General features: G+C 38.1%; 1 protein-coding gene across 3 annotated transcripts; it reads right to left on the bottom strand.

Moving 5' to 3' along the window:
* Positions 1–19,433: 19,433 nt before the first annotated feature.
* On the bottom strand, positions 19,434–59,320 carry LOC107793828 (uncharacterized protein At3g06530). 3 transcript variants are annotated; one of them, XM_075255192.1, is made up of 39 exons: positions 59,028–59,320; positions 58,658–58,871; positions 58,456–58,551; positions 58,262–58,379; positions 58,004–58,177; positions 57,373–57,543; positions 44,629–44,684; positions 44,432–44,521; positions 44,208–44,353; positions 43,142–43,224; positions 42,903–43,022; positions 42,076–42,150; positions 41,055–41,223; positions 40,834–40,967; positions 40,647–40,739; positions 39,185–39,365; positions 38,796–38,890; positions 38,540–38,692; positions 38,303–38,456; positions 36,847–36,980; positions 36,554–36,635; positions 36,220–36,382; positions 35,086–35,161; positions 34,824–34,997; positions 34,658–34,729; positions 34,427–34,531; positions 32,661–32,750; positions 29,162–29,373; positions 28,840–29,041; positions 28,571–28,753; positions 28,191–28,286; positions 28,045–28,112; positions 27,621–27,972; positions 26,305–26,520; positions 25,212–25,892; positions 24,705–25,114; positions 23,674–23,932; positions 22,055–22,225; positions 19,434–20,200 (listed from the first exon to the last, which is right to left on the bottom strand). In XM_075255192.1, the coding sequence occupies exons 1-39, from the start codon at positions 59,179–59,181 to the stop codon at positions 19,970–19,972; spliced, it is 6,453 nt and encodes a 2,150-aa protein (XP_075111293.1). In that variant the 5' UTR covers positions 59,182–59,320; the 3' UTR covers positions 19,434–19,969. The 3 variants fall into 3 exon arrangements, with proteins under 3 accessions (XP_075111293.1, XP_075111294.1, XP_075111295.1); XM_075255193.1 differs by having other exon boundaries at positions 38,796–38,887; XM_075255194.1 differs by having other exon boundaries at positions 56,533–57,543; positions 59,028–59,285.
* Between the last annotated feature and the right edge of the window lie 12,769 nt (positions 59,321–72,089).

Genomic DNA, 72,089 nt, shown 5'->3' with positions numbered 1-72,089 from the left:
GTGCCACCATTCTTCTAAACATCTGAAACTATCCAATGATGTCTAGAACTCATGACTTTATCTTCGAACGGAACCGCAACTTGTACATGCAAACCTCAATCCCACACGTTGCACTACATCTATCATGCCATCATATAAAAATACGAGAATCTCATTATCAAATCTGAATCATAAGTAGGATAGGCACCCCATCAACCAGGAACCCTTCTCACTTATCCCCATCTGGGAGAGAAATCACAACACGCAACAAACTCCCATGCCTTTCAAAACATTAATCCCAAACCATGGTCGAAATTATCGAGAACTTTTTGAAACCCATTAGCACAAAACCAAGCCATCAGAACTGAATCCCTCTAACTCAAACAAGTCACGCAGATCACCCAACCCAAGATTATTGCCGTCAAAAACACCTATAGAGTCTCATTACCAAAGGAACCGATCACTTCTATTACTATGTGATCCAAACCATTACCATGCTGACCTGTTTCTCCGAACCCCTCTCAACTTGCCTTTAAGTTAACATTTCTCCTTGCTAGTACACTATGATCCTTAACCCAAAGCTCACCCCATGAGATCCTAGGATGAAACCACATCGTCTTAAGGCCCATAAGCCACTGTATTTCCTCTTAAGTACCCGATAGTACCGCAACCGAGATACCCACTCTGAAGATACCTTCTATGAACTTGAAGTTATTTTTTTAACCTCTCTGATACAAAAAATGTAGAATTACTAGTGATACAGAATCTAATGCAAATCTCATATCCTAAAAAAATACAATTCGGGGAACCTTCAAATACCACATATGAAATTTGTACTCATTAGAACCTTCCCGAGAGTCATCCACTCTGCTCTAATCTCCAATGCATCAGCAAAACGAGCCGAATGACTTGCGCTCCATAAGCACACAAACACCTAAAGAAGTAACCCCACTTTTCAGCAACTGAGTCAATCCCTTCTCCTAGCACACAGCATTCACCATGAATAAACAGCCCGAATCATTCCTAGATTTCCATATATCCATAAAGTATAATACATCATGTATCAAGAAATTTCTCTTGCTCGAATCATCCTCAAAATCAACCTCTTCAAGTCATAATCAATCCTCAAGTATGCCTTTGTCACGACCCAAATTCCATTATAGGCCGTAATGGCACCCAACACCGTTATTAGGCAAGCCACTGATCAACTAGGGAATACCCATTTTAATTAAATTAGTAAATAATAACTTCTCCTTATTTGTTTAAACTTTAGGAGTTTGAAGTTTATCATAAGTAAATGGAAGCAATAAATACGAATCGTAATCATGTAAGAAAACCAAAATCATAAGCCTACTTGTGTGTGTGCCAAGACCTGGTATCACAAGTATGTGGGCAATCTAGTAGAATATACAAAACCATTCTAGCCTTATGTCAGAAAAGAAATAGACAAAAAATAAAGACATCAGAGAGACTCCAGCTGCTGCAGCACGACTCAAAAGGGCAGCTCACTGGGAAGTCTCAAGCTGGGGAATCAATCTACGTGCCAGACTGGTGGCCATATGCACTTGCCTCAAATCCTGTACAATCAAGTACAGAAGTGTAGCGTGAGTACATAAAAATATGTACCTAGTAATTATCTAGTCTAATCTCGAAGAAGTAGTAACGAGGGTCGACTTCGACGCTTACTAGGGTCGACAATATAATAACGTGTGTGATTCTAAATAAGCATGATATACAGAACTAACAATAAACTCAGAACAAAAAATAACTGAACAGCTCTTCCAACATACTTAAGAGCCCAAGCACTTACTTCATTTAAAAACAAATGATCTCTAAAGCAGTGAATTTTTACCAATTATAAAAGGGGGCTTCAATTTCTATTATCACACATAAATTCCACCGAGTACGTTCGGCCCGATCCAACAATAAAAATTTAAAATGTGCACTGTCGAGGGTCGAATGGCGTGAACCGTAGATGCATCTATTAACCTGCCGAGGCGAACGGCCTGCTCTCATGAGAGTAGTGGAAATAGTCACCCCGCTCGCGGAGTATGCTTGTGACGCGGTTAAATATAAATATTACGTAATCTTTCTCAATTCTTTTAAAAATAATAATTTACTTGAAACCTTTGAAATCCTCAAATTAGTTCCATTCAATGCAAATCAACAAATATATATTCAGATAACAGTACCCACAAAGCATGGTGTAAGCTTAGAACTACCCGAACATAACAAGAATAGTAGCTATGTACGAACTCTCGTCACCTCGTGTATACGTAGCCCCCACAAATAATCATATATCAATTAAGTTCACCTATGAGGAAATTTCCCTCTTACAAGGTTAGGAAACAAACTTACCTCGCTTCAAAGCCTACTTCCAAACTCAAGAATGCGCTCAAACCCTCAAATCAGAGCCGAACAATCTAAAACTATTCAAATAGTGTAAAAACCAATCATTATAGGTTCAAAAGTTCATATTCTAACTATTAAAGTGATTACCCAACCCCAAAGGCAAGATTCCTAAAATTTACCCCCAGGCCCACATGCCCGGATTCCGAAAATTTTCGAAGGAAGTTGTTACCCATAACCTAAGGAACATAAATATGTGATTATCACTAAGTTTCATGGTCAATTTCGTGGTAAAAATCTCCTTCTTGTCAAACCCTAGGTTTTTCATCTAACCCATGATTTCTCCCAATTTTCATGTTAGAATCTACCCAAAATTTATGTATGGAACTTACAATAGGTAGAAATTACTTACCTCCAAAATCTAGGTGGAAATCCCTCTCAAAAAGCTCCAATAATCGCCCAAAGAGTGAGAGAAAATGAGTGAAAATAGCTTAAGTCCCATATTAAATGAACCTCACTGCCCCAGTGATTTTCGCAGTTGCGGTGCGTAGGCCGCGCCTGCGGATCCGCTTCTGCGGACCAGGTGCCCGCTTCTGCGAAATAGGTTGGGCCAGCTGGGGCCGCACCTGTGGATGGGTTCACGCTTTAGCGGTCCCGCTTCTGCAGAAAAGGAGCTGCATCTGCGGAACCTAGGCTCCTCTTCTTGGGTCGCATCTGCGAGTCTCTACCCACACCTGCGAGCTTGCACCTGCGGCTGACCAACTGTAGGTGCGGTTATGACAGCAGCTAGAGCTTCAGCTCTTGCTCCCAACTTTCAACTTGGTCTAGGCCTCGTCCGATGGACACTCGGGGCCCCTGGAGACCCGCCCGAGCATACCAACAAGTTTGAAATCATAAAATGGACTAGCTCGAACTCTCGGACCGCCCGAAACAACATTAAAACTAAGAATCACACCCTAAAACCAATTGAATCAAACTTATGAACTTCAAGTTCTTCAATTTACTTCCAATGTGCCAAAACGTACTTATACTACTCGGATTGACACCAAATTTTGCGTGCAAATCTTAAATGACATTACGGAACTATTCCCGATCTCGAAATCCCATTCGGACCTCGATATCACCAAAATCCGCTCTAAACCAAATTTAAAGAACTTTAAAGTTCTTTAAGAACCAACTTTTCACTATTAGGCGCCAAAACATTCCTGGGTCATCCAAAACTCAATCCGAATATAAGCCCAAGTCCAAAATCATCATACGAACCTATTGGAACCGTCAAATCCCGATTTTGAGGTCGTTTTCTCAAAATGTTGACCGAAGTCAAACTTGGCCTTTTAGGCCAACCTTAAGGAACCAAGTGTTCCAATTTCAACCCAAACTCTTCTAAATCCTGAACCAATCATCCCCGCAAGTCATAAATCAGTAAAAGCAAGTACGGGAAGTCTTATTTAGGGGAATAGGATTCTAGGAAGCAAAGCGATCGGTCGGGTCATTACAGCCTCAGTCAAAAACTAATATCACACATGAGCATGCAATCTAATCATAGATAACAGACTCCCCAACTTGGCTCGAAGCCACAGAAGATAACATCTTATAACCCACAATACCCTTACTCCATAACTGCCATGATCCCATACTGCAATTTAACTAAATCCTTCATAAACTCATGTAGTGCAAATCATAAAATACTTCAATTCATCTGCTAAGTGAATCTACATTCTTGTGACAGTCGTTCGAACTCCTTCAAGAAATCCAAACTCAAATTGCATACACACCCCGCAGGTAGAAAGGAAACTCTTCCCAGAAACATCATAGGGATCACACAACCTTAGAAAATCCCGCAAAAGATAATCCACCTGCTTAGCCTCAAACTGGCATTTCTTTACGCCCTATCCTGGTCACAACTACTATGCAATTGCTAAATCCTCTCGAGTCTGAACTCGTCAACAAGACATATGAATCTACTTTATTCCACAAATGAACAACTGAAAGACCTCTAACACACTCATACTCAAGACTATACCACACATCAAGATAGATATCAAGCATCCATAGTTCTTTCGCATCCCAAGCAATATTCTTCTCGTCACATCAAAATCATTTACACATATTTCCCAGTCACATAATACTCATCATATAGCGATCCAACAAATCACTGAGCCATCAATCTCACTACTAGTGACACTACCGGACATATGAGTCCAAAAGCACATACTCCCCACAACTGAAACCACCAAGCCCAAGTTGCAGTCTAATCGTGGCCTCAAGTACACTACACTGGCCTATCTCCCAACACAGGGAACGCATCTCACACCTCATCCATGACATCACAAGTTATCGATGCACAGTTGATACCAAGTGCTCACATAACATATGAGTGGATGGAAGGGAATCAAAGAGATACGCTTTAAGATGAATCAATGTCGCACAATAAGGAAAGAAAGATGAGAGGTTTCCTAGATGTCTTGTAGCCTCTCGAAGATAGGTATGTACGTCATCATACCAATTCACAAAAATCTACTAGACACTTGCTCATGACTCGTAGGACCTATGAACCTAGTACTCTGATACTAACTTGTCACGACCCAAAATCTACCTAGTCGTGATGGCACTTAATTGTCACGACCCCGACTTCCCAAACTCGGGACCGTGATGGCGCCTAACATCCAATTGCTAGGCAAGCCGATGTTAATAAAGAAATTAACCAATTTTTAACATTCAATTCAAAGTAATGACATTAAACGAGAAATAAACTCCAAATTTAACACAGTGAATAAAAGTAATGTGATGCCAACTACTCCCAGAAATTCGAAGTCACAAGTACATGAGCAACTAGAAGACTACAAGCATAGTTTGAAATAAATACATTTTTCGAATGAGATAAATAGTAAATATAGGAAATGGAAGGGGACTTCAAGATCTACGAACGCCAACAAATCTACCTCAAGTCTACGAAGTGAATGTGATACGAGCTGACGTACATCTAACCATTGTTGGGACCAATACCAGTATCTGCACAAGAAGTGCAGAAGTGTATCATGAGTACAAACAACCCAATATATTTTGTAAGTATCGAGTCTAACCTCGACGAGGTAGGGACGAGGCTATGACAATACACCTACGTAAAAACCTTGTACAAATATATTTAAAGCAGCAAAATACAAGTAGAACAATAAAACATTAACTGGTAGTGGGCATGAGAAAGGGAAAATATCATAGAAATGGCAAGTACAAAATCACAAAATAATATTTTTTGAATTAAGCAACAATATAACCAAGTAAATCACCAAAATCGGAAATCAAACAAGGCAATGAAATGAAGATGGCACGGCATAAACCTTCATGCTTTTACTCTCGTCCTCACCATGTAATATCATAAATAGAATTGCACAGCATCGCCCTTCGTACTTTTACTCTCAAATTCTCTCAATATATGATAATGGATGCAAATAAGGCACGACAACATCCTTCGTGTGTTTCACCCTTCCTCGCCAATCAACAATAAAAATCCAAATAATAAATACAAGGCTGAAAATAATTTCACTTGAATTATAGTGCCATGATATTAAACTCAACTTTCAAAAATTCTCAACATCTTCAAAATAAATAAATAATATAAGACGAATAATTAAAAGTAATAATATAACCTAAGCATGGAGAAACAAAGGGAAATAAACAACTTAGAATAAAGAAATTTACGCTCGCATGCTTTAACCCAATAACAACGCATATGTATTTGTCACCTCCCATATACATCATTCCCACACATAATTCACGTAGCAAATAAACTAACAAGTCTTAATTCCTCAAGTCAAGGTTAACCACGACATTACCTCACTTGGCAACCAAATCAATGGTTAACCGCGACTTTTCATCTTGAATTAGCCTCCAAATCAATCAAATCTAACCAAATATAGTTCAAATAATTCAAATTAGGCTTTAGAAACTACACAAGAGTGAAAAAGATTCAATCTTTATTGATTTTGGAGAAAGTCAACCCCAGGCTCGCTTGGTCAAAATACGAGATTCGGATCAAAATCCAATTACCCATTCACCCTCAAGCCCGGTTATGTAATTAATTTCTCAACTTGAGGTCTAAATCTCAATTTCTCAAAACCCTCAATTTCTACCAAAATATCTAATTTCTACCATGAAAAAGCATAGGTTAAAGGTTAAAAATCAATGGGTGTTTATGGAATGTAAGAATAAACTAACCTATGAAAGTGGGATGAAAAATCTCTTCAAAATCCCCTCTAGGACGAGCTCAAACTTGAAAATGGTGAAAAATGAGAAAAACCCCAATTTTTAGAAGTATTTATAACTGGGCGTTAGGTGTTCATCGAGTTCGCGAAACACCTGACGCGTTCGCGAAGGACACTAGCCATTTGGCCGACGTGTTCACGAAGGCTTATCCCCCTACCTTCGTATTAGCGAGCTAAGTCCCGCATTTGCAATGAGTTTCAGCCCAGCTTTCCCCAGAACCCCATAACTCATCGCGTTCGTGTGAGTGCGTTCGCATGAGTAAAGGGTAATCCCTCCACTGCTTTGCGTTCGCGTAGAAGGAATCCGCCCCTTGCCCAATTTCCCCTTCAGGATCACGAGAGTAGCTTCGGGATCGCGAAGCACAAAACACCAGATACAACTAAAACCAGCTATCTCTTTAAGTCCAAAAATGATCTGTAGCCTATTCGAAACTCACCCGAGCCCCTCGGGCTCCAAACCAAATATGCACACAAGTGTAACAACATCATACAAACTCACTCATGCGATAAAAACATCAAAATAACACCTAGAACTATGAATCGGACATCAAAATATATGAAATTTTCAGAGAAACTCAAGAACTTCCAAATTCACAACTGAGCGTCTGGATCCTATCAAATCAATTCTGGTTTGCACCAAATTTTGCAGATAAGTTTCAAATACCAAAATGAACCTATACCAAGTCCCACAACTGAAATCCAAACCCGGTATACATAAAGTCAATCTACGGTCAAACCTAAAAAATCTTTAAACCTTCAAGTTACTAGCTTTTGACAAATCAAGTCAAATCAAGTTAGGGACTTACGAATTCAATTCATGGTATATGTCCAAGTCCAAAATCACGATATAGACTCATTGGGATCATCAAAATACCAATTCGGCGTCTTTTACACAAAATGTTAATCGTTGTCAAATCAAGTTATTTTTAAAGCCAAAAATCATATTTTTTTCAAATTTTAACACATAAAATCTTTCCGGAAAAAAGACACGAACTGCGCACGCAACTCGAGAATTAAATGAAGCTAATAGAGGTCTCGGGATACGAAAATAAGTGCTAAGAACTTAAAATGACCTATTGGGTCATCACATTCTCTACCACTAAAAGAAATGTTCATCCTTGAACAGACAAAGAATAATACTTGTACTCGTGAAAAGGTGAGGATATCTACTTCGCATATCGAACTCGGACTCCCATATAGTTGCCTCGATCGGTTGACCTCTCCACTACAGTCTAACGGAAGGATAACTCTTAGACCTCAACTTCCGGACCTGCCGTGCTAGAATAGCCACCGGATCCTCCTCATAAGTCAAATTCTTGTCCAACTGGACCGAGCTGGAATTTAATACATGGACGGATTACCGTGATACTTCCGGAGCATGGAAAAATGGAACACCGGGTGAACTGTTGATAAGCTAGGTGTCAATGCAAGCTTGTAGGCCACCTCACCAACTCCCTCAAGGATCTCAAAGGGTCTGATATACCTGGGACTCAACATGCACTTCTTCCTAAAGCTCATCACATCCTTTATGAGTGAAACCAAAAGCAAAACCCTCTCTCCAACCATGAAGGCAACATCATGAAATCTCTGATCGTCATAACTCTTCTGCCTAGACTGTGTCATACAAAACTGATCCTGGAAATCATCTTGACCTTTTCCAAGGCATCTCAGACCAAATCAGTACCCAACAACTGAGCCTCTCCCGCCTCAAACCAACCAACTGGAGAACGACATTACCTCCTATATAAGGCCTTATAAGGAGCCATCTGAATACTCAATTGGTAGATATTGTTATAGGAAAACTCTGCAAGAGGAAAGAACTGGTCCTAAGAACCCCTGAAATCTATAACACAAACGCGAAGCATATCCTCAAAAATCTAAATAGTGCGCTCAGACTGCCCGTCTGTTTGAGAGTAAAATGTTGTACTCAACTCAACTCATGTTCCTAACTCATGTTGTACGGTTCTCCAAAGATGAAATGTGAATATGTGTGTCCCGATCAGAAATAACGGACACCGGCACACTGTGAAGATAAATAATCTCGCGGATATAGATCTCAGCTAGCCGCTCTGAAGAATAGGTAACCGCCACCGGAATGAAATACGCCGAATTGGCTAACCTATCCACAATGACCCATACTGCGTCAAATTTCTTCAAAGTCCGTGGGAGCCCAACAACGAAATCCATGGAAATACACTCCCACTTCCACTCGGGGATCTCAAGTCTCTGAATCAAACAGACAGGCCTCTGATGCTCGTACTTCACCTGCTGGCAGTTAAAACACCGAGATATATACTCTACTATATCTTTCTTCATTCTGCTCCACCAATAATGCTGCCTCAAATCCTGATACATCTTGGCGGCACCCGGATGAATGGAATACCGTGAACTATGGGCCTCCTCAAGAATCAAATCACGTAGCACATCCATATTGGGCACACAAATCCGACCCTGCATCCTCAACACCCCATCCTCTCCAATGGAAACCTCCTTGGAATCACTGTGTTGCACCATGTCCTTAAGGACAAACAAATTGGGGTCGTCATACTGACGCTCTCAGATGTGATCATACAACGAAGACCAAGAAACCATAAAAGCAAGAACCCCACTAGGATCCGAAACACTAACCTCATGAATTGATTGGTTAAGGCCTGAACATTTGATGTTAGCGGTCTCTCACCAACTGGAATATATGTAAGGCTACCCATAACTCACAACATTTCTACTCAAGGCATCGGCCACCACATTGGCCTTCCCGGGATGATACAAAATGGTGATATCATAGTCTTTTAACAACTCTAACCACCTTTGCTGCCTCAAATTTAGATCCTTTTACTTGAATAAGTATTGTAAACTCCGATGATCTGTGAATACCTCACACGACATGCCATAGAGGTAATGCCTTCAAATCTTCAATGAATGAGTAATGGTTGCCAACTCTAAGTCATGAACAAGGTAATCTTTCTCATGAAATGTCCATTGTCGAGACGCGTAGGCAATCACCCTGCCATCCTGCATCAATACTACACCAAGCCCAATACGCAATGCATCACAATACACGGTGTAGAATCCCGAACCCATAGGCAACACCAACATTGGAGTTGTAGTCAAAGCATTCTTGAGCTTCTGAAAGATCAACTTGCACTCATCATACCACCTAAATGGGGCACCCTTTTGGGTCAATCTAGTCAATGGGGATGCGATATATGATAACCTCTCCATGAACCAGCGATAACAACTCGCCAAGCATTGGAAGCTCCGAATCTCTGTAGCTGAAGTAGGTCTAGGCCAGTTCTGAACTGCCTTAATCTTCTTAGTATCCACTTTAATGCCCTCAGAAGATACCACATTCCCCAAAAAGACAACTGAATCCAACCAAAACTTACACTTTAAAACTTGGCATATAACTACTATCCCTCAAGGTCTGAAGTACAATCCGAAGATGTTGCTCATGCTCCTCTCGACTGCGGGAGTATAACAAACTATCAGCAATGAAGACGATCACAAAAGAATCCAGATAGGGCTTGAATACCCGGTTTATCAAATCCATAAATGTTGTTGGGGCATTTGTCAAGCCGAATGACATCACTTGAAACTTATAATGCCCATACCGAGTCCGAAAAGCTGCTTAGGGACATTCGATGCCCTAATCTTCAACTGATGATAGCCAAATCTCAAATCAATCTTTGAAAATAATTTGGCATCCTAAAGCTAATCAAATAAGTCATCAATCTTTGGTAAAGGATACTTGTTCTTGATAATGTCTTTGTTCAACTGCCGATAATAAAGACATATCCTCATCGTACCTTCCTTATTCTTCATGAACAACACTAGTGCACCCCAGGGCGAGATACTAGGTATAATGAATCTCTTATCAAGTAAATACTACAACTACTCCTTTAGTTCCTTCAACTCAGTTGGGGCCATACAGTATGGCGGAATAGAAATGGGCTGAGTGCCCGGAGCAAAGTCAATATAGAAACCGATATCTCTGTCAGGTGGAATCCTTGGAAAATCTGTAGGAAACACCTCTGGAAACTCTCGCACGACTGGTACTGAATCCATGGAAGGAACCTCCGCACTAGGATCACGAATATAGGCCAAATATGATAGACATCTTTTCTCGACCATATGTCGAGCCTTCACATAAGAAACAACCTTGCTAGTAGAATGCTCAAGAGTCTCTCTCCACCCTAATCGAGGCAACCCCAGCATTGCTAAGGTCACCGTCTTGGCGTGACAAGTCCAATATAGCGTGAAGGTGACAACCAATCCATGCCAAGATAACATCAAAGTTCACCATATCAAGAAGCAGGAGGTCTACACTAGTCTCAAGGCTCTCGATAGAAACCACAAATGAGCGATAAACACAATCTACAATAACAGAATCTTCTACATGTTTGGACACATATACAATAACACTCAAAGAATCATGATGCATAACCGAATATAAAGCAAAATAGGATAACACATAGGAATAAGTAGTGCACGAATCATATAGAACTGAAGCATCTCTATGACAAACTAAAACAATACCTGTGATGATGGCATCAGACGAATCTGCCTCAGGTCTATCTAGAAATGCATAAAAATGGGGTTGGGCCCTACCACTCTGACCTCCGCCTCCCGGATGGCCTCTAACTGGTTGACCTCCACCTTTAATGGCCCGACCTTCACCTCTAATGGTCTGACCTCCACCTCTAGCAGTCTGACCCCCACCTTTAGCTGGCTGAGTGGGCGGTGAAGCAACCGATGCTTGAACTATGGCATGAGAACTATATTGTGGCATGCCGCCATTTGACCTAGGGCAAAATCTAGCAACGTGCCTCAAATCTCCACAAGTATAACAAGCCCTCAGCTGTTGTGAATTCTGACCCTGGAACTGGCCCTGTCGACCTGGATAACCACCCTGATAACTCTGGATCAGAGGTGCATTAATAAGAGTTAATGGTGCGATGTATGCTAGTTGCTCAAGATAAGACCCATAAGAACCACAACTACCAGAAGCATCGTGGGATGCCTGAAGCACTGACTAAATCGACAGGGGATAGCCTCTACCAAACAAACCTCTACCTCCAGATGAGGCACCACTAAAACCACTGAATTGACGAGGCCTCTTCTCAGATTTCACCGATTTATCCTGACCATAAACCATCTCGATCTGTCTAGCAATCTCTACGGCCCTCTAGAAAAAAAATATCATCTCTGGTCTCCTTGGCAATCCGTAGCCTAATACTAAAAGTAAGTCCATTAATTAATCTCTTCACTCTCTCCTTCTCGGTATGGAGTAAGATAACTGCATGGCGAGCTAGGTCCACAAATCGGGTCTCATACTGGGTGACAGTTATGCTACCCTGCTGAAGGCACTCAAACTATGGTTTTCTCTCAATATAAAAGGGATAAACTTCTCAAGAAACAACGTCGAAAACTGATCCCAAGTGTGTGGCGGTGAACCAGATGGTATGCTCTGCACATGATCCTGCCACCATCTCTTGGCTGAACCGATCATCTGAAATACTGCAAAGTCTACTCCATTGGACTCAACAATACTTATGTTGCTCATCACCTCGTAGCAACGGTCCAATAATCATGTGGGTCCTCAAAAGGTGCACCACTAAAGTGAATACGGATGATCTTTGTGAACTTATCCAACCTCATCAATCCCTCAGAAGACATCGCGGGCGTCTTCCTGGTCTGTGTAGTAACAACAGGCTCAGCTACTCCAGCTGGCTGGACTAGTGGAGTTTGATATATGGGATCCATTTGCTCCGGAGTATGAGTAGAGGGAGTTTGTGCTCCTACCCCATCCTGATAGACAGCTGGTGCCACCGAAAATACACCGGTCTGGGCCATACTCTCCATAAGACCCACTAAAGCGGACTAAAGTGTCCTGAAGCACGGGAGTGGCTATAAATCCCTCCAGGACCTGAGCAGGTCTGACTGGTGCGGTCTGAACTGGGATCTCCTCCTCATGATCAATCTGAATCTCCATAGTGGGTGTTTTTGCACGAGCTCTAGGCTGAGCTCTGCCTCCCCCTCAGCCTCTCGCTCGACCTCGACCTCGGCCCCGGTAGTGACTATAACAGGGGGCTCCGTCTCTTGTCCAGCTGTAGATATTGTGTGTGTTCTCACCATCTACGAGAGAAAAAGAATGGAATGATTCAAACATCAATGATAGAATAAAATTGCACGATGGGGAATGAAAGAAGTGAAATTTTCCTAAAACTCCACAACCTCTAGAAAATAAGTACAGACGTCTCTGCACCAATCCTCCAGACTCTACTAAGCTTGCTCTTGACTTGTGAGACCTAAATAACCTAGTACTCTGATACCAACTTGTCAAGATTTGGAATTTCCAACATTGGGACCGTGATGGCGCCTAACGTCCACTTGTTAGGCAAGCCGATGTTAATAAAGAAATTAACCAATTTTTAACAACTAATTCAAAGTAATAACATTAAACGATAAATAAACTCTAAATTTAACATAGTGAATAAAAGTATCACAATGCTAACTACTCCCAGAAATCCGGAGTCATAAGTACATGAGCAACTAGAAGACTACAAGCATAGTTTGAAATAAATACACTACTTGAATGAGATAAACATTAAAGATACAAAATGGAAGGGGACTTCAAGGTCTGCGAACTCCAGAAGCTCAACCTCAAGTCTCCGAAGTGAATGTGATCCGAGCAGATGCACCTCTAAGCACTGTTGGGATCAATACTAGTATCTGCACAAGAAGTATAGAAGTGTAGCATGAGTACAACTGACACAATATACTCCGTAAGTGTCGAGCCTATCCCTCCACTATTTCACGTTCGGGACCGCATCCTCGCATTTGCGTATAAGGAAGTGATCGCGAGAGTAGCTTCGTGATTGCGAAGCACAAAATAATAGACACCAGATATAGCTGAAACTAGCTATCTCTTAAGTCCAAAAGTGATATGTAGCCTATCCGAAACTCACTCGGGCCCCTGGGGCTGCAAACCAAACATGAACACAAGTGTAATAACATAATACGAACTCGCTCGCATGATCAAAACACCAAAATAACACCTAGAACTATGAATCGGACATCAAAATGTATGAAATTTTCAAAGAAACTCAAGAACTTCCAAATTCACAACCGAGCATCTGAATCCTATCAAATCATCTCGGTTTTGCACCAAATTTTGTAGACAAGTTTCAAATACCAAAATGAACCTATACCAAGTCCTGAAATCGAAATCCGAAATCGCTAGCTATGAAGTCAACTTACGGTCAAACCTAGGAAATCTTTAAACCTTCAAGTTACTAGCTTTCGACAAATCAAGTTAGGGACTTCCAAATTCAATTCCAGGAATACGCCCAAATTCAAAATTACGATACGGACCCACCGGGATCCTCAAAATACTAATCTGGGGTCATTTATAAAATTTTGATCGCAGTCAAGTCAAGTTATTTTTAAAGCCAAAAATCATATTTTCTTCAAATTTTCACATAAAATCTTTTCGGAAAAAGACATGGATCGCACAAAAATCGAGAAGCACTAAATGGAGCTAATAGAGGTCTCAGAATACAAGAACCCAAAATGACCTATCGAGTCGTCACACTAACTTAACCCACTAGGTAAGCCAAATAACAATCAACATAGTTATAATGAAATAAAAGTGATCAACAAATGATATAACTGAATTGATATCCCAAGGACTGGTAGTATAGTTGCAAGCCACTAAGACTTAGATTTACAAATCTGGTATTAAATAATACAACATCTGTTTGGAATATACATAAACAAAATTTGAATCTAATACTACCAAGGACAAGTGGTAGCTAAATCCGAAAGGCAGTACATCTTCAATGTCGGCTCCCGCCATAAACAGCAGCATCAGCTCCAAAATCTACACACAAGAAGCAGAAGTGTAGTATGAGTACAACCGATCAATAAGTAATCAACCTAACCTTAGCTTGAAAGCAGTGACGAACTCAGAAGATGTTCAGAGTCCAACACCAACAGCCAATAATAACACGTGATAATATAATAAAGACAGTAAAAGTAAATAATTTAAAAGATATTATGCTCAGGTCGTTTTCAAGTATAACAGTCAAAGTCCAAAACTTTCAAATGAAATCAATTAACACAACATCAGATAAGACTTTTCGTTTACCAGTTATCATGAGGAAAATACATCTATATGCCTACATGTCAAGTCATCAAATGTCATACTACCATCTAGCATGAGGAAAATACATCTATATGCATGCATGTCAAACATACTTGTCAAGTAATAATTTTACAGTGATATCATCAGGTACACTCACTCTCAACACACTTAAGGTGTCTGGATCAAATTCCCCACTCCATCACACACACAATCGTTCAGCACTGTACGGGTGTCTTGCCCAAAACCCCTCACCACCGCACACAATCATTCAGCAGTGTACGAGTGCCCAAGAGCTAATTAATAGCAATTATGGCTTGTTGCAGCGTGCAACCCGATCCAAATAACAATCTGTTGTGACATGAAACCCGATCCAAATATTACTCAAAACACGGCTCTATGACCCACAACAGTCATCAATCCGGTCAAGTTTCCATAAGCCAACATCTCACAGAACATAATCCAATTACACAACACGGAATATCACAAAGTGTCACAAATTCAGCTCAAACTCGTATCACGTACAAGGACACCAATAACATGTGAGACAACATATTAGAAAAAGCACGAAAACAGAGATATAACATACATATACAACTATCATGACTGAACAGTGTGACTACGGTTATGAAAAATAGCTCAACATGGCAAAAATAGCCCTATCATATCTCAAATAATTAAACAGATAGCCCAGACATGATTTCTGGCATGAATGATAAGTCATGTAGTCATACAACTGGAGAAATCATGATATCAAAGAAGTATGATAGCATAACAAATTATATAATAGCCTAAGAACTACCTGGATCATGAATACCCCGGTGCACGCACACACGCCCGTCACCTAGCATGTGTGTCACCCCCAACACACCTCAAATATCATAGTTTTCATGGATAAATACCCTTAATTTCAAGTTTAGATATGTTACTTACCTTGAATAAGCCAAATCAATACCGAACAACCCAAAACAATATTCTAGAAACGTCATCCCGCACGAACTGACCTCGGAACGATTCAAAACTATTCAAAAGCAATTCAAAAACATCAAATAATGTCATGGGAATCAAAGCCAAACGATAAAGGTCGAATCTTTAATCAAATACTCAAATTCAACCAAAACGTCAAACCAGGATCGTACCCCTGAACCCAACAAAACTCAAAAATTCCAGCAAACCATTCGAATACGAGCCTAACCATATAGATTTCATCCAAATCTGACATCAATTTTATGTTCAAAACCCGAAATTCATTCTATTAAGTTCAAGTCAAAAAACCTCATTTTCTTCTCTTCAAATCCTTGATTTTAGGTGTAATAATCCATTAATATATATATATATATTATAAAATCAAACCAAAGATAAAATTACTTACTCTCAAGATTTAGATGTTTATCTCCTCCAAAATCGCCTTACTTGTACTCTAAGAATTCAAAAAGTGAAGAAAATGAATTCAAAATCCCGAAATTTGATGTTTTAATACACTGCTAGTCATCCTTCTTCGCGGTTACTGTCACAACATCGTGATCGCAATCAAAAAATATCCATCACAGTTTTACCCTTCGCGATCGCGATGAACAATGTCAATTAAATCTTCCCAAACTCTTTCTAAACATCCTGTAGTATAAGGATATTAACTTTTTGTACAAAACTCCAAATGACAAACGGTTTGTTTCCCGGAAAACTAGCACAAAGGGCTACAACTTTTATTTATAGATCACCTAAAAATTCCTTACATATTGCAAGATATAAGCTCCCGAAGTTAGCTCAGCGACAACAGAAATTTCTTCTTCGCGAACGCTGACCTTCCCTCTACGAACGCGATTCACAGGTCCAATCTTGCATTTTACTCCTCGCGATCGTAGCCCAGAGCTCTGCGATCGCGATGGACACCTTTGTAGCCAAAAATTAGGAGTTGAAAAGGGCTTAAAAATGGCTCAAAACCATTCTGAAACTCACCCGAGCCCCTCGAGACTCCATCTAATCATACCAACAAGTCTATATACATAATCCAAACTTAGCCAAAAGCTCGAAACATCACAAATAATATCAAACCAAGAATCGAAGATCAAGATTATTTTAAAACCTTCAAACTTCGTCGAACGCGTTCGAATCCTGCTAAATCAACTCGGAATGAAACCAAACTTTGTACACAAGTTCCAAATGACATATCGAACCTATTCCAACTCCCGCAACAACAATCTGCACCCGATAACATCGTAGTCAACTCCCGTTCAAACCTGTAAACTTTTCAAACCTTTGAATTGCTAACTTTCGCCAAATAGAGCTAGAACCTTCTAGGAACATTCAAATGCAAATTTGTGCATACGCCCAAGTCCAAAATCACCATCCAGACCTAACGTAACCATAAAAACCCCGATCCGAGAAATACACAAAAGTCAAACTTGGTAACTCCAACTTAGAACTTCTAAATGAGAATGATTCTTCCAAATCAATCCCGAACTCGAAAATCAAAACTGACTATACATGCAAGTCATAATACATCATATGAAGCTACTCACGACCTCAAAGCATCGAACGGAATGCAAATGCTCAATACGACAGTCGGGTCATCACAATCCTCCAAATTTTTACTAAACTATGTTAAAAGTTATTGTCTTACACCAAGAATTGAAAGATGACCTAAGAAAATAAGCTAAGAATATATTTTGTAATAGTATGAAAGTCTCGACAAAAATGCCCCTACAGTGCTAAATCATAGAGCCGAAAATAATTCTTCCCCACGTTTTTGCTTCTTCAGTTTAAGTCTTGTTTCAGGTATTTTTCATGGACTGAACTCGTGGAGCCGAAAATATTTCGTGGACTGGGCAGCTTCTCGGTAGGGGTGTCAATGGTTCGGTTCGGACGGTTATTTCATAAAATTTCTATCATACCATTTTTCGGTTATTCTATTATGTATAATCAAAATTAGACTTTTCGAAACCGTCCCAATCATGTCGGTTTCTCTTCGGTATCGGTATGGTTCGGTTAATTTTCGGTATTTTTTTAAATATCATGTAAAATTCACTAGTAGAAGTAGAATGCGATAACATACGTTTTTATAGGATTTAGCAAAATTCTCTAGACATTTTTACTGTTTAAAGGGTGATGAATTAAAAAAAAGATGGCTAGAATATAGATCCATCAACTGTTCTACAACAACGTAAAAGAAATCAAACAAAGACAAAGAAAATATAAATCACACGAGTTGAAAGATATACCAAGATGGGACTCAAGAATAAAGTCTATAGAAGATAAAATATTCAAAAAGATAAATCTAAATTATATGAAAGGAAACTTATTCAATACATTGTAGTTTGCTACTCATAATCGATAAAATACTTTGTGTCTTGCTAATAAAGATACTTGAAATAATTTAGTTTAAGTAGAAGTAGCATAGTAGGTTTTAGGAATTAGTATTTTGAGTTTAATTACTTGTTGGCTCGTAATAGTTTTCATAATTCCAAGGCTGAAAGAAAATTTAGTGCATTATTATTTTTAAACTTACCAAATAAATATATTTTCCACATGTAAAATTTATTCGGTACGGTTCGGTATTTTTTCGATTTATTTTTATAAAATAAAAAACCTACCCTAATTATCGGTGTGGTTATAGATTTATATAAAAACCTACGGTTTCTTAAAAGGAAACCTAAAAATCGGTTCGGTGCGGTACGGTTCAGTCGATTTTCGAATATCCATTTACACCCCTACTTCTCGGCTCTGTTAAGTGTCCAAAATCATGGAGCCAAAGTTACTTCCTTTGCTGGTTGTTCTTGAGTTTTCTAGGCTTTAATACTTAACAAATGTACATCATTTTTTAGCCTTAAAATCGGCTCCAAATTATGATTTATGGGCACTATTCTTTTGCTTTCCTCAATCATCCAATTTTTCGATCTTTTACTCCATATTCCATCTTTTTCATTCTTTTTTATTAATTCATTCATCAACTGTTTCATTTAGGCTCAAACATCCGAAACCAACTAAATTAAAATAGCTAAGGCTATTAAATCTTACATAAAGAACGTTAAAACTCAAGAAAATATATAAATAAGCTGGCAAAATGCTAACTTATCACATGCCAATAATAGCTAGGTTGAGTACTCTCAATTAGCAAATGAATGTGGGACCAACAATCCAATAGATGCATGTTATATGTTAGCTCATAGACTTTTGTCAATAAATCATGATTATTCTCACCTCATTAAATTATTTGACCATGGTAAAGTTAATATAATAACAAACTCAGTGTAATCCCACCTGGTGAGGTTTGAGATAAGTTGATATACACCAATATAAATATTCGATGGAGGAAAATTTTCAGGGGTTTTGCCAAGAAATTCAACAAGTTTCCACCAGAGTAGGACTTTAAATTTAATTTACCTTTTTGATAACTTATTGGACAAAAAAAGGTTAATAATATTCCTACTGCTTTTTCTATAGTTCAACCAAGATGAAACCCAACGAATTTAAAAAATTAAGTTGTCTAAGCTCATGATGTTAGATAATGAAATGTCAAGTGTATTAAACGGCAACTACTTTATCCTATGCAAGCAAAAAATATCAGGTGAAAAAGATCATGTCTGAAGATCGAACTATTACGGAAGATCCACAATCAAAGCTTTTCAGGCTTTCGCTGCAACCATAATGTTTATGCCCGAGGGGAAAAGTGAAGGAAGCTAAAGAACAGAAAAGGTAACTGCTTTGGGCTTGAAAAACAATTGAGTATCCACCCAATGAATTTAACAAAATACTTACTGTTTGACAACAGTAGTGTACTAATCTGTTTTACCTTTTCAAAAAATTTGCCTTCTATCTAGAGGGGAAAAGAGAGATGGCGAGAAAAAGAGAGATGGCCACAACAAATCGTGTTTGTATATACATCTTAACAAGAGGCTATACTATCCTAGAAAATATCCTACATAACCGGCTACAAAACATGAGGGCATTCTATCCTAAAAACGTCCTAACCAGCTACAAAATTATCTCGAACATCCTCAGATTTCCGAGCTCTGTGCACAACTCATAAGTAGGGAAAATATGATATCAGCCCAGTACCCAGTTTTTCCAGTCCTGCCAAGTGCTGATATATTTGCATATCTCGACATGCAGGACTAGAGAGTGCAGAATGCTGCGAGGTGCTCATTAGCTTTCAACACAGGAAGGGGCCAGAAGGCAAGAGCCCTACACTGCACACCCTTTTCTGTAGATTTCACAATTGAGTTAGATCAATATGAGTTCAGAGATACTGACGTAAGCTTTCACCACTCATTGATTCCATCTCCTTGAGAATTTCTTGTGCAAGAGACTTGACAGGAAGCTCAACATCTTCAAGCAGTTCCCCAAGGAAGGGAATGGTCTCGGCCAATAAGACCAGATATTCTTCTTTCAGATTCTCCACCAGATATTTCACAATTCTCAACCCCAAAATCCGGGAGCGCAATTTCTCACTACGAGTTTGCATTAGCACCTGTATAAATAGTGTTAACAGTCAAAATCTCTCTGAAAAACTTTATGGTTTCTTAAGCATGCCAAAGGAGTGAATGAGTAATCAAATCAGGACGAGACAAGGTTGACAGGTTTTTTGCATAAAAGATACTCCCTCCGTTTCAAATTAGATGAGGTACTTTCTTTTTTAGTCTGTTCCAAAATAAATGACACATTTCTAAATTTGGAAATACTTGAACTTTAAACTCTTCATTTTATACCCTTAATGAGAAGTTTTTATAACCACACAAATGTCATGGCCCCACAAAGCTTTTACCCCTTAAGCTTTTAAAACCACAAGTTTCAAAAGTCTTTTTTTCTTAAACCCCGTGCCGAGTCAAACTACCTCATCTAAATTGAAACGGAGGGAGTATGTAATTAATAAACGCCTAAAAGACTACCATTTCATGCATTTATCCAATTTAGCATGTCGTTCAGCAGGTCGCAGGTAATGTCTCAGGAGCAATGAACAAGAGAATTTGATGATTAAACAGAGAATTGAGAATTTATACCCAAAAGCTTGCCAGGATGAGCAGCGGACTTAACTTTTTTTTTTTGGGGTAATTCCCGCAACAAATAAGTGTGGGTTTACAACAACAACATATCCAGTATTATCCCACACTTTGTCCTAATGGGTTTAATTTTCCATTTTCTATTTAGTATTATTAAATACAATGAATGAACAAAACAAATATAGAATAAGATTTTGGATGCAATTAGTTCAAAGGAGTTGCATGATAGAGAAGAAAAAAGTTGATCTCTTATTACAGCCCATACCAAAAGTAACACAAATGGCAAAAGTCGACTTAGGAGGACCACTTTAAGCATAACCAAAGGACTAATACGTAATCAACTGACATATGATACAACTAGGGGTGTTCATAAAAATCCGAAAATCCGAACCAAACCGAAAACCAAACCAAACCAAACTGACCAAAAAAATTGATACTTTTTGGTTTGATTTAGTTTTGGTTTTGAAATTTAAAAACCGATCAAATTTGGTTTGGTTTTGGTTTTAATAAAAAAAAACGAACCAAACCGAATATAGGAGTAGCTATTTTAAATTTATTATTACACCTATATATATGTATACTTTTATACAAAGTTTCAATAATTTTATAGTAAATGTTAATCGTTTGCACTTTTAGTATAGGTCTTTACCTTTACATTCTAGTTTGATTGGTAGTTTTCTTTTGTTAAGTGTAAGAATCAATTTCATGTTAAATATAATATATTTTTAATTGAGTTCTTAAATTATTCATCACTATTTGATTCAATTATCATCAATATATCTTGGTAAATAATAGATTTCTCAAAGGGCAATTGATTTGATAGTGTTACGTTGAAAATGTGGTCGCCGAAATGTGTTTGGTAGTGTATGTCTTATATTTAAGAAAAAACCGACAAATAACCGAAAAAACCGAAAAACCGACATAAACCGAATCAAGAAAAAACCGACTTAATTGGTTTGGATTGGTTCTAATATTTGAAAAACCGACTTACTTGGTTAGGTTTTTTTTTAGGGAAAAACCGATCCAAACCGAACCATGAACACCCCTAGATACAACCCGATTAGATCAGCAGAAGTCATTAAAAGAAGTACTGAATGGATCTCAGATATCAGCTGGAGAGGAAAACTAGAAAGCAAACACAGAATCTATAGTTTTCTCATTCTCTTCAACAGAGGGATTCTGGGGGTCAGTGTGATAGAAGCTTATACAGATAATTAACATGAAACAGAATTGATCCCAGGAAATTTTCCAATGTGGTCCCAGAACAGAAAATAGATAAATAGTAAATAATAAACAGTGGTAAAAGTTAAAAAAATTGTAATCACCTCATGGTTTAGCGGTTTCCAGAGTAGGTCAGAACCAGCAGTTACAGCCATCTGACCAACACATGCAACTAATAAATCATCAACAACTTCCACTGATGGCACATTTGGATTTTGCACCAGGGTAGCAGGTGGGTCTGTTACAAGCTGTGACACTATTGGTTTTAAAAGAACCTAATGAAACACGAGGAATGTCAGTCAACTGAAGGGAAACTATGAAACAACAGTCGGAAAAATTTATGCCACTTTCAGCTGTACAGCTAGCAAGAACCTACCTTCTGCTCATATTTAGCACAACACACATTCTTTACACCTTATATTACCACACATTTTAATAACAGTATCCAAAGCAACTTGTATTATGTTGGATGAAAATAATAATCATATAATCACTACACCCATACGTTCTCCGGCATTCAGAATATATCTTGGTTTCAGGTTAAATTTTTACCAAACAGGTGATGATCATGAACCCCCCCCCCCCCCACACACACACACACACGCACACACACACAAACAAGGGAAAAAAGGATCAAAAGTTGTAGAACCTTAAGAGAATATATGCCAAAGTTTGCACGTCTAGATTCATTGTTAAGTAAGAAAAAAATAACAGAATATTCTGTAGTATATGTTAAGATATTACGTATTTAATTATAAAATATTTACTTACCTTATTAGGCATTGGAAATGATTCCGTGCCATAATGTACGTAACCTAAGACAGGATCATGAACATTATTAATCAAGTCAATGAGAATTCTTCTCTTCTACTTTTTCGCATGGTATCAGAACCTCTACAATCTAAGTAAAGACTGAAATAGCTTCCACCCAGCATCGGACAGACTCATGTTTTCTTCTTTCATTATCTTTTCAAGCGACCTATGCCGTTCATCTCTTCGCTGACCATTTCGGCATCATCCCACTCGATGATTGACAGAAGACATATTTATGGGCCATAGTGACTGCAAAAGCAACTAGCCTTTGATTTATTACTTAATCTAGTAAGAGTAATCCTGGGTCAATCTAGTAAGTTCCAAGCATACATATGTAGCCTAGATATACCAATGCAGGCACAAATTGGAATTGGCAAATATATTGATTTGACAAAAAGGTGTCATTGACGCCTTGAAAATTTTTTGCGGAGATTCAAAACTAGCTCCATTTCTAATTTTAAGAAATGCTGGGCAAGACATTAATTTAGTTATTCAGGCATAGAAAGTTAATCTGGGCATACTAAGCAAGAAACTGACAATAAAGGATGAGCTATCCATACCACCATTAAATATTTTTTTAAGAAGGATACTAACATTTACAATTGAAGCTATCTATCTTACAAATACCATACCACGGTATAATCTATCAACAATAGTGACATATATGTTAAATAAGGACGTCCTTAGCAACAGAAAACAAACTTACTCATCGACTGTTTCATTCCACAAATGTATGGGCAGACAATGAGATACATAAAAATGATACTAGAAGAATATCACATATTGTCAAGAGGAGAAAAATGAAAAACTACTTGTTTTACTAGATCAAACAGTAAACGCAAACAATGATATGGTAAGCTTCTCCGAGTATACAATTAACAGAGAAAAAGGAATAAGCAATCTAACTTACCTGAAAATTTGCAGAGTCCAGAAACTTCAGGGTCCCTGTATCATACAGGAAAGACTTATGCAGGGTGGACAAAATCAAAGCTCTTAGATGCCACACACCGATGGACAATCCACCATCCGCATCCTTCTTCCGGCTACTGGCTTCCTGAAGCTTGACCTTTTTTTTCTTGTGGCTTAGAGCCAATTTTGCATCTTCAGCATCCATGAGATGTCTTACACAGCCGTCAAGCAGATACTTGAAGTATGGTACAAACAATGATCTGAGGAGAAACATAAATATCAATACCTAATATTCTCTGAAGTATTCCAGCTAATAAGCATCACTTTACAAGAGTATTATTGCAATAATCTCAAACTTTTTCCTAGATAGTGGCTCAACAAGAAAAGATTCATAGTGAAGCCAAGGTGCTATAACAAACAATAAGTTCCACATCTATAGCCATAATTGTCTCAAAGAGGAAACACTAGCAACGAAGGAAAGGAATAGAAACATAAGAAAAGAGTAATAAAAAAGATAAACAAGCTTTGGCATGGATGAAGGCCCAATAATAACGGAGTCCTCCTAAGCATCATAAGCTTGTGGTGGGCGGTCAAAAACAAACTGAACCATGTAGTCCATTAGCTAAAACTACTGTTTCAGGGACCTGGTATCAGTCTTATTTTATAGAAGAAACCTCCTCTATTAATGAGTAGCAGAAATTTCTGACCGTACTACCAAAATCTCAACAAAAAGCACCACTTTCACCCCTCAAAAAAGGTAAAGAGAGGAGGGGGAGGGCGGGGAGAGGTAACAGCAAAGCATGGCGGCGAGTGGGGGAGGAATAGGAAGGAGTGATATGCCAAATGCATCGACTGAAAGTTGCGAAGTCACACTGTGACCTTCAGTATCTGCCCAAATTTCAACCTTTCTGTCAAAGTCATCATCCACATAAGATCTAATGCAATTAGCAGAATTGTATGTCTCGGAACCAAATTCAATTCCATAAAGAAGTGACCATGGATCGGAAAAAATAAAAGGTGCTGATGACTCACCTATGGCTTTCAGCTAGATTGTTAACCAAGCCATAGAAGGCAATAGAGCGATCAATACTTTTGGTCCCTTCATTTTCATTTTCTTCAACAATTGATTCTGACCATTCAATACTCCTCATGAAAAGAGGTTTGAACACTTTTTCTGTAAGTTTCATGGTAAGCCTAACCAGTGTATTAATGACATTCTTCTCAACAGCATCAATATTTCTAACAGCAGCAGGGTGCTGACGTCGCAGATCAAGAGCTTGCAAGCATAAGTCGAATATCCTTACATGATAGGCATCAACGGATGATCTATCCATAGCAGCCACAAGGTTTTGTATCATTTCAAAAGCAATCGATACACTAGAATCCCCGCACGTAATTGCATCAGAATATATCCTCAACAATGGAGAAAGTAAAAGACGAACCTGCTCAATCAATGAGTAGAAGAAGTTCATGGTAACCTTCTAAGTACTGCATACATGAAATCATACCATAAGAAGAAATGCAGTAGATGAAACTTACAGGGACCCTTTCAGTGATTAGCTTTCGCACAGAATCAGCTTTCAACTTCAGTTTTGGTTCTGCCGTGGAAGTGTACTGAGGCTTCAATAACATAAGTTCCAAAATATCACCGAGATATGGATTTAAAAAGGCACCAAGCTTGTTTACAACTGCCTCTAGGGCAAGTAGAATAGACATGGAGACAGAGTCATTCTGAATCGGTGAAACAACGGAAACATCACCATCAGTTTGCTTGGTTTCTGCTGTTAAAGCAGACAAAGCATTGCGAGATTGCCTAATCATGCCTTCCATGACAAGAGGCAGCTGATGTAGCGCCTTTGGCCCTAACACATTAATCAAGGCACCAGCTGCATGAAGACAACTAGAAGAAACAGCAGAATTGTCCGCACATATGCTTTTACTAACAGAATCTAAGCACAAGCTAAACACTGAATTATCTGAAGGAAACCTGTTTGCCAAAACTTCCAATGTTGACACTGCTGCCAGTTTCAAAGAACTACTTGATTCGCTCTGTGAATTAACTAATTTTAATATCTCAAGACACAAGGTGTTCAGCGATTGCAAAGAATTTGCGTCCAGATGAAACCATGATCTCCTCACATTCAAAGCTGGACCCCTTTTTTCATGCTTTGAGTCAACTAACCCAGTATCCTTCACTGTCTCAGACAAAGTTCCAAGAGCCTGTTTATAGAAGACAGAGATCAGATTACATACAAGAGAAAAACAGTATCACCAAGGGAAAACTGAAACTGAACCATAATAGCTTAACAAGACAAATTCCAACAACATCCCTTTCACATGTCACATGCTCAAAGACATTTTATTTCAAAGAATGAGACTCACTAGATTATATTATTTCCAGCAGGAAATAGCCCCAAAGTTGAGGCCCAATGCTGAAATCATTTTAAATTTTAAACACTGAAAACCAGAAAATTTGACAAGTTTATAACTGAGAGATTGCTCGATCCACCATGTAAGACATGTAACGTGCCTAAGCTCCCAAAGATAGCAGCCTTCACAAGTGTAGATAATGTTTTCTGACTGGGAATTCTTTCTTCTGAATAACAATGACAAGGATAAGTGTCTACATTACCTTCTTTCTCACACATTTGTCCACATGACCCAGCAACTGAACAATTGCTTTGAAGTATATGGAGGGTGTAAGTCGTTTCGTAACAGCACTTAAAGTGGAATTCATATATTCCTTTAGCTCCTTCCGGAAAACAGAAAGAGCACCTTTCTGCTTTCTTTTCGAGTCAACAAGTTGAAGATGATAAACAGTTTCGTTCATGATTGCCCCAATTGTCAACTGCACCAGCAATAAAAATAAATGGGTTAAGGAAAAAATTTATGCAAATGCACAAGAAAAACAAGGAAATATTATCCAAACGCGCATGAAAAAACAACAGCTAAATCTGCCATGGCATTTAGGTGATCAAATCTCAGTATAAAAGGCATTCTAACTCAAAGCAACATGGCATCTAGCCAGAGGCGAAGCAAGAATTTGAAGGTTATGAGTTCTGAATTTACCACGGAACTCATAACTCATCTTATTTATTGGGTTCGCAATTAGACATTTGTACATATTTAATAAATTTCCTAGTACAAATACAATGTTTAAGCAAAAGTGACTGGGTTCGCCGAACCCACACATAATAGGCTAGCTCTGCCTCTGCATCTAGCTACATCCATGCAGCATACACAAATCATATGCCCCAAAAGTTGTGCCAATGCAATCATATATCTATAGAAAGCTAAAATTAGTCCAATCATTTCAGAAGTTTGTTATAAAAGGCAAAGCTTAAGGACCTAATTAGGGAAAGGAAAGTCAGAATATTGTAGGTAACATAAGGACAATGGCGTCTGCAAAGAAAACTCCAACTACAGTCCATGTATGACACTAACCAGATACAAAAAGAAATAGCATAAGACAAGAACTTCAACCAATTATATTACTATACAGCCAAGCGCACGTAAGAAATATTGTGGTATATAGAAAAGCTTTAAAGGCATTCCTGAAATTTCTGGATTCCTCCATGCTTTGCTGAATTTTAGATCAAGATCTCAAATAAAATTCAAAAAACAATTATAACATAATGATCAGTATATGAACCCACCCCACTAAGTGGGATTATACTGGGTTGTTGTTGTTGTTGTTGTTGTTGTTGTATCAGTATATGAACCCAAAATATTTCTTGCAAGGATATTAAAGAAAAAGAGAAGGCCATTGACAGAATAAAATACCCATCTGCATACAAACCCAAAAGATTCTATTGCATGCATACAAGAAGAGGAGGCATCATTCCATAAATTAAGAAGCAGTCACACTTTTCATTTAGCAAGAGATCAGGAGAAATTCACAACCATTTATTGAACAGTTGGGCAAAAGAAATTACAAAAGATACAAACCTGAATGTTATCTGAATCTTCCCCTGAATCAAGCTTAAAAGCAATTTCAGGATTTTGGAGTTTGTTTGAAATGAAATACACTGCAACTAGCAGCTCCATGAAGTGTGCTGCATCACTGTCATTAACTACTATTCGCTGAAGAAGCATCAAAATTGAGGGAAGCCATACTGTGCATGAATATTTTTCCAACAACTGCACAGCAAATAAATATTCCCACTGTGTATTTATGAGTGAAATTGAGTAACTCAAAGATGGATCACTTCTGTCATGCAAGGAGGAGCAGTTTCTCGCAACTAGCGAACGAAATAGGAGGTAGAGCAATGATCCTAAACTAACACTCTCACCCAAATGCCTGCAAGAGAAGAGTATTAAAGAAAATGATGCAGCCAGAGAACTATCATAGCTAAAAATTTGAACTATGTACCTCAAAACGTGCACAATCATTGAAATCCTCCGGTGTTCAGAGACCTGCGGCAGAATATTTACAAAGATCTGGAAAAGCAAACATTCACAGAATCAGTAATAAGTTCCATGAATACAGCATCTACCAGGGGATGCTACCCATATTACCTGAAGCAATGCGTCGGCACTGTCAGTTTTAGACAACCAACACGGTACAACAGCAGATATGAGGTCCTCAAATATATGTTGAAAATTGTTGTCCCACTGTAGAAAGATAACTTAAGGATTTAAAATCTCGTGAGAATGACATAAATATATACACACTCAATACCATAAATGTAGTGTTCAATTTCAAAAATTTTGAGCTTCTAGTTTCAACTACAGTTTCAACATGCAGACTGACATGTGACTCTTGTGTAACATGGTGTTCAATTTTCCAAAGTCAAATGTGATGCATAAATGCAGAACAGTTAACACAGTACAGGAGTACTGAAAAATAAGAGAGGGGCAAAAGGAAAAGGAAAAAATTCATATGCTCAAAGAAAAACCTGAGTGACAGCAGATTCCCCAATGATGACAAGAATTTCCAAGATATGGTCTAAAACTTTTTCTGGCTTAGCTCTGGAAATAGCAGATAACAATGAGAAAATTTGATTGCGTGTGACCATACTGCTCACAGAACGGGCACAATTAACAAGTAGCTCAACGTCAAAGTTCATAGAATTCTCATCCTGACAAAACCATAAGTAGATGTGTGGATAAGGAGCCCAAATAACTCAGTAAAACACATATATACAAAAAGGGCCTTCAGCAAAACCTCAGATGTGACACTAGCAGCAATGTCTTCCAAGATAAGGAGCAACTCCTGTTGGATGTGAACTGCAGCATCAGATATGCTCTGAGAGTTTTCAGATGAAGCATGATAATGTAAATCATCCTGGTTGGCAGCCAGATGGATCCACTCATTATCAATGAACGCATTGTGAAGAAGCTTGAATAAGGGACCAATGAGAGAAGCTCTACAAAATGATTAATGATACCGTCAACAGCAGTAAACAAGGGTGTCTATAAAGGTAGATAAGTCAAATTGACTAATCATGTATAAGTTAATAAGATGATAGCATGACAAGTTAACTGACCTGTTGTCCATGTCTCTCTTCAATAGCAACACATCAAGCAGAGAACCAACAAAATCAACGACATTTCCACCTCCCAGAACAATATCAAGGCAAACATCATGGTTATTGTAGACAATTCCTTTCTTTTTTTTCTTTTCATGCCTCGACCCAATTGACCAAATTTTCTGCTCACAAATGAACTCAAGAATCTGACTAGCAATCGAGCAAGTGATCTGGAAGAAGAAATAAGTCAATTCCCACTAGCTACCGTTACTTTGCATTGAAAAGGAAAACTAACCAGAGACTGAATTCTACAAATTTATTAGTTCTCCAATTAGTCTTACCAAGCGGTGCACGATATAAAGATACCAGAGGCTCCATGGCCATATATAATCAAGTCAGACAAATAAGTAAATCTACTTGCAAAAAGGAGTCTCTATCCGGGTCTACAACCAGTATGTTATGTTGTCCATATAAAATTATTTTAAATAGAAGATGATGAAATAAAACAAAACAAAACAAAACAAAAAAAAATAAGCACCTGCATCTTTTTAGTTAAATACTATTTCAAATTTTAGGCAAAAAGACAAATCACCTGCACATAGTAAAATGTCATAATTTACATTGGGTGCGGACAAAAGAAGAAGAACAAAGATCTAAATGTCATTGCTGAATATAGAGCAGGTGGAAGATACACTCCTGCTCTAGCAGGACTACAAGATGATTTGGCACCAACTTAACTCACGACGGTGCAACAAGGCAGATTAATAACTCTAACATGCTTAATATTCTTAACAGGGGTGGCTTCAGTTGCTAATTACTTAAGGATATAGAACTTTGGAATTATAACACATAATGAGCCACAATACAGGATGTTATACATCAACGATATCGTGATGGCAAATCTGACCATTGTCATCAAATTCTAATGTACAGCTTTAGAAGAAGAGACAGTCAAAATCAACAGCAAGTACATAATTATATACACTTCCTACAAGGTACACAAATTGTCTAATCCTCGGTCAGTATAGAAATTTATCTTCATGTAGTAGTCCCCCTTGTATTTTTATTGTCTAATCCTCGGTCAGTGTATATTTCTTATACTGTTGTTATTTTTATTTTATGTTATGGTATGTTATTTTATTTTATTTTATGTTATTTTATTATGAATCTATGGATAGTACTAATATATCGTCTCTTGTCGCTTTCTTGAGCCGAGGGTCTCCTGGAAACAGCCTCTCTGCCCCTCGGGGTAGGGGTAAGGTCTGCGTACCTATTACCCTCCCCAGACCCCACTAGTGGGATTATACTGGGTTGTTGTTGTTGTAGTAGTCCCCCTTGCTTGTGTCACAGAGAAGCAATTTTAAGCAACAAAGATAGTCAGATAGAATATTGTCTCAGATCATTCAATAGACAAAGATTGTCTTTGAACTATTCTATCCTGTCACCCATCCAGACACAACACATTTTTGTGAAAATTATACACCTCTATAACATCTTTTCTTACCCCCACCAAATCCCCAAACTTGATACAAAACTGATACTGATTAGGAATGGAACAATAACCAAATTTGCTGAAAGACATCTGCAATATTCTCTTAGCATTTTCTGATAAAGCCAAATAATTTGTGAATGTATGGGAGACGTATAAAAGAAGTATACCAAAAAAGAAGAGAGCCTACACACAAATATGCTTGTCTACAAAGCACACCTAATGTTCTATCCAAATTGGAACCTCATGGTTTGCGCTGAAAAGAAACCAAGAATAAGAGGATACTCCTCATATTTACAAAATCAGTTTCTACACCATCAAAACCCCTCCTATTCTTAGCTCATGGATTGCGGTGTATATTCTACGGTTTAGCATACGGACAAAGGTGTTTATTATTCAAATTGACTGGCAGAAACTGACTCAACCAAAAAGTTCAGTTTATCTGGTTTTTCCGGTTTTAGGTTTCTTTTCGGTTGTTTTTTATGAACATAACAGCTTTCCACTACAGGTTACCGCTAGTGTTTGCATTCTCCTCTCCATTCTGTCCGCCAATGTCTCCTTAGGTGGCATTGACTCACTAGAGAAATGAAGAATCTACTCACCATTCTGTGTTCGTTGACATATCGTTGCTTATGAAATTCTGTAAATTGGTATACTATTTTCCTTATTGATCTCAGCCTAAACACTCTTTTGCGTTTCCTACACTGATTAACATTATTTTCTGACAATCGCATAGATGAATTTTTTTTTCTTAATTTGCAGCTCAAGGTACAAAATAAGTGATTTCAGTAGTGTAATAATCATCCATAGAGTTAGTCCCTTACTCCCTTTATCACTAGCATCAGCCAACTGCTTATATTTTGCCTTTCTCTGCACAAACATTTACATATCTGATATTGAGTAATTCAACTATCTTGTCGTTGTCTTCAGAACGCTTTCTTGGTGTCTGATCATTTGCTTCACGCAACCCACAATATGCTCAGGCTCAGCTAATGATCTCATCTTTCTGATTTCTTGCATAATTGTTGGTTTCAATTTCATATACACGAGAAAGATACCTTTTTTTATAGAGGAATGATTCCCTTGTCTGAGAACAGCATTTGTGTACTATTCACGATTTGGAGAGCACAATGATCAAATTCTAATTTTTCCACACAAATTGAAGTATATCATTGAGGTGTACAAGATCAGGTAAGACTGGATTCTCTTTACCATAAGAGAACGACTTTATGTATTTAAAAAAATTGTAATTTTAAACAAGACTAGTTGGGTCCCAGACTGGAAAACTGAATTGAGAAAATCAAACCGAGAAAAGAAAAACTGAACAAAACAACGACGGCGACAATCAAATAAACTGGATCGAGTACCAAAAAACAAGAGACTGAACCAACCGATTGAACACTCCTATACATTACAATGTAGAGGAGATGTAACTGAGGTTAACTACCACTATCACATGACACAAAATTAGGGTTAATGGACTTGTATGGTCTTCTCAATTACAATTGGTTATTGGGATTAAGTCTACCATAAGCTAGAACGCGGAGACCATATGAAAGCCTTAAATTTTTGCAGGTTCCAAATCAAACGAAGCTAAGCAATGTTCTAAGGGTTATTCGAATGTACTAAGTGCCAAACAAAAATCTGCATGTGAAGACACTGATAGATTCCCAAGTCTATCGTTTATTGCCGCGAGCATTCTCGCCTATGTGCTTTGTACATAACCAACTTGTCACCTATATGCTTTAGTTAAGATATAGACACATTGTAGTAATTAGTAAGTAATTATGTAGGCAAGACTGCTTGCTGCAAAAGAGTGCTTTTCAAGTCACAGAACACAGAGTTGGACTTTGGATTTGGGTGTTCTATAGACACATTTTCCTCATTTCAATGAGCTATATTAGTTTCACATAGACTTCTTATAAGTGAATGTTAATTGGTGCCAGATATTCTGCAAAATAAACTTGGAACATGCTCAGACAATGAATAATCACTGCAAATAAGATGAGAAGAAAGTGTGGAACATACATTAATGCGAAGCAAGGCTTCTCTTGTAGCTTTTTGTATATCCCCATTGGTACTGCGAAACAAGACTACAAGATGCCGAAAGACAAGATCCTGAAAATTCAAACCATAACCATAATCAATGACATTGACAAATACAAGTTTTCAGGAAACATGCTTTTTGTTCAAATTTAAAAAAAAAAAAAAAAAAAAAAAAAAAGAGATTCAAGTTCATGAACTCTACCATCGGAAAGAAGAGAATAGCAGCAAAAGTAGTCAAAGAAGTCTAGACAGTATGAAGAATGAAGCATCCACATACTAAGCAACTGAAAAGAATATAATAATGGAGGAGAAACTTTCTCCTATCAGGTATGCATGCACTACCAACAAACTAAAGAACATAATAGTAGCAAAAGTAGATAAAAAGAAGCCAAGACAGCATGAAATACCAAAAAGAAATGCATTACTCAATGAGAAGTATATCTTTATCAGTAAAGATTGAGAAGAGAATCCATGAGTGATGGAGAAAACTCTCTCCACTTAACCGTTTATTCCCTTTTTTTCACCAGAAGTGCCAGAAATGGAATTATTTCTATGGTTTCCCCTTCTTATCCTCTTTAAGGTAGCAAACTTGAAGAGGCCATCACTACATTGCCATAGACAATAAGAAAACGTGCTGCATTATAAACTTATGCTGGCTGGTCAGTAGACCTACAGAAACACAAAGACAGTTAACCTAAAAACAGGCTTAAAATGCATTTACCACAAGTAAACCCTTAAAATACTAGACTCGATGAAAATTCTCAGATTGTTTTTTTTTTTTTGATAAGGTAAATTGTATTAATCAAAAGGGAGAAGAAACTCCCGTATACAAGAAGTATACCAAAAAGTAGAGAATTTACATCAAAACATGATTCTCTACAAAAGACGCCCAATCTTCTATACAAGTAGGGGCTATATGAGTGCACCAAAAAGCGATCAAAGATAAAAGACTATTCTTAAGATGTGAAAAAGGAGACTCAATCCCCTCAAAAGCTCTCCTATTTCTCTCCCCCAAACTATCCACATGAGAGCTAACGGGCGAACTTCCACGCCTTCTGCTTTCTTCTTCTACGGAAACCGGCCCAGCTATATAACATTACCTTTAACGTGCTTGGCATCACCCATTGAACACCAAAAAAAATTCTCAGATTGTTTACATGGCATAATTCTGCCCTGAATCCAATTCAAGCAGCGCAAGTACTTTTTCAGGTACTCCTTCCGTTCCGTTTTACTTGGCATGTTTGCCTTTTGCATGCCCTCAAGAAAACGTCAATTAAAAGGAGAATTTGACTAAATTACCCTTATTTATTCTTTCAGCTCAATTATTACTTGTCTTCCTTTCCCTACATTAATATACTCCCCATTTATTAGAGTAAGGGTAAAGGTGGAAAAAATAATTAATTCTTTCTTGATTTCTAAAATTACAAGTATTTTGGAACAACAATTTTAGCAAACATGACAACTAAATGGGAATGGGGAGTATATATCAGGCAATGGACACATAGCAATAACCAAAAGAACAGCTTCATATATGCAAAATAGCCAAACAAGAAAAGAATACACACATATATACAACAACAACAACAACAACAACAAACACCCAGTTGCGTCAATCAGCTCTCTTTTTTTCTTAACATGACATCCTTTGGCTCGCTAAGATGAAAAATCCATGAGAAAAAATGAGGAGAAAACTGCTTCAAATCACTCTTTGCATATAGAGCAAAGGTAATAAATGTGCAGTCATTAACCTGAGTGCCAGTCTTCAGATTTGCGTAGAAAGAATTGCTAAGAACCCCCAGGACAGTCATACAAGGCTTCAGAACAGCAGGGTCTCCGGACGACACATTGCTGACCTAGGGCCAGAAAGTATGGCATATTATCAATCAGAAGATACTTGGAAGGTTAAGCTTCATCAAAGTACAAAAATCTACATAGGTACATGTCCAAAAGGTGGGAGTGTAGGATAAAGGTCAGCTAACCAGCAAGGCCTTTAATATTGGGTCCAAGAAGCCAAGGTCACCAACAGTTGTAGTAGAAGGCATTAGACACATCTATGAACAACGACAATCCAAGTCAAACTTGTGAGAAGCTTAGATCAACATAATAGGAGCTAATAGAAGGGATGTAGATATTTTACAATTTTACCTCCAGTAGAAGACAAAGAATAGTGACTTCAACTTGTGACAGCTTATGGCATGACTTGTCAAACCGAATATGGCATTTCTGGCGTCTATCAAGAAGATCAAGCATTAATGACTCAACACCATGAACACGTATAACCCTATCTCCAACGCCTTTAAGCAACGACAAAATCTTCAGCTGCAATACAAGTTGTCAACAGTTGTAGAATATGTCAAAATAAAATAAAGCAAAACATTGCATGTATAAACATATTATCAAGGCCAACCTTAGCATACGCAGAATATCTAAGGGCAGAACCTATCAAGAAAGCCAGGATTTCATCTTTAGCAGTCTGATCAAATCTGCAAAAGGAAAAATAAGCAACCTCCATTAATGCAAGGTGATTGTACATAAGATGATGTTGACATCTGACAAGAATCCAAGAATGAGCCTTTCAACAAGCCCCAAGTCTAACAACCATTAATAAAAACCATTACCTATCAACAAAAAGCCAACCATCATTAATAACAGATTCTAATAAACAAATAAATAGACAAAGCTCAAGCTACAGCGATTATGGTTATTTATACATAAAACTGTCTTCAGCGGAAGATTTTTCAAAAGCATTACAAAAAAATTTAAAAAAATTCCACAACAGGGTCTGTTAGGTTTATTCTCCTTCCCCAGAAATATTGACCTTGTATTGACTGCAAAGTACACACAGCTGCATGTTTTAGAACAAGTGGTAAACTCCTCTAAAAGTTACAGAAAAATGTAGAAATAAGTTAACAACTATGACTGAGTAAGCATGTCCGAAAGGGGAAAGATCGCTGGAGATGGTCACAGCAATACCAAGATACAACTAAGCAAAAATGTTTGCCAACTTCGAGAGATAAAAGCAAATGTTAACATAGACCCAGCCACTACAGGCCTGAGAAAAGTGGGAAGGCAATCTTTTAGAAAAAGTTAAACTGTAAGGCTCTACAGAAACCTCCACAAAGCTTTTCAGAGTGTTAAAAAAATTTTAACAGTGGCATGCGATCCAGCTTGCATGTACCTCGACTCCTTCACCGGGTACCTGCTACCTCCCACCTCCCACCAACATAGGTACCGGGTAACTTTGCCCACCAAGACAGATGAGAAAAAATCACTGGTCGTTTTTTATCTCCAATTGGGTTTGAACGACCACCCATGGTTTCTAGCTGCTTCATTGACCACTAGGGCACACCCTTGCATGCAAGTTCAACAAATACATCAACAAATCTAGATATTACTAATTCTATAATAAATGCTCAGATTTCCTAGGCTTTGGTCGTGCAGTAACTTGCCAGAGAAATGCAACAGAAATATGTCCGATATTAGCAAAGAATGCAACATTTACTGCAAAAAGTGATGGGTCTTATTGGAGCACAGAGCCAACCTCTTTCCAATATTGTGTTGCACTAAGAGAGAGTCGTTGGACGAGCCCAGCAATGATGAAAACAATGATGAGAGGACATTTTTATCCGATATTAGCAATCTCTTCTGCTGAACTATTAAGCCCAATAGTTCTCCCAAAAAATGAACCCAGACAGCGTGCAGACCTGTCATTTTGCATAATGTTAATGCCATATGGAAGAGAAAGACGTCATGAGAGAACCTTTATTTTTTCCTGGGGTAAAGAACTAAAATGTTGATGTGGGAAAAATACCCCGCACAAGAGTGGTACACAAAAAATAGAGGAGAGTTGACTGACTTATGACTGAGAGGAATACCATTTTTAGATCTGGATAAATTAACACGCGACCACAAGGAGAGAAGTCCATCAATGGTGTTCATTGCAGCTGTGCGCACATCCTATATATAGAAAGAAAAGTATGTCGTTTACATACGTGAAACAGAACACCATCAAAAGCATAGGCAACAAAATGTTTCCTCTTTCCTCTGTTAAAAAGACAAGCTAAAATGTGTCCCTTTTTACAAAAGAGGTCAACCTGAAAATTTGCTAGGAAAACAGTCTTGAGTTGTTTTGCTGAAACACTCTAGATCTAAGAAATAAATGCAAAACCTGGTTATCACTTGATAGCGGAACTAGGATCGAAGGAAATTCAGCAAAGAGTTGAAAAGTGAGACTCTCATCCGGACGAGCGCAAAGAGACGTGCAAGCATGAAGACTTCCAATAAGGACAGAGGCAGAAACTCCTGCAGGATCAAAACAATCAAAAATATAGTAAAACAGAATAACACAAATCCTCAAGGAAGATCACAACAGACCAGCGAATGAAAAATTCTATACAGTTAACTGGACCAGAATGACCATCCTCACCAATTTCATAAACATCAAGGAAGCATCTCTGCCATTATAACAATCTATTATTCAAGCAACTGTCATGGACCCCCTTTTCTGAAACAACCCTTTCTTAAACTTCAGCAGACCTCCCACTATTGGCAAAATTAGGAAGTTCAATCACTTTCAAAAGTTACCCTAAAGTGCATCTTTGCCGTCCATCAATTTTGTTCCCTTGATGTGCAAAGTTCATATTTCACAAGTATCCTTGAGAGACCATACAAGATACACATAGTATATCCATACAAGCCTGGAACGCTAATCCAGTATGAATGTACTCTTGAGAGCAATATCGCCCAATTACTAATCAAGAACTCACTAAAAAGATTGACAAGGTTCATTTCTTTCTCAGAGAAAGAGAAAGTTAACAACGAAATCAATTTTTGCTGGAGAAAAGGAAAGGCAATGGACTGATTGCCCAGAGAGAAAAATTGACAAGGTTCTTTTCCAGAGAACTTGTACGAACTTTTAATCTTTTAATAGCACATTTACTAGTTTTACTTCTTAACTAAATTTCACATATTATAGATGAGGTTGAATGTAGTTTCAACATGCTTGTATTCTACGGATGCTTTTAGATGCTAATGTTCTTTAAGAGCTTGCATAGCAACCATTTCATTTTAGCAGAAAAACTTGTAATTCAAAGGACCTTAATCTCAGAAGAAACTACCAATCAGAATAGCGAAGTATATATGCAAACTTGAACCAAAATGTTCCACCATTACTGAACGCAATGGTTTCAGCAGTAATGGACAGGTCAGTGTCTATCCAGGAATTGATAAGCTAAGCCTCAACAATTGATTAATGACAACTGCATGAAAAGAACTTTTTTCAATCGTTAACTAAAAGAGAGGAATATTAAAAAGGATTGATGGTAAAATTAGTGATAGCAACACATGTTACCAAATAAACAAGAATGTAAAGGAAACATTGTCAAAACCTCCCTCAGTAAAGAACTTTGAGAGAAAAGTAAATTTACAACCCGGAAAAACAATATCCATGGGGTTATTAACAGCAAATGTAAGGTAGGAGCCTTTCCAGGAATTCATATTCTCAAGTGTCAAGATAGGACAGCTTAAAAAGGACGGAATGACAATTACAAGGAACATAAAAAATGAGTCTGTAATAACAACACTCAAACAGAATGATGAAGAAGTTAAAGGATCTGTCTCAAAACCTTCATCAGTAAAGAACTCTGAGAGGAAGTGCGATGTCTGGATCCTGCATTTTGCAACAACATTACACAGATGCTTCTTAAAAACATGGTTCGTGCTGGATACAATAAGAACAAACAGTTCCCGAAAGCAGCATAACCAGCTCTCTTTCTTATCCTGCAAATGGAGACAGGAAATACATCAGGTGACCAAAAAGCAGGAAAAAAATAGATAGTAAAAACAAAAAAAGGGTCACCAACCAAAGGTCCTGTTTCAGCAGCCACTTTATTAAATGATCCAAGCAGCCTCCAAAACAAGCTAGTAAGAATTTCACCGTTGAGTACTTTCGGGTTGGTAGCATCCATATGTTCAATAAGTCCAGCAATGTCTCCCTCCCATAATCCAGGGTTGAACTGTGATTGTGTAAGGTAGGTAATTAGCAAAAGATGGCGGCCAAAAACCAAGCAACATTTATCTGCTGCTGTGAATGGCAAAAAATCACAGCATAGCAGCTACCTCTTCTGAAATATTCCCTGCAGACTCATGCAACTCCCACTCCATTCGGAGGATAGGAAAGCAAGTGGCAAAGAAGGTTGAAAATCGAGTATCTCCTAACAATGAAGGGGAGGAGTCAAAAGTAAAAAACACAATATTTTCCAAAAGAAAGTTGCAGTGATCTAACATTAGAATTCTAACAGTAAAGAGCAAAAGTATCTCTTCAACTCACTCTACACCTTTGTCAAATATTAAAATTAGCTTGTATAGTCCTGAGTTTTTGAAATTTGAATCAGTAGCAGAGCCAGGAACTCTAATAAGGAGATTGAAGAAAATGCAAGAAGGCAACACCATAGTCAAGAATGAAAGACGAGGATAGAGTGCGAGCACTACCGCAGTCATAAAATTACCTGTTTCGAGCAGCGTGAAAGATTGCAACAACACCAACAAGAACAAGGTTTTTGACAGTTCCAAGGTTTTGCAGCATTCTACTAGCCAAGGAAAGTATTCCTCGGGATGTGTTGACAATGCTTTTGCTAACACATTAATGTTTTCCACGTTCATTGAGGATATTTTCCCAGAATCTAATTTCTGAATATAAATATAAAAAAATGCAAGATTAGTTCAATGATCGTTCATTTTCTTTTACGAAACTTAAAAGAAGAACAAAAGGTTCGGTTTAAGATTTTTCACGATAAAGTCTTTTCTTAACAGTTGGGACATTCCAGTCAACCTCCCATTGCCCCAAAGGTAAAGAAAAGAGAAAGATTTAATTTGTATGGAATAGGCTTCTGCAATCATTTATATGCTAGCTCACTAAAAGCAAGTCTCAAAAGTTGATTTCTGCACATTATGTTATGCACACATATTTTTACATCCGAATATAAAGAAAGAAATAAACCAAAATACTCATTGCAAAATTAAATAGCAGTTGGAGTTTGTGACTACCTAGATTACTATGTTCAGATTCTACAGAACAATTACAGCGGCCGGTAAAACATGCTATGCGAGAAACTGAGCACAACTGGAAATTCTAAAAACTTAAAAGACTTATAGCCTGTTTGGCCAAGCTTCTCAAGACAAAAAAAAGTGCTTTTTTTCCCAAAAGCACTTTTTTTTTCTAATTTGAGGTGTTTGGCCAAGCTTATTTGGGGAAAAAAGTGCTTTTGGGAAGAAGCAGAAGCAGTTTCAGAGAAGCAGAAAAAAGTAGCTTCTTTCCAAAAGCAGAAGCAGAAGCAGTTTTGGCTTTTCTTCTTACCTAAAATACCCTTAACAAAATATAGTATATACCAAAATAACCCTTAAACCTAATACTTAGGATATTAATTTATAAATATTTCTTCTTATTTTTAGGAAACTTTCTAATATATAGTGTCTTTAGGGGTGAATGCTTTTATATTTGTTGAAGGAATTTTAATATATTTAACTTATATTAAAAGAATTAAGTACTTTTTAATTTTATTTTCATATTTTACTTAAATAAAATGAATTTTTTTTAATTATTGCATGTAATAACAAAATTTTGATATTATTTATTTACTTATAATATTAATTATTAAATAAATCTATTCATGTCCTTATTCGTAATTTGACACTTAAAAGCACTTTCTAACAAGTTTGGCCAAACACAAATTATTTCTCAAAAGTGCTTTTCAGACTGATTAGCCAAACACAAACTGATTCTCTCCAAAAGTACTTTTTTCAAAAGCATTTTTTTCAAAAGCACTTCTCAAAATAAGCTGATTTCTCCAGCTTGGCCAAACAGGCTATTATTTAAGGTTTCAAATCAAGACTGGCAATCTTATCATTATCGGATGAACTGCTATACGATAATAAACAAGAGATACATGGCAATATAATAATAACCATTACCTTATCCAGTAGAGAAACACTGACCAGATTCTCATAGAAAGGCCACTTCATTTGCTTGGCCATTTCAACCGCTTTCAAATTTAATCTTTGGGTCTGTATTAAGCATCAAAAAAGAATAAAGTAATCAGCAAGCTAATTATGCAAGATCTGGGGCTAAAAGGGAACAAGTGAAACTCTTAAATGAAACCTTTGGAATTATTATAACAAAGGGAAAAACTAATGCCGCCACCATCTTCACATATTCATCCTCATCTAGCACTGTAGCATGCTGGAGGCAAGACAGAGAAACATCAACCGCAACTGAGGCACCACGAGATGCACCTGTAATTTTGAGGAGTTAATGCAAAAATGCTGGCATATAAAGGTCCAATTTGGGACAAAATTCACCAAATGCAAAATTCAACATACTTGATGCTAATATCGCAATGCATCTTTGGAGCACATTCTTGAATGCATCAATACGAAGTGGAGCACTTATTATTTCGGGCAATGCCTCTAGATTTAAAGCTGCCTGAACAACAGTCAAATCTTCATCATAGAGCCGGCGTAGTATAGCATCTTGAATGGTGCCAAATCTCTGAATGGAAGAGCAGATATTAGGGAAATGTAGTGGAAAGAGATTCATCAATAGACTAATTCAATGCACCTCATAAAATATTAATGCAGAATATACGAGCACCAAATTCTAGAGAAGCTCACATACCAAATAAAATAAACCACCAAATTACAATTATTTGAAAAGACACAGCTGCACGCAACAACCAATTAATATTGCAAAGTCATGTTCCAGTAAAACTTTTAAAGCACAATTCCTTCAACCATTTCAAATGGTGCCAAGTAACACAACCACCAAAATGAAGACTAGAGCTTCCCAAACATAGTACAAAGGCATTTTCTTCCCCATTACAGAACAAAGCCATGTCTTGTAATCCGGAAACGTCCCAACTGAGGAAGTTAGCATTCAGCAACCAAAAAATTAGGAGCATGCTTGATGTTCAACAAGCTACATAAATAGCTGAATGTCAGAAAGAAAATCATCAAGAATCACATCAGTATAAGCTAAACTTTTACTGCGACGCTGCGGTCTTCAACATATTATCTCATTTTGCTTATGGTAAAAATGGCCCAAAGATGAAGTCACCACAGAAAAGTTATATCAATTATTCATGTTAATAGTTTGATAGGAGTATATCTAATACACAAAAACTGAAGATCTGCTCAATGCCTTGGTAATTCAGAATACAGCTCAATTGCCAGAACCTAAAGCTTTGCAGACACTATCACATAAAGAAGAGTAACAATACCAATTTTGCTTATGATCTTATTGGAGCATCAATTTCTCTCCGCACAAAATCAAGGAACGACAGAAAAGGACAAATAGTTGAGAAACGGAGTACAACATATCTAGATTAATGGAATGACGCATTACCTGAGAGTCAGCTGCTTCAACATTTAACATACCACGGACATCCAGACCCAGAAGCGCAGATCGTCGAACCTCTGCCTGCAAGTAAAACACAAATAAATGCATAAAAAATAATAGTTTGTACCAAAAACAACTGAATTTGATCTCAGAAGTTCTTTAAAACAACAAGTAAAAGTACAGACTCATAATGATCTATTCTTTAAAACAAAAGTTACAAAGTACAGACTCATGATGATCTATTCTTTAAAACAACATTTACAAAGTACAAAATCATTTTATATTGAAAAATGACTGCACTTCTTCAAACGCCAATATCACTAGGTTCATCAGTTGAAGAACTCATTCATACTGGTGAAGTGTCTTTAAAGATGGGTGACTCCATTTTCCTGGCTAACTTTTTAACTCAAAATACCGACTGGAATGCAACACGGGTGCTATCTTTCTGTCTGTTTTAATTCTTTATGAACTTAGGATGCTTTTCTTGCAGCTAGAAAACTAGCAATGGGGGCGAATCGCCACCCATTCCGGTCAATTTAGTGGAAAATATCATATTACTGCCAACAAAGTGCTGCTGCTTTGAAGAATGCTCCCAATTATCAGGGGGAAAAACCAAGGTTTCTCCCAATCATGCAGTCATGCTCATGTCTTTCATGTATTTGAAGATGTGAAGTGCAAAAAATATTTTTTCTTTTTTTTTGGGTAAAATATCTTTTTACTTTATCTTCTAGCAACACAGCACTTACACGGAAAAAGATAAGACGAAAGTAGCCAACCCAAAGGGTAAAGCCATCAAGTAGAAATATATAATATGGAAAAGTAAACAAATATACCTTTGGATGTTCCAAGGCAAACCAAACTTTTGAACCAGATATTTCATGTGAAAGATCCAAATTACAGTTCAACATCCTGATAACTATTTCATAGTCATTTTGGGACCGCAGTTTAACATCCTGCATGCAAAGAAGAAGAAAGATATTTTACACTGAACCACACAATTACCCCATAAATAAGAAAGGATCAAAAACATCAGAGGATATGGAGATTGGAGAGGCAAGCAACAAACACGAACCTCGATATATCTGTTAACAGCTTCACGTGACTCAAACAGATATTTCTTAAGGAGAGAAACCAATATCAGATTGCACCGGCTCCCTGACAATTATAAGCATAGAATGATATGAGAAAGAAATACAGGCGAGCAAAAGCAGAAAGAGGAATATTATTCAAGAAGTACAGGATCTGAGAAGCTTGCGCTTATTCAGATATGCAGGTACAGAACATCAAGAATCAACATCATTAAGGCTGAGCAAAGTAGTAGTGTAATACTTGCATGTTTCTTCCCATAATACCCCCTTAACCACGACAAAGTAAAAAGGTAAAAAGTCACCACCTAACAGAATGGGAGTTTATTTCATTTCCACTCTGCCACTTATTCCCCTTTCTCCCCCTCCCCTTCTCTTGCTTCTTTTCTTTGTAGCCAAATTCATTTTTTTCCCTTTTATCAACATTTAATAGATATTGTAAGCACAGACCTCAGACAGTGTGTGCCTACTTAACTAGTTATACCATATATGACATTTATGTACATCATGTTGCAACATCAATAAAAAGTATTCTAAATGTAATAGGATGAATAGATGGTGGGCAAGCTAATCTTACAACAAAGTAGAGCTGTATCTGCAGCTGCTGAATCATTGTCCTTCAATATTCTCAAAGATGTGTTAAGCAGCTTTGAGATCATATGAGCTAAAAAGTCTAGAATAAGTATTTAGTTACAGAGCATCAAGAATCTATCACTAAGGGTGCTTACATGTTTCTTCCCATAATACCCCTTTAACAACTACAAAGTAAAAAGGTCACCACTTAACAGAATGGGAGTTTATTTCATTTCATTTCCAATCTGCCACTTAACCCCCCCCCCTCTGCTTCTTTTCTTAGTACCCAAATATATCTTTTTCCTTTTATCAACATTTAATAGAATTTAATTTAAGCAGTCATTCAGACAGTGTGTGCCTACTTAACTAGTTATAGCATATAGGAAAATTATGCACATCATGTTGCCAAATCAATGAAAGTCTTTAAAATGCAATAGGATGAATAGATGGCAGGCATGTCAATCTTTAAAAAATGTAGACCTGTATCTGCAGCTGCTGATTCATTGTCCTTCAATATTCTCAAAGATGAGTTGAGCAGCTTTGAGACTATATGAGCTATGAAGTCTTTTAAAGGAACCATCTCTACTACAGACAATAAAGTCCCATGGCATAGATCATCGTAACAACTACAAAACATAAAACATTAAAGTCAAAGGTGCTAGCAAATAGAGAAACTCCCCAGCAGGTAAAGCAGCCATTCCCACCTGTACTCGACAAGAGAATCCAAAAACAAGGCCAGAAATTTCTCTGTGTTGAACTCCTCTGCCAATTCACTTAGAAGTCCCGAAATATCCCTTTAGACAAACAGCGAGAAACAGGATTCAGAGGCTAGTTATAAATCTCCGACCAAGGCAACATGGGTGTAGTATGTTTGGTACATGAGCAGGGTACAACATAATACCTGATGTCCTTAAGGATATCAATGATCTTCTTGGGGATAATTTCAATTGATTGCAACTGCACAAAATGATTTTAAACAGAAGTAAGAAGTTAGAGACATAGTAACAATTCCTAAAACTCTTACGAAATTCAACCAGCATGCCAATTGCCAACATTGTAAAAGAAAAGGATATGTTCCTATCTTAAAAAATATACAAATATTTTTAAACAGTGTGTTAAAGTTATATAAAAATTTACAAGGTATAAATTCGTTATGTGCTTTCGCAAGTATTCATCAATTGTTATTCCGGTACTTATGCTTGATAAAAACAAAATGATACAAAACAATTGCTTCTGGAACAATTATGTTTGGATTACTTTGTTTAACATTGATAGGTCAGATTTGTGTGATTAGAACATAAATACATCAATTATCATGTAAAGGAGCTCAAGTGGCCTTTATTTTGACGGATGTGTTAAAAATAATTTCGTAAAGTTTTCCAAAAAACAAAATTTAAGTTTGTAAAACTGAAAACGTCTTTGAAATTTTTTAAACTTTTGCAAAAATTGAAATTAATGTGCTTGCTCTATAAAATATTAATAGAAAAATCAGTTTATGGAGAACTTGAAAAAAATCAAAATATAATCATTTTCACCTACAGTTAGAACGAATGCCACCTTATTTTGATAAACAACGGAAATTTAATTAAAACCACAACATCACTTCACTACTGATTTTCCTTTTTTCCAGTTTTGATATTACTTGCCTTTTACAAACTGTAATATTACATAATTTAAAAAAGGAAAGGATTTAAAAGGTATTTAATATTAGAAATTCCTACATATTTCAAAGAAAGGAGGATTTAGTACACAAAATTTAGTTGATTTAGAACTCCTAAATTTTAGGGAAAACTCAATTGACGATTTTGTCCTATGCAAAATTTTATTTTTGAAGGGCAAAAAGGTCGGCCAACATTCTTGGCTTTCGTGCTTTTAATATAGTATAGATAGATGAAGGTCCAAGATAGATGTGCATGCAACAACACTATTATTAACTTATAAAGAAAAAAAGACAAGTTATCCTTCTCAAAAGAACAAGTTATCCCCAAAAAGAAAAAAGATAAGTCATAAGGCAAAGTGATGCATGCATGCAGATAAAGCCCTCTTTTACCTTTTATCTTAAATCTCAATTGTATCCAAAACTCTTATCAGGAACCATGTGTCAGAGGAAAATACATAAGATACAAGATATCGTTATATTAATAGACAAGGATACTCTCCAACAAGTTATGTCGAAACTAATCCTGTTAAGCCATGTAATTCCAGATCTCATGATTTACGAAGCTTTCTGGAAGAAAGTGATAGATGCAAAACATGGGAAAAGAGACAACTGGAGCACTAAAATTGCAAATGCCCCTTATGGAATTGGTCCCTGAAAGTATATTAGCAAAATTGAGTAATGAATTTTTCCAGAAGATCCACTCCAAACCTGGTAATGGAGAGCACATCAGATTTTGGAAGGACATATGGCTGAATAACACAGCATTCATGGATGAATATCCTAACATTTTCCAAATTTCCATGGACAAGAACTCATCTGAGAAGGTTTGTCCAAGACTGGGAGATGGAAAGTTTGATGGAAATGCTAGCAAGAGTGGAGAGCTACAACATTGTTGAAGATCTTTCAGACACTGTGTTGGGGTAGCAAGGGTATCTTCACAACCAAAGCTGCACTCAAAATCAGGTGCTTGATGCACAGCCATGGAAATTGATATGGAGGACCAAATTACCTATTAAGGTTATATGCTTCAATTTATAAGAGGCAAAGCGAGCAGTTACGGCGACCAAGGCTGCAGCTTTTAGTCGTTTGTATGAGGAACTCGAGGGCTGACTGGGGATAAGAGGTTGTTCAGGTTAGCCAAGGCGCGAGAAAGGAAAGCGCGTGACATGGACCAAGTGAAGTGCATCAAGGACAAAGAAGGTAGAGTTTTGTTGGATGAGGGGCTTATACGTCGGAGATGGCAGACCTACTTTCATAGTCCCTTGAACGAGGAGGGGGAGAGGAACACTGTACTGGGTGATTGGAACTCTTCGGGAGTCGTTGTGACTTTGGGTATTGTAGGCGGATTAGAGTTGATGAAGTTGAAGGGGCTATGCGTAAGATGAGCAGGGGCAAAGCGACCGGGCCGGATGAAATCCCGGTGGAGTTTTGGAAGAATGCGGGCAAGGCAGGCTTGGAGTGGCTCACTAGGTTATTTAATGTCATATTTTAGAACGAAGAAGATGCCCGAAGAGTGGAGGTGGAGCACGATGGTTCCTGTATACAAGAACAAGGGTGATATCCAAAATTGCAATAACTATCGGGGTATCAAGCTGCTTAGCCATACTATGAAAGTCTGGGAGAGAGTGGTAGAGCTAAGGGTGAGGAGGAGTGTGTCTATTTCCGAGAACCAGTTTGGGTTTATGCCGGGGCGTTCGACAACAGAAGCCATTCACCTTGTTAGGAAATTAATGGAGCAGTATAAGGAGAGAAAGAAGGACTTGCATATGGTGTTCATCGACTTAGAAAATGTGTACGATAAAGTTCCGAGGGAGATTTTGTGGAGATGTTTGGAGGCTAGAGGTGTACTTGTTGCCTATGTTAGGTTGATTTAAGGACATGTATGATGGAGTAAAGACTCGAGTGAGGACGGTGGTAGGGACTCGGACCATTTTCTGGATATGATGGGGTTGCATCCGGGGTCGGCACTCAACCCTTTTGTGTTTGCTCTGGCGATAGATGTACTGACGCGCCACATCCAAGGGGAGGTGCCGTGGTGCATGCTATTTGCAGATGATATTGTATTGATTGACGAAACATGAGACGGTGTGAACGCGCAATTAGAGGCATGGAGGCAGACCCTAGAATCTAAAGGTTTCGAGTTGAGAGGACCAAGATAGAATACTTGGAGTATGAGTTAAGTGGCGAGACTCGAGGAGGGGAAGGGGAGGTGAGGCTGGACTCGTAGGTCATCCCTAAGAGAGGTAGTTTTAAGTACCTTGGGTCTATTATTCAGGGGATGGGGAGATTGATTAAGATGTCACACATCGTATTGGGGCGGGATGGATGAAATGGAGACTCGCTTCCGGTGTTTTGTGTGACAAGAAGGTGCCAACGAAACTTAAGGGTAAATTCTACAGAGTGGTGGTCTGACCAACGATGTTGTATGGGGCCGAGTGTTAGCCGGTCAAGATCGCTCATGTCCAGAAGATGAAGGTAGCAGAGATAAGGATGTTGAGATGGATGTTCGGGCACACCATGTTAGATAGGACTAGAAATGAGGTTATTCGCGACAAGGTGGGTGTGACCCCTATTGAGGACAAGATGCGGGAAGCACGGCTTAGGTGGTTTGGTCATGTTAGGAGGAGGAGCACAAACGACCCGGTGAGGATGTGTGAGAGGTTGACATTGGAGGGCCCACGGAGAGGTAAAGGTAGGCCCAAGAAGAGGTGGGGAGAGGTAATTAGGCAAGACATGGCGCGGCTTCAGTTGACCGAGGACATGACCCTTGATAGGAAGGTATAGAGATCGAGGATTAAGGTAGTAGAGTAGGTAGTCTAGAGTGTTCATAACAGTAGTATTGGCAAGCAGTCTCGCTTTCTGTTAGTAGTAGGTTTTTATGACTAACCTTTCTTTTCTTTCATTGTTGATCACCTTACTATCTTGTTGTTTTTAATCTACTTTTATATGGTTTTTTGGTATTGTCTCTTCTTGTCTATATTTTTATTAATGTGGTGCTTATGCTTTCCTGAGCTGAAGGTCTATTGGAAACAGCTTCTCTATCCTCACAAGGTAGGGGTAAGGTCAGCATACACACTACCCTCCCCAGACCCCACAGGGAATCGTGGAGCAATTACATGGGGTTGGTAATGCCAAAATGGAACCTACCCACAAAACGGAAGAAGAAGTAGAAAACGATTAGGAAAAAAAACTTTGTAGAAGTATCCAAATGACAAATGATTCGAACCGTTAGAAACTAGGCTTCAAGGTCCACAATTTTTCTCCAAGAGTCATAATCAAATTCTTTCAATATTAAAAGCTGTGCATTTTTTAAGTAGGGTCGTGTTTCACTTGTTAGTATAGGCACAAATTTCCAACTTTTCTTTGTTTGAGTCACTCTATTTCATCTCCTTTTCACTCTAACATACTCCTAATATGTCTTTCCCTAAGTAGAAGAGTAAACCCCTAAAGGGTAAGGTGTTCTAAAATTGTTTGGCCATTGATGGTGCATGTTATTGCCTTTGAGTGATTATTTTGAATCTAGAAAAAAGTTTAAAACCCCAACAAGCAGGCTTCTTTTAAGCTCACATCTTAGCTTGAGGTCGTGCTCAGCACGAGCAGTTTTTGTGGGATAATATTGGGTATGTTGCTGTTATGCTTCAATTGGATTGCTATATGAAGCTTGTCTAACACAAGACAACCTTAACACAAGAGGATTCCAGCTGGTCAACAGATGCTAACTATGTAGGAGGAATCAGGAATTATCATTCATTTGTTCCTGCACTGCCCAGCTGCCACTGATATATGGAATATGTACTACAGTATTTTTGGCCTTAGCTGGGTTATGCCACAGAATATGAGACAGGCAGACATTACTTAGAGTTTGTGGAAAGTTGATAAGGCCATCACGAAAATCTGGTTGATGATTCCTGCAGCTATTTTTTGGTGTTCATGGACAAAGAGGAATAGAAAATTTCTTGATGGCATCTCAACTCCAAATCACTCTCTTAAGACAAAATGCCTACTTGAACTTTTTTGCTGGACAAAACTGTCCCCAGCTGCACATTTTTTGGACTTTGTTAGTACTATTGTCCTAGATTGACACTTTGTATAGGGCCTAACTTCTCTCTTTTGTTCTTCTCCTTTGTAACTAGGCCTACTGTAACTATGTACTACGTATCTTCTTGATGCTTTTCTTAAAGAAACACCTTACTTTATCAACAAAAAAAAGGAAATATTTCTGTAAGCCGATACAGAAAAGTTCTCTTTTTTTTAATTCAACATAATTTTCTATCAGCAACAAAATGGTGTTAACGATAATACAGTAATAGACTAACAGAAAGACACCATTTACCCCTTGGAACCAACCCAATAACAAATAAGGAAGCTTTCAATTGCCCATTTGCAATCAAACAAGAAAGTTTATCATTAAACACCACTCTGCTACTTAAACTGGTCAAGCCCTCCCTTTATTCCTCGAAATCGAGTGGGACCCCAAAAAACTCTACATGTGATGCTCCGAAAACATAAACATGTGATTTAGTAAATTAGAACCCATTGTGGAGTTATTGGGCTAAGCTTTTAGAAATTGTTGATGGTAAAAAGTTTTTTTTTCTAAAAGCTTAGCCCAACAACTCCACAATGGGTTCTAATTTACTAAATCACATGTTTATGTTTTCGAATGTAAGCAAGCACATATTTGTTAAAAACAGATGCTCTTAGGCACACTCCCCGAGGAGTTTGAGAACCCGGAATCCTGAGTTTTTACAAACACCATCCGAGAGACAACAATGACGCGAGCCTACCCCTGAAAACAGTTCCGGTGTACGCCCTTCCACGCGCCGCCACGCACGGCAGACCTCCGGCGACATCTCCACCACGCGCCGGCGCGTGTGCCAATTCCAGGCCAGATCTCATCCTTTTCTCTTTGGACAGCCTCTTCGCGGCCTTATTCCGACCCCACCCATCCATCAAGTTCTAGATTCCGACCACTTTTACTTTTTTCCGGTGACGGGGTGCCTTTTTCCGGCCAGATTTCACTCACCATATCAGTGGAAATGGATGACAATGCAATTTACTTTGCTGTAGGTTCCAAATCATACGACATAATCAAGGAGGAATCTAGAGCAGAGACATGGTATAACTGGACAGAAAGAGAGCATAACATGTTCAGGAGGACTTTTTTCAGCTAGAAGATGATGGAATGGTTATGCTATGCTCTAACAGAAGCTTCGAAAGGGAAGGGTAATTCAGTGAGAAGATGGAAGTCCCAAGACCACTTTTTTGAGTTCTTATGCTCGAGAAACTTCAACAAATATGGACGCTACATAAGTATTATAAACATGCAAAAGAAAGGAGATCTATTATTATTATACCTGAATTGGCATTTAATACAGGGTGGTTGGACATTGAGTCAAAATATCAAGATTCATTAATGACAGAGCCCAGAGGGCAGTTACTATTGTCCCTAGGAATACAGAGGAAGGAATCTTTTATTCAGACACAATCAGAAGAAACAAATGGACAACCAGAGAAATGGAAGAGGCCTCTGTGCATGGAAAAGAGGGCATCATCAAAATCTCTGGAGGAACCAGCACTGTCCAAAATGAACTCCTTTCCAGAGTGTGGTGGGTAGCCTTCCAGTTGAGATTTCCGACATCCCGACCCTCTCGGAGATCCTACGGTGGACCAGCAGCACTTGGAAGCAAGCTCATGGGGTAAACATCTATGAGATGGGCCAAAATCACTTTCTATTTGAGTTTTCCTCGAAAAAAACTACTGAACATGTGCTAAAAGGGAACTGGAAATGGAAGTTTCATAAATTTCATCTTCAATGGTGGTCGCCAACAGTGGGCTCTATATCAAAAATGGAGAAGATAGAACATGTTTGGGTCAGACTTGTTGGACTCCCACTTCATCTCTGGTCCCAGAAAGTCTTCAAAGAGGTAGGAGATCACTGTGGAGGTTGGGTTCAAACTGAGGAAGAGACGGAACTCAAAAATCACCTGAAATGGGTCAGATTGAAGGTGAGAGGAGATGGGGAATTTATCCCTAAGGCAGTAATCATTGAAAACGAAGGAATTACTTACACTATCCAAGTCTGGTGCGAGTCGTTAGTAAGATTTTCCTCCGGTGAAGGAAGAGAGATGAAGGTCTTGGACCAGCAGGCAATCGCAGGCTCTATGATGGCAGTGGGGGGCCTCAAGAATATGGAGATGGGACGGGGCACGTGGGTTGCTCAAAAGCCTTACAGCCTAGGTTTCCAGAAGCTACGCGTGACCTAACACGTGAGGGGGCATTTAAATTAAATGACCCGATACAAACAAGGTTCATGTTACATAATAAGCAATCTTTGGGCCCAAATATCATGGCCCAAGTCATTTCAGAAGACAAGCCCAATTTGGAACACTCTACTAAATACAGACCAGACCCACTAATTCAAGAAATATAAGCAATTTCTCTGCCTCCTAAAATTTTGCTTGTTGCAAACAACGAACCAGAGTCAAATCTGATTGAAGAGAGGGCAACATCAGAAGAAGAAGGAAACGAAGAAGCCCAACTAGACCCAGTTGACAAGGAAAGTGCCATGATCATTACGGAAGAACTAGATTGCTCTCCACTAGGTTTACAACCTTTGCAAAACACAGTAGGGGAGGAAAATACTGAATGGGCAATTGAAGAGGTTGAACCCTTAAATTCACACTCCCAAGAGCCTGAGAAGGACCCTGACTTTGATACACCTATCTGGGTACACCAAAACATCATCAAACTTGGTAAAGCATTTGGGGTTTTCCAAGGTTGCGAAAAAGAGGCTTTACAGCTCTTCATGAAGATTGATCAAAAAAGACAAACACATAGGGGTATTGCAGGAATAATGGTGACAACAACTCCTAAATCTAAGGGTTCTAAAGAACCTGGACATTGGGAGCAATTTCAAAAGCAATGGTACCAGAAGCAGAGGGGGCTACCACATCAACCAAGATCAATGAAAGTCAATATTGTATCATGGAATGTGAGGGGATTGAACAAGGCAAGGAAGAGAAGACTGATCAACAGTTGCATTAACACTTGGAAAGCTGACGTATACTGCTTTCAGGAGACCAAAATTGAAGGAGATATCACAGGAATTGTGAGAGAATTATGGGCCAATAGATGGTGCAGATTTGCACAACTAGAGGCTAGCGGTAACAAGGGAGGCATTTTACTGATGTGGGACAACAGGGTAGGGGAAGGTGAAACAATCAGCTTGGCTTCCTACTCTATCACATGTAAGTTCACTGGAAAAACACAAGACTTGTCTTGGCACTTAACCAGTATTTATGCTCCTAATGATATGGCAGAGAGAGAAGAAGTTTGGTGGGAAATTGGTGCAACAAGAGGCTTGTTCTCGGGTCCCTGGGTGGTATGTGGGGACTTTAATATAGTTAGATTTCCTTCAGAGAAGAAAAGTTATAACAGAATTTCCAGATCAATGACTGACTTCTCTGAATTCATCGAGGATATGGAGTTGGTAGATCTAAAACTACTAGGAAGTAAGTTCACTTGGAGGAAAGGAGTCAGACATGACATTGCAGCTAGACTAGACAGATTTCTTATTTCTGAAGATTGGGATGAGGGTTTCAGGAGTATCAAACAATCAACCTTACATAGAGTAACTTCTGATCACACGCCTCTGTTACTTCAATGTGGAAATTGGGAGCCTATCAAATCCTATTTCAAATTCGAAAATTGGTGGCTACAGACAGAGGGTTTCAAAGAGAGAGTCAAAGAATGGTGGGACTCTTTCAGCTGTGAAGGAAGACCTGATTACACTCTAGCCTTCAAGCTGAAGGCTTTAAAAGCAAAACTCAAAGAGTAGAGCAAAACCATCCGGGGAAATCTAGAAATGCAGAAGCTTAACATCCTCTCTCAATTAAGTGAATTAGAGGAGATTCAGGACCTCAGGAATCTAAATGAAGATGAAATACTCTCAAAAGCATCATTAACAGTGGAATTTGAGGAGATAGCAAGAAAAGAAGAAGTCGCATGGAGACAGAGATCAAGAGCTCTTTGGTTGAATCAAGGAGATAATAATACCAAGTTCTTTCATAAAATTGCCAGGAACAACAACATTGACATGTTAGAAGTTGAAGGTGAATCTATCAGAAATCCTGCAGACATCAAGATGGAAATCATCTCATTCTATCAAAACCTCTACGCTGAATCTGAAGAATGGAGGCCCCGTGGAAACCTTAGAGTTTGTCCTATGATCACTCCAGAAGAAAGCCAAATACTATAGAGTCTGTTTGAAGCCCAAGAGATATGGAGCAGTGTTTAAGCATGTGCTGAGGATAAAGTTCCTGGGCCTGATGGCTATACCATGGCCTTCTTCACTCACTGTTGGGAGATAGTCAATGTTGATGTCACTGCTGCTATTCAAAAATTTTATGAGAGAGGTGTTTTTGAAAAAAGCTTTAATGCCACCTATGTGGCTTTGATTCCTAAGAAGGTGGAGGAATTGAAAGACTTTAGACCCATCAGCCTAATAGGTAGCATCTACAAAATAATCTCTAAGTTGTTGACTGAGAAACTTAAGAAAGTGGTACATAAATTGGTGGATGCTCAACAGATGGTCTTTATCAAAGGGAGACAGATAATGGATGCCATTCTTATAGCAAATGAATGTGTAGACACAAGGATCAAAAGCAAACTCCCAGGCATCCTATGTAAGCTGGACATTCAGAAGGCTTTTGATCATTTAAACTGGAGTTATTTGCTTGGAATTTTGGAGAAGATGGGGTTCGGAGGCAAATGGATCAACTGGATCAGATTCTGCATAAGCACTGTCAAATTCTCCGTCCTTATCAATGGTTCCCCAGCTGGCTTCTTCTCATCCTAGAGAGGACTGAGACAGGGTGATCCCTTATCCCCATTCCTGTTCATCATTGCTATGGAAGGTCTTAATGACATGTTGAAAACTGCTCAGGGTAACACCTGGATCAAGGGATTCAATGTATCTACTAGGGCTGTCAACAATCTAGTCACACACCTTCAATATCCTGATGACACACTAGTTTTTTGTGAAGCAGATAGAGATCAACTGAAAATTCTGAGGGTGATATTTATTCTATTTGAAGCCATATCTGGGTTGCATATTAATTAGAGCAAGAGTCATCTATATCCAGTCAATGAGGTCCCTGATATCCAATACCTAGCTAACATTCTGGGAGGGAGAATTGGAGAACTTCCATCAGTGTATCTTGGCATGCCTTTGGGAGCAAAGAGCAAGTCAAAAGAAATTTGGAATGGTGTACTCGAGAAGTGTGAAAAGAAACTAGTTAACTGGAAAAGCCAATATCTTTCCCTAGGGGGCAGACTAGTTCTAATCAATAATGTACTGGATGCCTTACCCTCTTACATGATGTCTCTATTTCCTATCCCGGCAAATGTAGCCAAAAGAATAGATGCATTGAGAAGGAACTTTCTTTGGCAAGGCAACAGTGACAAAGGCAAAATTCACCTGGTCAATTGGGACGCACTTGTAACCAGCAAGAAGGAAGGGGGCCTGGGCATTAGGAACCTAAGAATTCAGAACCACAGCTTAATGATGAAATGGCTCTGGAGATTCGCTTCAAGTGAACAATCACTGTGGAAAGATGTCATTAGAGTGAAGTATGGAATGGAAAGCAATTGGACTACCAACTCTACAACCAGTCCTTATGGTGTCAGTCTATGGAGATCAATCAGGAACTTGTGGCCAAAGTTCAGAAACAAATCCAGATTCAAGGTGGGCAATGGAATAAAAACTTCTTTCTAGGATGACACCTAGCTAGGCCAATGTCCTTTGAAACAGACTTTCCCAGACATTTATAGTCTGAACCAGCAACAAGGAGCATATGTGGGAGATGTATGGTCAAACCAAGGATGGAACCTTAGCTATAGAAGATTATTCAGTGACTGAGAGATCGTCAGGCTAACAGAATTCTACAACACCTTGGATCAATTCAAAGGGACATCCCCTCCTGAAAGATTATATGTTCTGGCAAAGGGATAATCAAGGTAAATTCTCAGTCAAGTCCGCCTATAAGGAATACAACACCACTAATAATCAGATTGGAAGTTGGCCTTGGAAACTAATTTGGAAAGTCAAAATTCCATACAAAGTTGTCTGCTTCACGTGGTTGCTAGCCAGAAAAGCAGTCTTAACTCAAGATAATCTTATGAAGAGGGGCTTCCACCTATGCTCCAAATGCTACTTATGTGGAGAAGATGCAGAGACAATCAACCATCTTTTTTTGCACTGCAGGATAACATAACAAATTTGGAGGATTTTCATTAACTTGAAAGGAATCATGTGGGTAATGCCAAGAAGTATTATTGAACTTCTAGAATGCTGGAATAGACTCGGTAACTCCCATAACCAGAAAGAGAGATAGAAAATTGTCCCAGATTGCATTTGGTGGATTGTTTGGAAAGAGAGAAACCAAAGATGTTTTGAAGATAGACATAGTACAATCCAGAGGATGAAAATGCATTGTTTAGCTCTTTTTTATTTTTGGTGTAAGCAAGAGTACATGGAAGATCCAGAATCTTTTGTTGATGTTTTAGGATCCTTGTAAGGACTTGAGAATCTTCTTGTACCACCCTTAGTAATTATGGTTAATTATTTCTGTTTTGACACAGTTAATATATATGCAACAAATGTTACCTTCTCAAAAAAAAAAAATCATAATTCACAGGTGCTCTTGAGCTCACTTAACATTGTCTAATATCCATTTGGATATCTAGCTGTCATAAAATATATACAAGTAGTTAATTTTTGGTTGATTATTTAGCATCAATGACCATACGAACAATAATTTTTTAAGGTAACTCAGTGATAAAGAGCCAAATAAAAAATACAAAACTATCACAATGATCGGGTGAAGAAATCAGTCCTTTAAGTCCAGAATGCTTTCCAGTAGAACACAACATGATTTGCATATGACAGTATATCAGAAAGAACTGCAAACCTAAGTTGCTCGGACACGTAATTTGGGTGTCGTACCCGTGTCGACACGACACTGACAAGGGTAAGGGTGTGGGATCTGTGTCGGATATGGTCAGACAAAGATCGGGTGCGTTGACCAAAATTTTTCCCAATTAATTTCACTAAGTAAAGATTTGAAGAGATGGGAAACGAAATACCTTCAATTTCGCTGATATTCTCCTTCTTATATTAGTCTTTTGTCTCCTTTGAGCTTTTTGTCTTGGTCAATCCTCTTGTTCATGCTGCAGCTTTTGAAATCAAGAGCTCCTGTTTTTTTTTGGGCAGAGAAGCAAAAGATGGGTGGTGGACTACTGGACTAAGGCATAATGGGTTTTGTACTGAAAAAAAACAAAGAGATGGAAAAGGTTTTGTTGGGGAAGAAGACTCAGAGATGGAAAGAAGAAGAGGTGAGTACAGAGAACGGATGAAGAATGAGACAAATTAGGAATTGACCACTTTTTAATTGACAACTAATATTTTGCCGTTTATGAAAAGTTATAGTTGTCTCTCATTAAATATTGCATCTACTTGCAATATGGGCCACAAAAAAGAGTTACTGTAGCTCTTTTTTAAAAAGTCATATGCTTTTTGACATACTTTACCTTTATGATCACGTTACTGTAGCAAATTTACTACAAGTGTGCAAACATTTTGTCTTAGCACGGCAAATATTAATACAAGTGTGCAAACTTTTAGCCGTATCCCCGCACCCGTGTCGGTTCTAGGATTCGTATCCCCGAATCTTAAAATTTTCATTTTAAAGGATCCGACCTCTAGATCCGCAGCCGTATCGGACAACCGTACCCGTGTCAGAGCAACTTAGCTGCAAACTACCATCCTTCTAATCAAAATCAGAGGGAACACGTACTGAAAACACTTCTATGCATTGCAGCTTCACGATTTGACTAACAAAACTATTTTGTTCAAGATCCTGGACACGGACAGTAATAAAATTCTAGTTCACCTCTGATACCAAATTGAATGAAACACACTGATACCTGGACAAGATTGATTAGGGCCATCAAAGACATACGACACCACTGCAAGTCAGTAGAATCTCTTGCATCTGCTCGAGCAATTTCAGCAAGGGAACGCATCAAGCTTTTGACAACCTTAGGGGACAGAGCTACCTTATCAGCTAGTAAGCTTACGATCATCAAAGCACCAGCCTACAAAAGCCGAATCCCAACCACAAGATCAATGAATGTTCTATGGATTGAAGCCTCTAGAATGTCTGAATATAATGATATAGCTTCACCGATACAGAATATGTTTCACATTTTAATCAAATAGATAAAAGAGGAAGCTACAAGAAAGACTCTAGAAATATAAGTTAACATGAACGGAATGCAAAAAACACATCAAATATGACTGTATTTCCACAGTTTCATTTTACAACATGCATAAATCTCTGTTAGGGTAGCACTAACAAACAAACAGAACTTGTACATTACAGCCTCCATATCAATAAATTACAGGTCAAGCTAGCCAACCTCTACTCTAGAGTATCAAACTACGCCTGAAATCTTTACACTAAGGAGCCCTTGGTGACAAGAGGCAAAAGGAAAAGAATGTCAAGAAGCGATTATAACATAAAACAACTATCACATACGAAGCCACTAAGCTAACCTTTTGATCGGCTCCTCCTCTGGCGCCTGGTTGAAGTCCAAATTCCACAAAAGGTAGGACTCTCCTCACTACGTCACTGTCTATAGTAGTGAGTGATCCTAAGACCTCAAAAATTACAGCTGTACAAAAACCAGTGACAGGCCTTGATGGCTGAACCTTCTTTGATGTTGACACCTAAATATTTCCACTCATAAAATTTGTAAAACATCCAAAAAAAATACAAAAAAAAACATCAAAATGACCATCACGTATACATACATAATTGCACAAAACATCTAAGATCCCCAAATCACGTATACTTTGTTGCACAATAATCTTCCTGGGGAGTGGTGCACCGGAAGCCTTAACCCCTTCAAGAAATTTCCATTTGCTATTCCTGAAACAGGCTGAAGGTATTATTTTCTTCTATCCCATCACCTCTTCCACCACATAACAAACATTAACATTCTTACCCAGTGTCTATTAGTTGTACAACCCGAACGAATACATGCGTGTCATGGTAAGGCAAGGTACACAAAATTAATTCCTCTATATTATACATGTGAATTCTGTAGAAAAAAATCAATGAAATAGTTAGTTATAGAACAAATGTAACTAGCATTTGCTTTTGGAAGCGCCAATAAAGAGTGTGTGCACAGAATTGAATTAGCTTACTTGTATCTACGAATCAAGTACTCTAATGTCTTTAGGGCTGCTGATAACTCGAAATATCCTGATAACAAATGCAAGTAGGAACTGATTGATGCATTAATTCGGTTATTTTCGTCAATGCCCATCAAATTTCTATCCAACTCTCTACTCCCGTAACTAAACAAGTCATTTTTGTACTTGTTAAATTTTTCTTCGATGCTTATTAACACCTCCAAACCTGAATTGCATATAAGAAACACCAGCAAAAGCTTCATTTAGATGATGTCCAATACCAATGAATTATATTAATAATAATAATAATAATAATAATAACAACAACAAGAGCAATAGAAGTCCAGCTAATTATTGAATATTTTAAAAGGTGGCTTGGGACCTGAGAGAGCAATGTTGAGAATGGCGTCGAGCTCAATATCAGCGGCTTCTTTAGGGTCAAACAAGATTGAAGGACGAGTGAATGGCCGTTTACGCGGCTGCTCAGAATCCGGGACTGCTAACCGCTGCAGTTGAGCAACCAACGAAGTCGCCATCCTTAAACCAAGCTATAAACTCTCTTCTGCAACGGCGTGCGTAGTATTGACGGTTTTCTAAAGGAGAGAGTCTCTTGCCTTTTTGTTAACCTGAGACTTAGACTGGGAGAGAAGGGGGACGGTGTTTGGGGTTTAGGGTTTTAGAATCAACCCATTCTATAATAGAGTTTTTCTTTTTCTTTTTCTTTTTTTCTTTTGGCTGAAATAAATAACTAGTATTATATAATACAATATTATTTTTTACTATGTTACAATCGGTTTACTACAAGAGTATCTCCGACCATAAGTTGTAGAGATAAGTTGTAGAGCTGGGCATATATCGGGTATAACTGATAGCCCGAACCGATAAAATGCTATTGGGTAAATAGTTTGATAACGGTTTAATATTATTTGATTATTGGATAATCGGTTCGGGTCTCGGTTTGCCCAATTTTATTAACAGTTTAACCGATAGCCCAATAAATTTTAACAAAATTATAATTTTAACTACTAAGTATAATAAGCCACCTTATAGCTTCATTCTCTCATTCTCTCGACAGATGCTCTTTCATCTTTAGACCTTAATTTTTAGTGTAAGTTTTAAACTTTTATGAATTTATCATATTAATTTTTCAGTTAAGATTTTTAGTAACTTTAAAGAATTAATTGTTCATATTTTTATTTTTTTATTTGTTTCTTTTGTTGCATTAATTCATTAGTATTTACAAGATTAGGATTTTATTATTTTTCTGTGAATTATGCTCACCTGCAGTGAAATAGTTAGTAAGATTAAATTATTGAATGTCTTATTCCTTACTCCTACTAACTTATAACTCTAAAAATTGAGATCAAATTCATTGGGATTTTTAAATGCAAAGAAAATTTTCTTTTCTAAAGTTAAAATTTAATCCCCTTTTCTTAAGAGCAAAATTCAGTTCATTTCTCTTAATAGCATGATCACGATTTTGTATAATAAAAACATGATTTTTTTTTATGTTTTTTATTCTTATCGGGTAAACCGATAATCGAACCGATAAGGATCGATAATCGAGTAACCGATACCCGATAACCGATATCTTATCGGTTCGGTTATCGGTTTAGTATATTTATAAACCGATATACCGAACCGATAATATTCACAATCGAACCGAACTGACCAATGTCCACCCTTAATAAGTTGTACCAAAATAGTCAAATGATAAATTGTCAGAAAAGGAGGGATATCGTAATGAAATGAATCTCCCTTCCTGCTGAAAATTATACAGTAACTTTAAAAAGTTTCTTAATAAATGTTTTTCATAGAAATTAATAAAATACCAAAAAAAAAAATCACAAGTTCTCTTGTATCTTAAAGATAAGAATCAATGAATCCAGACACTTATTAGCCTGGAATAATTTTGCTCTCAAATGATGGTTATTTCTTTGAAGTCCTCTTTGTCTAACATGCTCCCAAAGAATTTTCAGTTTAAACCATAAATTTATTTATTCACTTTATCAAATACTCTTATTTCTGCTCTTTCCCCATTGTTACTTATCAGTATGTTTGGACCCCTGTCGTAATATTTTGGATCAAAATTATCCTTAATTTTAGCGGAAAGATAGTTCAGAAACAAATGGATCCACCCCAATTTTTTTTATTTGAATCCAATTAAAATCCACCGCTAATTTTGTACTTATTACTCGACCTAATTTCTAAGTCTTAGTCGTCAGCTTTCCGACAAAATCTCAACCGTCAAATTATCATATGCCGATATCATCCAACAGTAGTACCCATGATCATCAGGTTCTCAACATCTCAATCTCTTTCTTCTACGCCCAAAAAATGGTGGATGATAAAGATAGTGGTCACAATGAGAACGTCCGAACTCATTTTCTATTTATCCTGTGTAACAATTTTATATATATATATATATATATATATATATATATATATATATATATATAAACTAATTTAAAACAATTTTCTTTGTTTAAAATTAAAGAGTACGTATGTTTTAAAATTATAACCATAGCTCACCCACAGCTGCTCCGCCGAACCACCTCCCATTTCTCTGCCATGAAACCGATGCACTACTATTGAAGCTCTTTTGGGTCTTGATTTTTTGAATTTGGATTTTCTTGATTTTATAGAGATTTAAAGGTGTTGTTGTGAATCTACAAATTGATTTCAATCAATTACTGCTATGTAAAATTCGACATAGAAATCAACTTGTTAAAGAATAAATATATTTGGAGATGTTCTTTTGATTAAAAAAAAAAAAAAAAAAAAAAAAAAAGAGCTCAAAGTGGGAAATTGGGGCGGGTAATGGGTACAAAATTAAGGGCAGGTTTTAATTGGATCCGGATATTAACCCAGATAGTTGCACACATAATCTCTTAAAGTAAAAATAGCCGACAGATATATAATATATGAACAGTTCATGTATAATTATGTATAATTTATGTATACCGATTAGAAAAAGCTCAGTAATTTTGGTTGGCTATTTGTGTAACAATCCCATATAAAAATATGGGAGGGGTCCTTTTGTTCTTGAACTGCCACATGTTCCTCCGCTAAATTTAGGAAAACTGACAGTTATGTCCATTTATAAGTAGCTTATTACAAAAATTGGTCAATTTATAAAATATTACTAATTATTAGTCAATTGGCTATTTGTAATTTAAAAAAGGGTCAATTTTTGTTTTCTTTTGAGTGAGAGTTATTAGAATAGATTTGGTACATCTTAATGAGCTTGAATTTCAGTTTTGAGATGATTTTATAGAGTTTTGAGGTGGGTTGAATTACAAATTCGAAGTAGAAGACGAACATGAAAAAAATTGATATGTTATCATTTATGTATCACATATATATCATAACACATGTATATCTGTATGTGCGATATATACGTAATACATGTTTGATACATATGTCGCAAAAGAAGTTTTTGAACTCGATTTTAACTACGATTTTTTATACCAAATCACCTTCAATCTTCCTCAAATTTTGTATATTGACTCATCTATATGTTTTCAATGAATTTCAGCCATACCCATTGAAAAAGGTCATATTTTTCTTAGATTTTTGAAATCTTGTATTTTTCTTTGTTTGCATTTCATCACTTTCTTTGATACCTCATCCATTAAATTTTTTTTCCGTCTTGCATTTAATGTTGTTAATCATGCTTAATAATATGGAAGGAAATCTTTGCGTGTGAATTTTTGAGAGAAAGAACCTTATTTTTATATGTGTTTGGCTAGTTTTGATAAGTCTATGATTAATAGCTAGAGATTGGTAAGTTGGAATTTATTTGTGATATTTCTGTAAGATTTCCTTGAATTTAAGGATAATTTTTACCCAAAGTGTAATGGTAGGGGTCCAAACACACTGATAGTAAAACATAGAGCAAGTTTAAATATTTTTCAATAGTAAAAGAATATATTTAACCCTTTACGTTGTATATAATAGAACATTGACTAAAACCTTTTGACTTTCAATATGACAAATAGGATGTACACAAATCTGAAAAGAATATTAGAAATGGTAAAATAGTCATATTATAATTTTTTGGATCATCGTAATAACAAATAAATAAAAAATAACTATTACAAAGAAATTAAAGCATGAGAGGTGAGCTTACTGTCATAAAATATAAGGGATACTCATATTATAGCACCAACATAAGTGGAAGTCTCTGAAATTATCCCTAAAATAATTATCAATTTATATAAAAAAAATTCAAGAGTACTATGTTATCAAAAACACTTAATCTAAAAGGAGGAGATGGAAGCAATTCAAGAAGGAGGTAGCTGCTGCAATTATGGGAGCAACTATATATTATACTTGGGAAGCAAAAACTGAAAAATATTTAGAAATATAGATGTAAATACAAATTTTATAATAGGACAGATACAAAGAGAGATTAGGGAAAGGATATAATGGATGGGGAATATAAATAGAGCTAGAAAATATCAGAGTTTGATACAAAAGATTTGTAACTAGTGTTTGTTGGTTTTTTCGGAGATTTAGAGATTGTAACAACCTTAATAGGAGGTGGTTATAATACTGATCACTCCAACAGGTTGTAAAGAACCATTAGGTTTGTTAATAATAATATTTCACAGTTATTAAAAAAATCTTAATCTCTCTAATGATAATGTGCATCATTACAATAAAAGTTACCTTTAAAAAATAAATGACTATCTCCTCATAACCTTATGCATGGAGTCAATGCCACTCTATGGAGGTTACACATTTTTAGCCATGATCTCCTCGATAGTAAGTTTGATACGTGAGGTTTGTTGCTTCTATTCCGTGAAGTAAGCAATCTATTTTTTTATTTTATTTTTTTTTGGTTTTGGTGAGGAAGCATTTTTTTCATATATTCATTGTTCTAAGATGTGTATGTAATATTATCTTGTAAAAAGGCATAAGACTGTGCATAAATCGGAATTTTTAATCTATGGAAAAACTCGAAAAATATAGTTTTGAAGAACTTGAAATAATGTAGGGCTCACTATTATTTTCTTGTAATCTTGTCCATGTTAGAGTCCACCTGACACAAAAGAAGTGTTATTTTAGCGTTCATCTGACACAAAATGAGGGTGAATTATGTCTTGTCCAATTTTCACTCATCGAAGAACTTGATTCTTCAACTTGAATATGCCAAACTAAATATGAAGTGTAGAAATTAAAAAACACAAATAATTTTGCGTATAAAACTTCTTTGCTCAAAGGAGTAAAAATTCCGACCTACCCGTGTAAGATTTTTCTCAAAATTTCACTAAACAACAAGATCGATATTAAGTTACATCCAATAAGCAAAGGGATTAACTCTAGTTGTTTAGCCTATAATCAACTCAATTTTGGGTTACAAACTCTATCACCAAATAGATTAACTCCACTACCTTAACTTCTACTATCAGCTCGAATGTAGCTTAACTTCCAAGACCATAAACCCTAACATAGAAAGCAAAATAAATTTTTCATAAATTGGTAACCTAAGAATTTGATAACCGATGAATACACTTCTCAAAAGTAAAATATGTTACCATTTAAGAATAGTGAATCAAGACTCAACAACTAAATAACTTAATAGCTTCATCTTCAGGACCAGATTCTGTCACACCCCAAACTCGGAAGGTGTGGCCGGCACACGACGCCCGAAGGTGCATGCAAACCAATATCAGTACTTAGATCATTCAACATGAAACTTGGGCGAACAAGGCCTCCAAGTATATTAACAAGATAAAAATGTTCACAGCTGACAAGCGGAGGAACTACAATATTGAGCATATGGCTAACACAGCCAACAAGTTATAACAATATTTAATAATCCTCTAAGAGTACCAAAATATACAACTTGAATGGGAGAGGGCCCCACCATACCCAAAGTAACAGAGATATGTACTCCAGTACCTATCGACTTCTTTTCAGCTACTCTGGAGAAGTGGAGTGGCGACGATCAACAACTGAAACGTGCACCGTACTAAAGAGGCATGTCACTCGGTCTATCTGTACTAGTGGGCATGAACACATCATTCAGAAGAGAGGGACATCAATACGAAAGATGTACTGAGTATGTCAGGCTGATAATGATAACATAAGAGATATGAATACAGAATTTTAATCGAATACCGAAGACAAGACATCGAGGGCGTACACTACTATAACCATGAATCATAAGGATATGCCAAATTTATAAAAATCAAGCCACTCATTGGGCCCATGCATTAGATGTAATATAATATTATCCAGCCACTTTTTGGGTCATATCATCTTATATTGTACCCGACCTCATAGAGGACTCGGTAAAGTCTCATGCTTTCATCGTACCGTACCCCGTCTCAAAAGGTCTCGATTGTACCCTACCTCAATAGGACTCGGTGTATCCGGCCTCAAGAGGTCTTGATCGTACCTGGCCTCAAGAGAATCGCCTGTACCGGCCTCAACAAACTTGGCATACCCAGTCTCAAGAGGGATCAATAATATCTTATAACACATCAGCACTTATGTAACGACCCGACCGATTGTTTGCTTACTAGATCCCTGTTCCCTTAATTAAGACTCTTCATATGTGCTTTTACTATTTTATGACTTGCGTGGATGGTTGGTTTGTGTTTGGAAGGGTTCGGGTTGAAAACGGAACACTTAGTTCCTTAATAGTGGCCTAAGGTGGCCAAGTTTGACTTGAGTCAATATTTCGAGTAAACGACTTCAGAATCATTTTTTTGAGGTTCCAATAGGTTCATATGATGATTTTAGACTTGGGCGTGTGTTTGGATCGCGTTTCGGGTGATCCGGAAGCATTTCAGTGCTTAATGTGAAAAGATGGTTCATTAAAGGTTTTCTAGTTCTTTAAATTTAGTTTGGAGTAGACTTTGGTGTTATTGAGGTCCGTTTGGGATTTCAAGCTTGGGAATATTTTGGTATGGTAATTTATGACTTATATGCAAAATTTGGTATCATTCCGAGTAATCTAAGTATGATTCGACGTGTTCGGAGCTAAATAAAAAGTTTTAAGTTCATAAGTTGGTTCAAGTTGGGTTTGGGGTACGATTCTTGATTTCAATGTTGTTTTATGTGTTTCGAGGGTTTGAGCATGTCCATATTATATTTATGGACTTGTTAGTGCGATTGGTCGGGGTCCCGGGTGGCTCGAGTGAATTTCAGACCACCTGGAGCTAAGTCTAAAAATCTAGTGTTGCTGGTTCTAGTTTCCTTCTTCATGAACGTGGAGGTGGAGTCACATTCACGGAGTAGGAATTGGGGGACTGGGCATTTTTCCCTTCAGATTCGCGTTCATGGGGCCGCGTTCGCGAAGGTCTAGGACTGTTAACCTTCATGTTTGCGTATAGGGCTCGCGTTCGCTTAGAACAAAGGGCCTGGGGTGGGTCAGTCTCGCAAAGCTCAGGCTGGGCAAGCCTCCGTGATCGCAAGACTGTCCTCGCGTTCGCGGAGAAGGACTTCACTGCCTAGGCCAGTTATGCCTTTGCGATCGCGAAGAAGAGATCACTTGACAGACTTGGTTTTTATTACAGGATTTAATCTCTTTTCTCTCATTTCCCACTTGGTCTTGGGCGATTTTGAGAGTATTTTGTGGGGGATTTTCATCAACATCAAGAGGTAAGTGATCGTATCAATTCTTGAGTTAAATACACGGATTATAGATAGATTTAACATGAGATTAAGGGAAAAATTGTGAGATTTTGTTGGAACCTAGGGTTTGGTAAAACTAAGATTTGACCACAAAATTGATTATGTAATTGGAAATAAATTATAAATTTGAGTTCACGAGGTCATGGATAACATTTATATTCGAAATTTTCCGGAATCCAGGCACGTGGGCCCCGGGGTGAATTTTAGGAATCTTTCAAAATTGGATTGGGTAATTACTCTAATAGCTAAATTTTGAACTTTTAAGCATATATTTATTAGTTTATATGGCTTTTGGTTAGTTTCGGAGTCCTCGATGTCGTTTGAGGAGTTCTAGTGAGGTTGAAGAGCCGGATTGAAGACTTGGAACCAAGGTAAGTCTCTTGTCTAACCTTGTAAGAGGGAACTTATCCCCTTAGGTGTATTAATTATTGTATGTTACTTGTTGAGGGGAGCTACGTATGTACGAGGTGACGAGAGTCCATACGTAGCTATACTCATGATATGTCCGGGTAGACTTAGGTTCGCAGTATGCCTTTAATTGTGCTATTTTTATGCCTATCACGTGTATTAATTGTCTTGATTAGGACTGAGATTGAGGATTTTAATTAAAGATATCGACTTAGTCTCTTACTTTAGAAAAACTGAGAAATACTTGATAAACTATAGATACGTGTTTTCTCGTCTCGCAAGTATTTCCACGAGCGAGGTAAATTTCTCTACTCTTATATGATCGGATCGTTCGCCTCGATAGTGAAATAAATTACTCTTATGGGATCGGGTCGTTCGCCTATGCAGGATGGTAACACTACTCTTATGGGATCGGGTTGTTCGCCTCGGCAGGTTGGTAATACTATTCTTATGGGATCGGGTCATTTGCCTCGGTAGTAATGAGTACAACTATTCCTATGGGATCGGGTCGTTCGCCTTGGCAGCTTCGTGCTTAATAATTGGAATTGGATTTGGTTTGGTAACAATTGAGTAAGCGCCTTCACAGCCAGTTATGATATGTTTAGTGTTTTGATATAGACTCATATGTGGAATTACTGTAGTTATTTTTATTTACTTCGTTGCTACTTGTCGTACATTCACCATGTCTACTTTATGTATTTATACTTTTATTTGACCTCTAGTAAGTGTCAAGTCGACCACTCATCACTACTTCTTCGAGGTTGGACTAGATACTTACTGGGTATGCAATGTTTTATGTACTCACGCTACACTTCTGCACTGAATGTGCAGGTACTGAGACAGGTACTACCAGTGGTCACGCGAGCACGTAGCCAATTTTCTATGGAGCCTTAGTGGTAAGCTGATTGCCTTGTTACGATCTGCAGCATCATAGTGTCCCTCTAACTTGTTTATTATTTTTGTTTATTACCTTTCACACAATAGTCGTAATAGTTTTGTATATTCTCTAGATTGCTCATGCACTTGTGGCACCAGTTTTTGGGGGCTTTTAGCATATACATACTGTTGTACTTATTATTAATGTCATCATAATGGATGTATTTATTACGCTGGTATTTTGTTGAGAAAAAAGTACGTACGGTTGCATGAGATCTTACTTATTTCGTTCTTCTAAAAAGGAACTTTTGTTTTAAAGGTAAAAAAGGAGGTAATTAAATTGTAGTTTCACTTGTGGGCTTCCCTAACGGTGGCGTTAGGTACCATTGCGACCTATTATGGGTTTTGGGCCGTGATAGCTTGGTTTCAGATCCTTAGGTTCACATAGATCTCACAAGTCATAAGCAGGCCTAGTAGAGTCTTGCGGAGACGTTCGTACTTATATTCGAGAGGTTATAGGGTGTTAGGAAACTTCTCTTTCTTCATCTCCTATCGTGCAGTTGATATTGTGCTAAGCATCTTTCTATTGATCTCTCATATATAGTGAGAACGTGTTTTGTGGATGTATTAGGCGGTAGAGAAGTTTCTCCCCTCATTGCTAGAGGACGAGGCAGAGGCTAGGGGAGGGCTCCAGCTCTTGTCAGAGGATAAGGGCGTCCTAGAGTTGCTCCCATTGTACCACCGGTGGATCCAGTTGAGGATATTGTTATTGAGGAGCATGATGAGGCGCTTGCAGCTGAGCCAGCCCCAACATATTTCATGACTGCAACGGGATTCCAGGAGGTCATGGGTCGTATGTTGCCGTTCATGGACTCTATGACATATGCTAGTTTATTTGCAACAGACCCAGCCATATCTCAGACGGGAGGGGGAGCACAAACCCTACCGCTCAGGATCTAGGGCACGCCGTTGCCTTTTATCAGACCCCAGGTGCACTACCTGCGGACGAGGCCCTGCTAGAGGATGTACCAGTCGCGACCATCGATCAGTAGAAGCGGATAGACAAATTGACTAGACTTCGCGCCCTAACTTTGGGGGTGAGCGGTCAGAGGACCCTAGGATTTCATTAACCGGTGCAAGGATAGGCTATGGAACATGGGGATATTGGAGTCCAACGGGGTGGACTTCACCAACTTTCAGCTTAAGGGCTAGGCCCGCAGATGGTGGCAGGCTTACCTCCTTAGCAGGCCAGCAGGTTCACCTCCCTTGACTTGGAATCAGTTTACACATCTGCTCTTGGAGAAGTACATACCACCTTTTGAGAGAGGGGAGCTTCGGGGTCAGTTGAGCGATTCCGTCAAGGTCATATTTTTGTGACCGACTATGAGGCGAGATTCATTCTTGTCAAGCCATGCAGCTATTATACTCCCCATAGATGCAGAGAGGGTGCAGAGGTTCATTGCACGTCTGCACCCTGAGATTCAGGTTTCTATGGCCCGTGAGGCAGAGATAGGGACTCCATTTCATCATGTTGTGGATATAGATCAGAGGATCGAGCGTATTTACAACTGTAGTGGAGAGTTTGTGCTGAGGGACAAATGGCCCCGACAATTTGGAGGATTCAGTGGCGCCCCACATAGGGTTATAGGTCAAATCATGAGGGGTCAATCTATCAGACCCATGCAGTCCACACCGCTGCCTACTCGGAGTGCTCCAACAAGACCCTACTTCACTGCCATTTCAGAGAGTACTTACCGTCTCCCAGCTATTTAGGGTTCCTCCAGTGAGTATTCAGGCTATCAGGGTCAGACATCAGGTCAGCAGTCCACTGCTCAGAGGGGTTGTTTCGAGTGCGGGGATCTTGGCCACGTAAAAAGGTTTTGTCCCAGACTTCGGGGCAAGGCCGGGCAGCAGGGCCGTCGGCCCACAATTACCGCAACTACCACACTACCCGCTCGCCTTCTTGGCAAGAAGCGGAGGGTAGGTGGGTAGGGGTCACCCTAGAGGTGGAGGCCAGTCAGGTGGCACTCCGACTAGATTCTATGTTATCCCCGCCAGGCCAAAGGCAATCTCCTCCGATGCATTGATCGTAGGTACTATTTCTGTCTGTCGTAGAGATGCCCCAATATTATTTGATCCAGGGTTTACTTACTCCTACGTTTCTTCTATATTTGCTCCTTTTCTGGATGTACCTCATGAGTCCTTGGGCGTTTCTATATATGTGTCTACACCGGTCCGTGATTCTATTATTGTGGATCGGGTGTAATGACCCAGCCAGTCATTTTAAGAATTAACACCCCGATCCCTTATTAACTTCTTTCCTCGTGTTTGTTTCTGCTATTTTGATTTGCCGGGATGTTTGGTTTCGAGTTTCGGAGAGTTTTGGGACACTTAGTCCCTAAATGAGAGTTTAAGTTTCAGAATTTGGACCATAATCGGAACAATGTGAAGACGACCTCAGAATGGAATTTCATTGGTTCCTTAGCTCCGTTCGGTAATTTCGGGCTTAGGGGCGTGTTCAGATTGTGTTTTGGAGGTTCGTAGCTTATTTAGGCTTGAAATGCCGAAAGTTGAGTTTTTGAAGTTTTCTGTTCGATAGTGAGATTTTGATCTAAGGGTCGGAATGAGATTCTGGAAGTTGAGGTAGCTCCGTAGTGTTGAACGCGACATGTGTGCAAAATTTTAGGTCATTCAGACGAGGGTTGATAGACTTTTTGATCGAAAACGTGAATTGGGAGCTTTTGGAGTTCGTAGGCTTGAATCCGATGCTAATTGGTTGATTCGATGTTCTTCGATGTGTTTTGAAGATTTGTATAAGTTTGAACAGTGGTATTGGACTTGTTCGTATTTCTAGTTGAGGTCCTAGGGGCCTCGGGATGATTTCAGAGGGTTGTCGGAAGAATTGGGAGTGGCTGCTGATCTTTTGTCATAACCTTACATACGGTTGGGTCCCGCAGGGGCGGAGCCGCGGAAGCGGTGCTAGCACCGTAGAAGCGGAAAGGGGAGAGCAAGCAGGGACCGCAAAAGCGGGCGCTTCACCGTAGAAGCGGCACCGCGTCTGCGTAAGGGTAATCGCAGGTGTAGAAGCTGGGTTTTAGTGAATTGTCGTAGATGCGACTTTAGTTCCGCAAAAGCGGGACCGCAGGTGCGGTCCTATGACCGCAGAAGCGGATTTGCTGGGCAGAACATATAAATAGATGCCTTCACGAATTTGAGTTATTTTTCACCTATTTTCAAACGGGAAGGAGCTTTTGGGAGCATTTTCAAGGGAGATTTTCAGAGGAATTCGTTGAGGTAAAGCCTTTGGTCCTTAAGCTCATTATTATAGTGATTTTTATCATTCTAAGGATGAAACTTTAAGGGAAATCAGTGGTAAATTGGTGGTTAGGGCTTAATTAATTAGAAAGCTTTGAGTAGTGATTTGAGGGACCATTTGAAGTCCGATTTTAGTACTTTTGGTATGATTGAACTCGTGAAAGTATGAGGATTCTGAAAATATAAATTTTATCTGATTTCGAGACGTGGGACCGAGAGGTATTTTGGTCATTTTACCTAATTTCGCATATTATCTTAGAATTTATTTGTAGAATCAGTTACTTGAAGTGTTATTTACATTATGCAATCAAATTGAATAGATTTGGGCCATTTGGATTAGAGTACTCGTGGCAAGAACATGGTTTCGGGTTGATTTTGAGCCGGTTCGAGGTAAGTGGCTTGCCTAACTTTGTGGGGGGGGGGGAATCCCCCCTTAGGATTTGGTATTGTTGATAATTGAAATGCTTTTTACGTGAGGTGACGAGTGCGTACTTGTGCTAATTGTTGAAAATCCTATTTTTATTAAGTAACTTTAATTTTGTTTTCCCTTCCCATTTATTCTACTTGCAATTTAAGTCTGCTGTTAGCTTAGAGAATCATGCCTAATTGACTTAATTGCTTTATTTGCTCAAACTGCCTTATTTGGACTATGTGAAGCATGCTAGGTTAGAAATACCTATTTTACCTTGGTATAAATTTGAATTGAATTGAGTATTCTTCGTGTTGCTGCTGTGTGTTTACTTTGGGACTATAGATTTGTATTCCGGGAGATCCCCTGCACATATATTAAGTTGGACTAAGAGATCCTTGGGATACCAAGAGATCCCCAACACATATTGAGGATACTAAGAGATCCTTGGGATACCGAGAGATCCCCAGCATACATATTGAGGATACTAAGAGATCCTCGGGATACTGAGAGATCCCCGGTTGCTATCTTTGTATTGAGCGGTATTCCTTTTGTGATTATTTTATCTCTGTTATAGTTGTTGTTATTCTTACTATCCTGTGTTACTTCTTACTGTTACCGTTAATTATATTGTCTTATTCTATATTGTTATACCTTGTATTTTATTTAACCTTAGTAGGGCCCTGACTTTCCTCGTCACTACCCGATTGAGGTTAGGCTTGGCACTTATTGAGTACCGTTGTGGTGTACTCATCCCTTTCTGCGCATGTTTTTCATGTGCAGATC

The sequence above is a fragment of the Nicotiana tabacum genome, chromosome 6, assembly GCF_000715075.1.
Source record: "Nicotiana tabacum cultivar K326 chromosome 6, ASM71507v2, whole genome shotgun sequence".
In the NCBI taxonomy this organism is placed as follows: domain Eukaryota; kingdom Viridiplantae; phylum Streptophyta; class Magnoliopsida; order Solanales; family Solanaceae; genus Nicotiana; species Nicotiana tabacum.
This window is presented reverse-complemented; position numbering and strand designations above follow the sequence as displayed.

Bases quoted from the DNA above. Each gene is read 5' to 3' on its own strand.
- LOC107793828 (XM_075255192.1), bottom strand. From the start codon at position 59,181: ATGGCGACTTCGTTGGTTGCTCAACTGCAGCGGTTAGCAGTCCCGGAT. The intron at 58,380-58,455 runs GTAAGAATGTTA...AGCCTGTTTCAG, and splicing joins GTACAACTAATAGACACTGG to GAATAGCAAATGGAAATTTC. The intron at 34,532-34,657 runs GTTAGCTGACCT...TTCTGGCCCTAG, and splicing joins CAATATTAAAGGCCTTGCTG to GTCAGCAATGTGTCGTCCGG.